This window comes from Diceros bicornis, chromosome 19 (genome assembly GCF_020826845.1).
Source record: "Diceros bicornis minor isolate mBicDic1 chromosome 19, mDicBic1.mat.cur, whole genome shotgun sequence".
Classification (NCBI taxonomy): domain Eukaryota; kingdom Metazoa; phylum Chordata; class Mammalia; order Perissodactyla; family Rhinocerotidae; genus Diceros; species Diceros bicornis.
In genome coordinates this window covers 33690041-33753914 of record NC_080758.1, presented here as the reverse complement: position 1 = coordinate 33753914, position 63874 = coordinate 33690041, and the positions used below count along the sequence as shown (strand labels likewise).

At 42.7% G+C, this 63874-nt stretch overlaps 2 long non-coding RNA genes across 2 annotated transcripts; one reads left to right on the top strand and one right to left on the bottom strand.

Moving 5' to 3' along the window:
- Positions 1 to 6849: 6849 nt before the first annotated feature.
- On the bottom strand, positions 6850 to 57523 carry LOC131418653 (uncharacterized). Its single transcript, XR_009222951.1, has 5 exons — positions 57455 to 57523; positions 48997 to 49090; positions 11495 to 11546; positions 8286 to 8357; positions 6850 to 7119 (listed from the first exon to the last, which is right to left on the bottom strand). It is a non-coding gene; the product is annotated as an uncharacterized LOC131418653 (long non-coding RNA).
- LOC131418652 (uncharacterized) lies at positions 38287 to 42882 on the top strand. Its single transcript, XR_009222950.1, has 5 exons — positions 38287 to 38464; positions 38919 to 38994; positions 39840 to 39924; positions 41990 to 42191; positions 42638 to 42882. It is a non-coding gene; the product is annotated as an uncharacterized LOC131418652 (long non-coding RNA).
- Positions 57524 to 63874: the final 6351 nt, after the last annotated feature.

The following is a 63874-nucleotide window of genomic DNA, read 5'->3' as shown; positions in this document are numbered from 1 at the left end:
CTTTCATATTCCTCTTGTCCACTGGATTGTCAAATTCTTGATGGAATACCCCACGTCTTACTGGTTTTTGCGCCTCCATGGTGTCCATCACTTCAAAGCACATGGAAGGTATTCAATCAATGTTGAACAAATGAATTAATAAATGTGAATGGCACAGATATTAATAGCACTATGAAAATAATGCAGTACTAAAAATAGTTGAGAGAGAGTTGAGGGGATTTCCACTGCAATTTAATCAGAGGTAAAATATAAGCAGAAGTGCCTCAAATCAAATATAATAAGGCTTTGGTCTGAGATTTGAACAAGGAGAACCGATGTCAGGTCAAACCATGAGGTAGTGTTCAAAAAGACCTTAGAGGAAGCTTAAACAGGGAGTTGAGGAAAACCATAGGCATCTGGAATTGACAGAATATCAGTGTAAGTGAGGCTTTCCAAGAGAGCATTGAGTTTGAACCACTTAGAATTAGCTTCAGTTATACATAACAGAAAACATACTTAACCATGTTGAAAGATTTTTCTTAATGTAAATGAAGTCCAGAGGCAGCTGGTCTAGTACTGATGAATTGGCTCCACGATCATCTGGGACCAAGACTCCTTCTATCTTGTTGCTTTGCCATTTAAACACACGGCTTCTCCCTCATAACCCAAAATAGTTGCTTGGGTTTGTGGGAGATCAAGATTTGGCCACCCTGAAATCTATCTCTTTACCTTGGTTGTTTTCTCTAGCGACATTTGACCTCCCCCACTAACTGCCTAAAGAATTTGACATGGTGACTCCTTCCTGAAACAGGTCTATCATGATGGCTGTAAAGATAATGTAGGATAAATGTTACAATAGGAAAGGCACCAACAAGCCCATCTTATCGGAAGTTCTGTCTCTCTGGCCACATTCTCTGGATGGCCCTGCGAGGAGTTGCCAGACAATCATTTACATTTATAAGGGAAATCTCCACTTGCAAATTATCTCCCTCCCTGTTTTGGGAAGAGGGGGGGATGGCCTCATTTCTAGAGGCTTGTCAATGTGGAAGGTGAGGCCTTAAATCTGCATAATAACCTTACTCTTGTTTATTGTGCTTTAGTGGTAATCTCCTGTAACTGACTCCCCCCACCCCCAACATCCTCCTTTGTCATTGGCTGAACATGGTATTTAAGATGAGAATTTCTGCTATTGTGTTGAGAAACGCAGTGTCCCTGCTTTCTCCCATGTATACATGTTATTAAACTTGGTATTATTTTCTCCTGCTAACCTGTCTTGTTAATTATTTGGCCAGCCATAAGAACCTTAAGGAAAAGGGCAGAGGGAGATTCTTCCTCTTCCCCCCACAGGTTCAAGACACTGTATTTGCAGTTCAGCCAGGGATAAACCAGAAGAGAGAAAGATGGCCATGCCCAGTCTTGTAAGGACATTTACTGACACTCATATCCTATTGGTCAGAACTTGGTCACATGGCCACATCTAGTTTGGTAATCAACATAATCTTTGTTCAGAGAAGCCAGATCCCCAGTTAAAAGTTAGGGAGAATGAATAATGGAGGTCAAATAATGGAGGTCAGTCTCTGCCTCACCGTTTAATCAGGAGAATTGAAAGAGGAGTTTGTGTTGCAGGGCATGAAATTTGGGGAAAATCCGTGGATTGAGCCAGCCTTCACATTTCTAGTCCCTACACACAGACTGCCGAGCACTACACAGCTGCACAGGTAGTGGCAAAATGAGTGATCATGAGCCTCAGGTGGACCTCAGCGCCCCAGTTAATCCCGCGCTGGTGCCTGGACAGCTCTCTCCTCCACTCCCACAGAGGCTGCTCCCAACCTTCACCACTCTTCTGCAGCCGCTGTCCTCCTACCTTTCTGACCTCCGACAACCCAGGGGAAATGGACGCTTCCAAGCATGGGTACCTCACCTTCCCAGCCCTGTATCTACAACCTTACCTCTATCATTCACCCCCACAACGCCCATCCTCTAGTTTTTTGTTTGTTTTCCTTCTTTTTTTTGTTTTATGGTGCCCTTTCTCCTGGTTAAGATAAATCTTGCTTCTCAGGAACCAAGCCCCAAAGATTATTACGATTTTCTTAATATCTTCTCTGTGCTAACACTTTCTAAACATTTTCAAGCCCCCCTATCTTAAAGGGAAAGAAATTTCAGACCTCCCTTGACTGTGTGTTTTCATCTATCCAGCACCATCTCTCTCTATTTGCCTACACAGCCCAAACTCCTAGGAAAAATAGTCTCCTTCCCCTCCTCCCACTTACTCTTCAACACATTGTAATCCTATTGCAGCTTGACCTCTGGCCCCTATTGTGTACTGAAACTGCTGTGGCCAAGACCCCTGATGACCCCCTAATTGCCAAATCCCATGTTCTCCTTTCAGTCTTCATCTTTTCCAACACTTCCTTGGCATATGACACTGTTAATACTTATCTTCTTCTGGAAATTCCTTTCATGGCTTCTTGCGAGCTCTATGCCTCTTCTTTTTCCATTTTACCTTCCCCCTCTCATGGGTATTCCTGTGTTTGCCTCAAGGCAATCGCATTCTTTTCACGGCTTCAAATCCTCCCCACGTGTTAATAACTCCCAAGTCTCTTTCTCCAGCTCCAGATGGAGAAGTTCAGTTATCTCCTGGACGTTTCCACCAGGATATTGATTTGCTCACAATTCTGTGGGGAGCAACTTGGGCTGGGCTCAGGTGGCCAGTTCTGCTGACCTCAACGGAGTTCACTCATGTGGCTGCAGTCACCTAGTGGTTCATCAGGGCTCAATGGTTTTAAAATTGCCTCCCTCACGTATCTGGTGATTGGTGCTGGCTCCTGGCTGGGGCACTTCAGTTCTCCTCCACAGAGCTCACCAGGTTTATGCGTGTCATTGTCTCAACGTTCCAACTGCAGCCAAAGGAGAGCAAGCCTCAACATGCAAGTGATGTTCAGGCCTCTGCTTGGGTCACCCTTGCTAATTTCTCGTTGGGCAAAGCAAGTCACACAGCCAAGCCCCGATTCAAGGGGTGGAGAAATTATTCTACTTCTCCATGACAGGAGCAGCAAAGTCACACAGCAAAGGGTCGTGAATACGATGACGGGAGGAATTATTACAATAGACAGTCTGCTACTATGTTCTTCCCATTCCAAATGTGTTTCTTCTCATGTCTTTCCTATCTTAGGGAATGGTGCCAGTGTTTCCCCAATCACTCAAGCCAGTCATTCTAGTCTACTCCCTCCTTCCTTGCAGCAGATACTGTAGGTTAGAGGACTTAATACGAATTCCCAACCTTTTTCTCTACTATGGAGATATTGATGAGAAACACTTTCTCATACTACTTTGTGGTTATAAATGATCATGCGATGCAGCTCGATAAGCAGAAGTCTGTGAGTGGTTTTCCAAAAACCTTTTCCATCTTATTAAAAGAAACAGACCCTATCTTTCTTATTTCCTCCTTCTGTCACTGAACACAGACAAGATATCTGGAGCTGCAGCAGCCATCTTGTGAACATGAGGTGACAAACATTAAGGAAAGGCCAAGAGAATCACAGAGACACCATCCTTGATATTATTGAATCACTGACCCAAAGACAGCAGTTGCCCTGGTCTAGACTTCTCCTTATGGGAGAAAAATAAACTCCTCTTTGTTTAAGCCACTCTAAATTGGGATTTTTTTGTTACTTGCAGTCAAAAGAATTCCTGACACACCTTCATTCTCTTATCCAATCAGCCATCACATCCTGTAAACTCTACCTCCTGAGGTTTTTCTGACATGTGCTTCCTTCATTCTATCCGTGCTGCCTCTGCCTTAGTTCACATCTCCTTGGAGCTACCTCAGTAACCTCCCAACTGGCTTCCCTGCCTCTCTTCTTTTCTTCAACCTAACCCTATTTATTGCCAGAACTTGAATCATTCAGAGGTTCCCAATTTCGCCTCCTGTAAAGTCTTAATTACTTAAAATGGCCTCCAATGATTTTCTTGATCTGGCCCGTCCATACCTCCACATGATTCACTAGGTGTAGGGTGGAGCCCAAAAATTGGTATTTCTAACAAGCTGAAATCATCTCTGATGATGCTGATGCTGCCAGTAGTGGGCAAATCACTTTGTGAGTAGCACTGGTACAGAGTCCTTTCCTTCAGAGCATTTGCCTCAGTTTGTATGATAGATTCCTTTGCTCCTTAATTCAGTAGTTCTCAAATATTAGTGTGCATCAGAATCCCCTGGAGGGCTTGTTAAAACACAGAAAGCTGGCTTCCACCCCCAGAGTTTCTGATTCAGTAGGTTTAGGGTGGGGCCTAAGAATTTGCATTTCTAACAAGTTCTGAGATGATGCTGATGCTGCCTGTCTGGGCTACACTGTAAGAACCACTGTCTTAATATTGGGTTTCTCAACCTTGTTACCGTTGACATCTTGGGCTAGTTAATTCTTTACTATGGAGGGGTTCTTATGGGATATTTAACAGCATTCCTGGCCTCTACTCACTAGATGCCAGTAGCAAGCTCTCTGGTTGTGACCAAACTGTCTCCAGACATTCCCAAGTGTCCCCTAGGAGATAAAATCATCCCTAGCTGAGAACCACTATCTTGGAGTGACTATTTGATCTTTATCCATCTCTTCTTTAATCTCTAAGTTTCAAAAAGGCAGGAGACTGTTTTTGTATTCCCGATGCCTAAGGTAGGTACTCAACAGATATTTGTTCAACAAATGAATCTAATTCCAACAGAGTTTAAGGCCCTTTAATGCTTCCTTCTCCAATCCCTTTCTTGCATCCTCTCTCCCATCACCAAAAAGCATGAAAAGAAATCTTCCTGCTGCCACCCTACACTGAACAGCAAGAAGAGGATTCCAGGTTTCTATGACGGGGAACATAAGGGCTGGAGACATTCTCCAGTCTCAGACCTTTGTTTAGAGGAGCTGGTCGATTATATTGATTGTCCCGGAGAGGGAAGAGAAAGAGTTTTCCTTTTTCCAGGATAAGGTGGAGAGTTATGGATTCCCTACCCTGGACAGACTCACCCCCACTGTCCCACTGGGAGGAGAAGAGGAGGTGGATCCAGCGCTTGGCCCTGCAAGATTTCCCGGAGGTGACACGACCTCAACAGGAGACATTTACTTGGATGGATGCCTATGGAGGTCGGAGTGGCAGTGGGATCTCGGTGACCAAGCCTGGGGTCACTGAGCTGCTCCATGGCCCACCCAAAGTGTCAGAGCCCAATAGGTAATGACTGCGTCCAGTCTTTTTTTCTGTATTTTTATAATACATCTGTGCTTTAGCAGTGACATTCTGGAAATAATATCTTAAGAAAAAGCACAATTCAATAACGAGAATTTTATGAACCAGGGAGGGTGGTGGAAAGAGGATACTTTTGATCAGGGTACTGCTGCTCTTCAATACCAGCATCATACGGGGAGCTGCCTGGAACACCCACAAATTCAGGTGGCCCAATAATAAAGACAGGGAGGCTGATGATTCAGAACACCGGCAGGCAGCGAGTAGGAGTTAGGGAGCTTGCAGAATTGGTGTCACAGTCTGTTCCTGCTCATGCGTATCTGACTTCCTCCAATGCCACTTATCTCTAAATCTGGGGCAGCTTGGTGAGCTTGCACTGCTCCAGCTAGAGCAATTAGGGAATAAATTGTTCCATTCTGGGTTGTTTTGGACCACAAACACCTTGCTCTATGTGCCAGCCAGGTCTTCGGGCCAGGTTTTGTGGATGCCAGAGGGTAGTTGAAGACTTGTTCATTCACCTGTGAGGAGATTAACAATCATTGTGCTTTCAGGGCTGTGAGAAGGAAATTCGCACAAAAAGTGCAGTGGAGCAGAACTTTTTGGCTTCCTGAGAGTGTGAGTGTAATTTTATGATCCTTTTCAGGATTAATTGGCTCTTTGATAGTATGTTACGTAAATTACTTGAGCTAGCTTGAGAGACGAGGGGGAATTTATACCTGCATGATGCCTATATTGGCATAACTCAGACCAGGAGCTGGATGTAGGAGGGAGACTGGAAGAGGAAGTCACCCCTCTTCTCTGATTCTCTGGCCCATCCTCCTCTCCTCTACCTCTCTCTGTGTCTCCCCTGCACATCCTCCAACACCCTGCCCCATCCTGCACACTGGCGTTCTCTGCTTCTCCTACCAATGGTACACTATGACTTTGCAAAGCTCCTGAGTGCACATGCGAGAGCCCCAGCCTCCCCAGACCCTGACCAATGTCCTCTCTGTTCCAACAGGAGATCCCAGGGAAAGAGAGTCTGATGGGTGCAGGTTGGGTCCAGCCACTTAAGGGTAGTACCAGCAAGGCTGAAGGGCTCATCCAAAAGATGGAGGCAGTTCCCAGATACCATCTGTCTTAGATTGGATTCCCCCAGACACAGACCTTGAATGAAGGATTCCAGTACTAGCTTATTCAGGAAGAACCTGGAAAAACATATACTCCCACCCCTCTTCTCTGATTCTTTCTCCCTTTGGTTACCTTCTGGGGCTTTCTGTATGCCAAACTCTCAAGCCAGAATGTAAAGTCCAGGGAGCCTATTGAATTGGCCTATGTTAGGGCAGGCTTCCAGGGCACAGAACAGGGTGGAGAAGAGTAGCAAGGAAATCTGAAGGGGCAAATGGAAGACATGATTCGGACATTTCTCAAGAGAATCTTGTTACTATATACCCTAACACAGATATGAAAAAAATAAATTATTCCATCTTTTAGTTGTAGGGAATTGTAGCATTTAGCCATGCCCAATTTCACAGTACGACTCATGAAGTTTGAATAGTGTATCAACACTTGGCATTCATCACTGCTTCATACAACCTGGGGTCAGACGCGTCAATAAATTCCTGGACAAGTTTTAAGCATATTTTGATTTACATAAATATGGTCCAGGCCTGTCATAATAAACTTAACCAGTTCAAGTGTCAAATGTAATATGTTTATATTGTTCTCCATGGGAGTAGTTATGTCCTAAGCAAAAGAAATTTGACTTTAGAACAGTGATCTCAGATTTTGTTCTTTACATCTTCATGTGTTACTTCCAGAAGTCACTGTCCAGGGCTTCATTTAAACTCCTGTCACACTGATCCAATTGCAATCCACAAAGATTTGTAGAAATAATTCTTCCCCAAACAGCTTTCACCAAAAAGCCTCGTGTAGTTTCTGAAACAAACAACAACAACAACAAAAATAAGTTGTTTGTATTAGTTTCCTAATGCTGCTGTAACAAATTATCCCAAACTTAGTGGCTTAAAACAAAACAAATTTATTATCTTACAGTTTTGGATGTCAGAAGTCTAAAATGGGTCAACAGGAGTGGTTTCCCTCTGGAGCCTCTAGGGAAGAATCTGTTTCCTCGCGTCTTTCGGCTTCAAGAGGCTGCCTGCCTGCATTTCTTGGCTAGTGGCCCCTTCCTCCACCATCAAAGCCAGCAGTGTATCATCTTCAACTTTCTCTCTCTCTCTCTCCTCTTCTTCCGTCATCATCTCTCCTTCCCTGACTCTGACCCTCCTGCCTCCTGTTACAAGGACCCTTGTGATTACATTGGTCACACCCAGATAATCCAGGATAATCTCTCCATCTCAAGATCTTTCATTTAATCACCTCTGCAAAATCCTTTTTGTCATGTAAGGTAGTATATTCAGAGGTTTCAAGGGATAAGGACACAGATATCCTTGAGGCACCACAATTCTGCCTACCACATTGTTATTAGGGGCATTCCCTTGATACCACGATCTATAAATACCCCAAACTAATGAAGAAGAAGGAGCTCTATCACTCTACACATTTTCGGGTGACGGTAGGAACCCACTGTAGGGTTCAAGGGAGACTCTCAAGTCCACCAGCGGAAATTACAGGAAACACAGTGGGGTGCAAGATCATTGTCTCCCAGCAATTCACCAAAGGTACTTGCCTTTTTGGAGTTGAGACTGAATTTGGGATAGGGTTGGGTGCCAGAGAAAGCAGGACAAGAAAAACGAGGAGAAAAAATTGGGGAAAAGAATTCTCTTTGGGCTAGCTGCAAAGAGTGGCTGCATTGAGCCTTCTAAACATAAAATTTCGTTCTGTAATGGAAAAAATGATGTTAGGTATTAGTGCTACATTAAACCCAAGGATTCATTTGTGAGTTTGGGGCTGATTCTCCAGAGAAAATTCCCACTTCATTAGTACTTAGCTTTGCCAAATTTGTTTTTTCCCAAGCTTTTCCTCCAGGACGCTGTTGATCTGATCGCGCTTCATCTCCTACTCACCGTAACCTCTCTTTGTTAGATTTACTATATTCTCAGGTTGCAAGGAGGGCCTATTATTATCAAAGTATGTATACTTACAAATAATTCTCACTTTCTCTATCTTGACTGTGTGTTAATAAACAATGAGGTTTTTTTTTCTCCATCACCAATCTACAGAGAAAAGGATATTAATTAATTTTATTCAAACAAAGCAAATAGATTCAAAGATGAGATATTTTTATCCTCTACACTACCATATGAGAAAAATTTAAGTATTTTATACCCAATATGGCATCTTGTATTTTCCAAAGATAGCTACAATAATATGTCCCTTCCTCTGTTCTTATAATGTAACTGACACTCCTCTCATCCTCTCATCAAGAGGTGCAGCCTGTATCCCCTCCCCTTTAATCTGGGTGGGCTTGTGACTATGGTGGAAGTGACACTATGTGACTTCCAAGGCTAAATCATAAAAGACAGCACAGCTTCGTCCAGGTGCTCCTGGGATACTCACTCTTAGAACCCAGCCACCTTGTGAGGAAGCCCAAGCAGAGATGTGGAGGGGCCATGTGTTAGTGTTCCAGCAAACAGCCCGGCTGACACTTAGCCAACAGCCAGCACGCACTGCCAGACTTGTGAGTAAGCAAGCCTTCAGATGATGTCAGCCTCAAGCTGTCAAGTCACTCCCTGCCGTTGGAGTCTTCTCAGAGGAGGTCCCAGGCATTGTGGAGCAGAGACAAGATGTCCTCACTGTGCCCTTTCTGAATTCCTGCCCCACTGGATACATAATCACAAAAAAATGCTTGTTGTTTTATGCTACTAATCTAGGAGGAGCATGTGTTGCAGCAACAGTAACTGGAACACTCAGGTAGATGTAAATGTAGAAAGACATGTTCTCACCAGCAAACACGGTAACTTTAACGAGATGCCTAATCTTACCATTTTTTTCCCCAGCTTGTTTCTTAAGAATAACAAATGTTTCAACCCCATTAATCTAATCCAGAGATGGCCTTTTTTTTCCTCCTCCAATACAATTCATCTTTCCCAAACAATTCATGTGGCCAGAGCTCAGTGCTTTAGAGAATTCATGAAACCTCATAGATCCTGGAAACAAATCCCATTTAAAGGGACAGATTTAGTCTTTTTCTTAAAATTTATTTTTGTAAAATCTGGTCAATGAGGCAATAAAGCAAGAAGAAAACCTCTTTTACAAGGGGTGGGGGGGGTGGGGGGGGAGGAGAAGGGCAGAGCCAGATGACAAAGCTGAAGAGTAAAGCTGTAAATGATGATACCCATTCAGTAGAAAAAATTCTCTTCTCTGAAGTTTCCATCCTTAGAATATTAGTGGTTGTAGATCTGTTGGAATGGAACCCTTTTCTGAGCTGGTTTTCTGATCTATTTTTGCTAGGTTAAATCCCCCTTCAACTCTGTCCACTCTTCAAAAATATCTGTAGACTCAGAGTTCGAGGAGTAATAGTTTCCTGAGAAAGTGTTTTGTGAGGTCAGTTATACGGAGAAAGCTATTCATTCTTTCATTTAACAAATATTTGTGTTGGCTCTGTGGAGGGAGGAATGATAAGCAGACGATGGATGAGATTGGCATTTGGGGAGGAGCAGACAAGTGATTTAATCAACCTGGAAATAAAGCCTATGTGATTTAATTAAGTGCTCCGATGCTGACACCAAGTAATTTGTTTATTCCTCTGTATAGTCATGTAAACTTACCTTGTGTTCTTTGAAATTCTTTTAAAGAATGGGAAGTGGAGAATTCGCTTATTTGATAATACCTCTGGAATAATTATATGAGATACTTATCCTTTTTCATGTCAGCTACTTATTCTTTTGAATATCACTTCTTTCTTGATGGATAGCTCAAGAAAACCAAGGCTGGCTTACATGTGTGGATTGATGGATACAGATTGTGATTTTCACAGCACTTTATTAACACTTGACTTCACTTAAAAACACAACTTATGGAAAGAGGAGACTGAGAAAGCATAGATGATTGAAATTCTCTGACATTCTCTAAACCACGGTATTGACACTGTCTGCCTCTTCCCCCCAGCCTATATGACAGACAGCGATTTACAAATAGGCTGAGTACTGTTTCACTGCCTTCTGCTCCCTGAGCTGCTGCTGCTGTTAATCAGCAAGAAAAAGGTGATGGCCTTTTTGATGATGACTAGGGACGTAAATAATCATCCTCGTAACACACTGACATCTTTAAGAATGCTGCAGATAGTATCTTACTGGTTCTATCTCAAGCAGGGGTCAGAACTCCAGAAATATTAGCTCATTTAGTCCTTGTAACAATTATTTGGGGTAGATACTGATATTACATCCCATTTTAAACACAAGGAAACTGAGGCACAGATAGGTTAGTTAGCTTTTCCAAGGTCACAGTGAGTGGTCACAAAAAGTCAGGATTTGAACCCTGAACTCTGTCTCCAGAGACTATGCTGTTAGCCATTACACAATGATGCTATTGAGAGTTTATATCCCTCATTACTTAAAAAGAAAAACCCCAAACAAAAATTCTAAGAGGACAAATTGCTGGTGTATTTGGTCTTTGTTCTAGTCTCACCTACCCACTAATTGATAGTTAAAGTAATAACTCTAGTCTTTTGTAGTTAACTTTGACCCACAGAGCATTAGGACATATTGTTTTGGAGAGCCCGTTCTTGGAAAGGACATGTTTGTGACTAGCAGAAAGCAGGATCTGGTTTGTACATCTTCCAGTGAGACAGTCGGTTTTCAGAAGCTGCCAAGGCCTCTAAAACAAAACCCAGGACAATGCTCATACCAGAAATATGCAGAGGGCAGGAAATGACTAACTTCTCATGATCATCTGAGGAAAACTGGGAGGGCTTAATTGGTCACTCACATGCATTCTATCATTCCACCATATTTCTATTTATAACCTTACATACCACCATCTTCGTGGTTGTTCGTTATTGCTAAGGCCAAGCGGGAGGTTAAAGATAATGATAGGGTAAATTCAGTTCATTTATATTGTCAACATTAGTTGGCTTGTCTGCAGTACTTCCCTTGAAAATCTCCAGCTTCACTTCACCACTCCTTTCCCCTGACACACACACACACACACACACACACACACACACACACACACACAATGTGATAGATTGAGAGAAGAAAATGTCACAGTATATTGCAGCTTCTCCCATCAAGAGATGGATTCAATTTTTTGGTGAAATCTAGGCTTGGCTACGTAACTTGCTTTGTCCAATGGGACATTAGTAAATGGGTTGCAAACAGAGCCTTGAAAAATACATTGCACTGGGACTTACCTTGTTGCTGAGAGCTCTTCTGCCATCATGGGAACAAGCCCAGGCTAGCCTGCTGGATAATGAATGACATGTGGCCAATTCATCCTGTCACCCCAGCTGATATCAAACCAAGTGCCAGACATGTGAGAGAACTGCATCCCCCTACTCCTCCCCACCCGCCAACCAAACAGCCTACCAACCACCAGATAATTGAGTGCGGCCGTCCTAGACCATCCAGTCTCAGCTTAGTAGGCCTGGGCAAACAAAAGGCCCATTTGACCAGCAGAATTGTGAGCAAATAAAATGATTGCTGTTTGTGGATGGTTAATAATACAGCAAAAGTTAACTGACACCCATCTTTACCTACTCACATGGCTATTTGGGAACCTGCTTTTTCTTACGTAATTCTCTCTCCCTCCCTCCCTTTCCTCACTCAGCCATAGTTGATTGGCTCAGGGATAGTGATTGACCCAAGTTTTGCCAGTCAGATTCCATCCCTGGGATTTTTCTTTTTTTTTTTTTTTTTTTGTGAGAGAGATCAGCCCTGAGCTAACATCCGTGCTAATCCTCTTCTTTTTTTTTTTGCTGAGGAAGACCGGCTCTGAGCTAACATCTATTGCTAATCCTCCTCCTCTTTTTTCCCCAAAGCCCCAGTAGATAGTTGTATGTCATAGTTGCACATCCTTCTAGTTGCTGCATGTGGGACGCGGCCTCAGCATGGCGGGAGAAGCAGTGCGTTGGTGCGCCGCCCGGAATCCGAATTCTGGCCGCCAGTAGCAGAGTGTGCGCACTTAACCACTAAGCCACTGGGCTGGCCCGCCCTGGGATTTTTCAAACTGCATCTAAGGAAAAGCATAGTCTCTCTTCAATAGTAGAATTTGTAAGATACGAAACTGGAGATTTGTTCATAGCCAGGTTTCTTACCAGGGAGACAATACAAGTCAGCAGTGAAAAGGAATGAAGTCAGCACAGAGAAGAAAGTAGAAATGAGAGACGGGGAGAAAATGCCCTGTTGGCATTTAAATAGTTAAACATCATCCCTGATACTCCTGCAGTTGGATGAGTTAACTTCCTTGGGTTTCATGAACCAAAAATTTCCATCTTTTCTCTAAGCAGTTTGAGTTCAGTTTCTATTACTACCTCCCAAAAGAATCCTGATTGATATATCCCATTCATTTGCATATGTAACTGTTACTTATGCAATAAACATAAGTTTATTAAGGGATTATTTCCATCCCTATGTTAAGTAGGACTTTAGGGACTGTCTTGGTTATCTATTGCTGTATAACAAATCACCCCAAAATTAGCAGCCGAAACCAACAACCATTTTATTATCTCTCATGGATCTGTTGGTTGACTGGACCAGCTGAGTGGTTCTTCTGCTGGTTTCATTTGGGGACTTTCACGTGGCTATAGTCAGATGGTGTCTGGGGCAGAGTCATCTGGATACTGAAGACTCAATTAGCTGGAACATCCCAAATGGCTTCTTTACTTACGTATCTGGCATCTCGGGGCTCCTCCACCTGGCTTTTATCTCCATATTATCCCGGGCCTGTCCACAGTTTCTCTCTTTCCAGCAGGATAGCTGGACTACTTATATGGTGGCTCAGGGCTCTCCTGAGCGTGTTCTCAGAGGTTAAATCGCTTTATGACAGGCTTGGAAGCCACACAGCATCACTTCCACTACATTCTTTGGTCAAGCCAGGCACAAGGTCATTCTGGTTTCCAGGAGAGGGAATTACACTCTTACCTCTTGATAATAAGAGTAACAAAGAAATTGCAGCCATTTTAACCTACCACAATAACTTTTGGATTTTAACAGTTGTTATTTAAATTTCAGCTTCAAGATGTTTGGTATTTGGAGATTTGGTGTGTAAGAAAACTGAAACCTTAAAAAAAGTTAAAGGCCAATGAAAGTAATTCCCCCTGCAGTCTGGTATTTCCATGTCTATGGATTTTACTCTAGAACTGGCACCTGCTTAAAAAGGTCATTCAGATCTTCTATTAAATATAGCTTTCTCCCAAAAGTGAATTATTTGTGTAATTACATGTTTACTGTTGGCCTCTCTCACTTGACTAGGAAGTTTGAGAAAGCAAGGACCACATCTTGGCACACACTGTCTCCCCTGCCCCAGGAGGAAAGGCATGGTGTCTGCCACATGATGAATGCTCCTTAAATATTTCTCGAATGAATGGGTGCAGTGATTCTTAACCAAAGGTGATTTTGCCCCTAGGGGACAATTAGAAAGGTCTGGAGACATTTTTGGTTGTCACGACTGGATGGAATATTGCTCCTGGCATCCTGAGGGTAAAGGCCAGAGGTGCTGCTAAACAGACTGCAATGCACAGGACAGCCCCTGAGAACAAAGAGTTATCTGGCCCAAAATGTCCATAGTGCTGAGTTTAAGAAATTGTGAATGAATGAATAAGGGAATGAATGAATAAGATGTGAAACCGATTGTGTTGTCATAGCCTAGTCTATTGGGAGTCTATTGAGCCATAGGTTCCCCAATTTTATCTGCATTATCCCGCTTGACTACACCTGGCTTCCAGCCTATACCACTGGTTCCACAGTAGGAGAGGAGCCAGGACTGGAAGCCCATGCCAGCCCTTATCAGTCGCCTCCTCAAGGGTCCTCACTGTCCTCCTTCTGCTCCAACCTCAGAGGGTTATCCTGAGTTGCCTGTGCAGGTGATGTGGTGTACTTACTGGGTATCTTACATTTGCCGCTCCAGGTCCAATCTCAGCCTTTATCCCTTTTGTTCTGCGCCCTAGAAGGCTGACTTCAGTGGACTGCTTCAATGGGCCCCTTCCCTCTGGCTTCCCTTTGGATTCAGTCAAAAAGGATGATGGCAGAAGGAGAGTAAGGCTGGAGAACTTATTTTTCTGGATTCCTCCCTATAGATTGGTTGCATCCTTCTGCTGAAAGCCAGAGCTTCTACCAAGAGGCTTCTGCTCTCTTTAGCTATAACTGCTACTGCCTCTTGATCCTTCAGACCCAGGGGTGTGAGTGGCTCCCCACTCTTACACACTGTACTGCACCATCCATTTTGATTTCCCTTAACCTGCCCACAACTTCGTAAATAGTCTATGAAATTCTCCTCAATTACCCCATTTACATGTGATGTCAGTTTTCTTCCGGGAAATACACTGGGAATCACAAGGTTGCCTATGCTTTACTTCAAGGAAGACCTGCCATCTATAAATACCTGCTGCCTTGTTTCACCCATTGGTTTTGATTATGTTGGATACCAACAACAACCCTAAGCCAGCTGAATGCACCATGCTCCTTTGGATAATGAAAGTCTACAGTATTACCCCATTTTGAGTTGAATCCTACAGTCAATCCTTTTCCTTTCCTTACTACCCACCACTGCATCTCAACACCCCAAGTCCCAGGATTAACCAAAACTAGGTCCTTCCCTTTACCCAAGTGCGTCACGCTGCTGAGGCTGGCAAGCACCAGGGACGAGCTTCCTGCTGAGTTGTGACATGTTGGCCTTGAATGACCCATCCTTTCCTGACCTTTCACCCAGCTCTGAATTCTTGGCACCTGCCTGCTGGCACGAAATCTGCTGCAGCTTTGCCAGGGACGACAGTCTCTTTGGCCCCTGCTCTCCTGCCTCTCTCTGCAGCGTATACATGATGTCATATTTGTTATAGTTACTTTCAAGTCTCTTGTCTTTATAGATCCCCAACATTATCAGATGCTTTCTCTGGCATCTTAGTAAGTTATTCACAGTAATCTCAGAAGGGAAAGAAGAAAAGAACTAATTTCTATAGCTGTGTGTCATATCTTGCTTTAGCAATTACTATGGCTGTGTAAAAAAGTATCTCAAAATTTAGCAATTTAAAACAACCATTTTATTCTGTTTGCAAATACCATGGGTCAGGATTTCAAGTAGAGTGAGAGTGGTTTTTCTCTGCTCTATGATTTCTGGAGTTTCCACTAGGAAGACTTGAAGGCTGATGATGACTTCACAGCAGGGGCTGGAATCGTCCGAAATTCCATTTACTCATCTGTTTGACTTCTGGGCCAGGATGACAGATGAGATGCTGGATCATATGGGAGTTCTATATTTAATTTTTTGAGGAACCTCTATACTGTTTTTCATAGTGGCTGTGCCAATTTTCGTACCCACTAACAGTGCACAAGTGTTCCCTTTTCTTCACATCCTGGCTTGTCATGGCTTGTCTTTTTGATAATAGCCATTCTGACAAGTGTGAGGTGACATCTTGTTGTGGTTTGATTTGCATTTCCCTGATGGTTAGTGATGTTGAGCATCTTTTCATGTACCTGTTGGCCATCTGTATGTCTTCTTTAGAAAAGTGTCTATTCAGATCCTCTGCCCACATTTTAATCAAATTGTTTTGTTTTGTTATTGAGTTGTATGAGTTCTTATATATTTTAGATATTAACCCTTTATCAGATATATGATTTGCAAATATTTTCTCCCATTCAGTAGGTTGCCTTTTCGTTGTTTTGATGGTTTCCTTTGCTGTGCAGAAGCTTTTTAGTTTCTTTGAAGCTTCTTTATGACTGAAGGACAGAAATATCTAAATGGCAAGGTTGATTGACAGGGTAAAAGCCAATAGCAGATTTAACCAAGTAATACTGTTTTTTATCCCAGAGGGCCAGACACATATACACCATGAGAATTTTTCAAAGCTGATGGTATAAATATGGACAGTTATCCATGATTATAAGAAGTGAGAAGCATCTGAGAAAATGAAGTCTAAAGGTAACATATAAAGAAACAAATTTTTATTTTATTTATTTTTTTTTTCTTGTGAGGAGATCAGCCCTGAGCTAACATCCGCCAATCCTCCTCTTTTTTTGCTGAGGAAGACGGCACTGGGATAACATCTGTGCCTATCCTCCTCCACTTTATATGGGACGCCGCCACAGCATGGCTTACCAAGCAGTGCGTCGGTGCCCGCCCGGGATCCGAACCAGCGAACCCCGGGCCGCCGCAGTGGAGCGCGCGCACTTAACCACTTGCGCCACCGGGCCGGCCCCTAAAGAAACAAATTTTTAAAAAGTCTTTGCAGAGTCAACAGCAAAGGAATTCTCTCTCTCCCTGAGTGAGAGATCAGATCAAATGGGGAGAGATTTGAGGAGCTGTGACTATATTCATTTCCCATAGAAATCTGAATTTCTGATAATGTTAAAATATGTGGAAAATCACAATATTTCTCTATATGGTATATCCTATTTGTTTTTTGTTTTAGAGATATAACACAATGGTCTGCTCAATAGTAGTTATGGAAGATTCTTTCTTTTTTTTTTTTTTTTGAGGAAGATTGGCCCTGAGCTAACATCTGTTGCCAGTCTTCCTCTTTTTCTTTTTTCTACCCAAAGCTCCAGTACATAGTTGTACATCCTTGTTGTAGGTCCTTCTAGTTCTTCTATGTGGGAAGCCGCCTCAGCATGGCTTGGTGAGTGGTGAGTAGGTCTGCGTCCAGAATCCAAACCAGCAAACCCTGGGCCACTGAAGCAGAACATGTGAACTTAACCGCTGTGCCACTGGGCCGGGCCCAGTATATCCTATTTGGATTACTTATATTTCTTTTCCTTGATATGAGAAATGAAAAGAACAAAATTTTCAAAGTTTGCCTTTGTAATAAATTTTGAATTGTTTTTGGTAGGCAATTTAATATACAGTCAATATATATGCGACAACATGGATGAATCTTACAAGCCTCATGTTGAGCAAAAGAAGCCATGCACAAAATGATGATGTACTCAATTATTTCATTTATATAAAATTTAAGAATGATCAATGGTAAAAACATCAGAATAGTTGGGCCAGCCTGGTTGATAGGGAAGATGGGCACAGATGTTAGCTCATGGCCAATCTTCCTCATCAAAAAAAAAAAAGAAAGAAAGAAATCAGAATAGCTTTAGTTGTAATTCTTCAAAACTAACTTTCCAACAATTTGCCAGAGAGAACATATTTTGAACTTTCAAACTCTGTCTTATTTCAGAGACTTCATAGCAGTTGTGTTCAACTCATCTATGGGGACACTCAGGGTTCCGTGGCAGAGACTGCATGTTATCTGTGATGTGCTTGGTGGATATGGTGTTCCCTCTCCTAGACTGGGCTCTTGGTACTTGCAGATGGGTCTGTCCTCCTGTTCCCTGCCTCATCCCCTCTCTAGGGCAGACCTATTTCCGGAGTCTCTCCAACTCCAATCTGCCCCAGGCTGCAGTATGAACTGGCACCAGCCAGGAATCAGAATCTAACCCTGCTACCACAGTACTAAGAATTCAGCACAACCTGCAGGCCTGAATACCTGTGGGCATAACTTTAGGTTCAAATCACTGATTATTTAGTTTGAGTTCTCCCGAAAGCAGACCCTGAGACAAGGTCTTGGGTGCAGGTCATTTATTTGGGGAGGTGGCTCCAGGAAGCTCAGTGAAAGGGGAGGGAGAAAACCATGAAAGGGTAGATTAATAGGCAAGTCACAATTTGGGCAACCTGGGCTCAATCCCACTGAGGACCTTCTGAGGAACTGTGTAGAACAGGCCTCAGAAACATTACTCTGAGGGATGGGGAAGCTGGGGGCTTTATGTACTGTTACGGACTGAATGTCTGTGCCCCCCCAAAATTCACATGTTGAAGCCCTAACCCTGAGTGTGGCTGTATTTGGAGATGAGACCTGTCAGGAAGTAATTAAGGTTAAATGAGGTCATAGGGGTAGGGCCCTGATCTGACAGGATTAGTGTCCTTATAAGAAGAGATACTAGAGCTCGCTTTTGCTTTCCCTCTTTCCCTCCCTCTGTGCACACTTTCTGAGGAAAGGCCATGTGAGGACACAGTGAGAAGGCAACCATCTGCAAATCAGAAAGAGATCCCTCACCAGAAACTGAATTGGCAAGAACCTTGGTCTTGGACTTCTAGCATCCAGAATTGCAAGAAAATTCATTTCTGTTTTTCAAGTCACTCACTCTGTGGTATTTTGTTATGACAGCCTGAGCAGGTTAAGACACGCACTTTCATTTTCAGTGATTGAAGGTTGTCCTTGAGGGCATTGCAGGTGGCTTGAGATGGGAAGTTCTGTCAGTACATACAGAATTTTCCACCTTGGCTGCAGGTGAACTCAGAGGTGAGCCAAGGGAATATGGCAAGTCCACACAGTGTTTGCTATACCATTGTTTCCAACCTCTGACTTATGAAAAACAATGCTCCTTTGACTATCCTTGTACATATGCCATTTTGTACATGTTGAAGAATAAACTAGGGATAAATTTGCTCACTCAAATGGTATGGGAATTGTAAATTGCGATAGACAGGACCAAATTATACTCTTCAAAGGCTTATATCAATTTACATTCCACCTGCAATGTCTGTTTCTCCACAACCTTTCTGACACAGTTTATCATACATTTTCATTTTGTCAGCCTAATAGGTAGAACATAGCGTCTCATTGTGATTTTCATTTGTAAATTTCTTTTGAACCAGTGCAATAGAGTGTGAGACAAAGGTAAGGGGAAGGAAGTTTTCCTGCTTCATTGGCAACCTCAGCTCATACATCAATTCTTCCTCAAGGGCATGGATATACCAGCAGCCTCAAAGGATGTAGTGTCTTTGGCCTGGCTGGGACAGGGAGGAAATCGCCTTAAGTATAATCTGGTCCAGGTATCACCTGATCTTAGTGGTAGCCATGGTAACAATACAGCAGCAACAGAGGCAGCAGAAGTAGTTTCAAGGCATCAAAGGCCTCGGAGCTGTGGGTACCCATACTAGCCTTGCGTCCTCTTCTTTCCTCTAGATACCAATTCTTCATTGAGTTCACATCCTATAGATTGCAATTCCTGTCTCCATATTGATTAAAAGGATCATATTCAATTTTTGTTCAGAAACTTGTGCTATAGAAGAATCTGTTGTTAGTGACACAAAAAAGCAGTAAAGAATGGGCTGGCCTGGTGGTGTAGTGGTTAAGTTCACGCACTCCGCTTTGGCAGCCCAGGGTTTGCAGGTTCGGATCCCAGGCATGGACCTATGCACCGCTCATCAAGCCATGCTGTGGCAGCATCCCACATACAAAGTAGAGGAAGATGGGCACAGATGTTAGCTCAGGGCCAACCTTCCTCACCAAAACAAAAGAAAAAAAAAAGCAATAGAATACCAAGGAACACCTAGGGCCTTTGGGGACAGCTGATACAATGGATATCAGTGGCATTTCTAAGCCTGTTGCTTGCTTATTCCTGGAAGTCTCTGCAGAGTTGCCAGCCAGAGGTATCTTTTTCTCTGTCCTCCCTTCTGTGATGTAGTCTTTGTTCCATGCTGATCACATTAGTGGGGTGTTCTATTTTAGGCTAACCTTGAATGATTGGATTCTTTTGGTAATACACAACTGAATAATTGGTTTGGTTACAGCAGGCCTTCTGATTTATCTGCTCCACCAATGGGACGGACTGTCAAAAGGACACCTACAGCATATGGTGGGAAAGCCGAAAAGACCACTCTGTTTTCAGGAAAGTCAGCCACTTCCCAGCCTGTGCACAGCAGATGCCTTGCCCCCAAAACCTGCACATGCTGTAGGTAAAAATGACTGCACATTTTCTTTTTCAATTTACTGAGTCAATTCCAGGCAAATATCATCTGACTGGGAGTAACTGGTATTACCAGATTGTTAACAACCACAATAACTCTATTCAACAGAGATTCAACTATACTATAAATAAGTCTGTATGATGATTTTGTAATAAATGCTGTGCAAGCACAGAGGATGTGAGTAATATAATATTTATTATTATGTATAATACAACACACAAATATATTATAATATAAAGTTGTTATGGTAGATTCAGAGCCCACAGGTTATAAATCAATAATAGAAAAGAAAGCCAGAATTAAGGGAAGACAAGATGCCAAGGAGAGAAAAAGTCAATGATGTGTCAGTTTCTTAAACCTTCATATTTTTTAGGCTTCTTGAGATGGTTCAGCTGTAAAGTTGGATTAACCCACCAAGAATGCACAGCATGAACTTGTGCAAGCTTTCCAGCAAGGATGCAGCCCACAACTAACTGTAATATCATCTTTGTTTCACCGGTCGGGTAACCGATAGAGTGAGAAGTTAAGCAACGACCTAAGATTTTACACCATGAGTCAGTAACACAACCAGGATTCAAACCAAGTGGCATCGCACACTCAGTGGGATGTACCGAGTACATTTTCTGCGAATTGGCAGCCTTGCAATATTTAGAATGTCACCCTTCTTTTTCTCATATTCTGAATGTCAATGTGACTCTTTGTTTTTCAGGGGGTTCTTCTCCAGAGACTAAAGGGTTTGAATAGAGAATAAACACATAAACCCCACAAGGCAAAGTCTTTTTCTGAAAGCACAGCTCTTAGGAGTGGAAAGACAGCAGCAAAATCAGTCTTTGCCTCCCATATGAGTTTTTGTCCCCATGAAACGAGATTTAAAATTATGTCAGTATCAGCTCTAAAGGGTCAAAAAAAAAAAAAAAAGAGAGAGAGAGTGAGCCCACCTATTTCTTTCTCTTCTTCAACAGTGCAGGCAGTTTATGGGCTGAAAGCCATATTCTAGGAAAGCTACATTCTAGTAGAGCCACATTTAAGAAAGTTGCCTCCTACAGCTTGAGTCATGGGTCCATGTCCTGATGTGTACTATGCTAAGCACATGTATATATTGATAAAATACATGTGTATACATATTTTTGTAAGCCCATTCCTTATCGTTATGTCCTGCAGCTGAATTTGAAGTCAATAAAATAATGACACAAATCCAACTACTCCCACCTGACCCGTGACTCTATGTGTGGCACCCAAGGGTGCTCAGGGTGCAACAGGCTACTGCAGCCTGAGATTCACAACACCCCAACCCCATCAGGGTCTCAGACGGCTTAATTGCAGCTTCTACCCCCGCTCTGGGCATCCTCTCTTCTTCCAAATTAGGAACCTGAAGGGAGGAACCTTCTAGCTTGATTACATCCTGGGTCAATCATTTTCCCTCAGGTACAATGAGCAACAAGCCAGCTAAGAGAAGCAACTGAAAGCATGAGCTTTACAGTCAGATCTGGGTTCAAATCCTGCCCCTGTCACTTACTAGCTATGGGACATTAGGCAAGTTATTTAATTGCTCCAGTGTCCTGGTTTGGGTTCCCTAGTAGGAGACCCTGAGGCAAAGATTCAAGTGCGAGTAATTTATTTGGTTGATGATCCAGAAAACACTAACAGGGGAGTGGGAGAAATGAGATCAGAAAGAGAAGGCAGACAAAAGAGAAGGTGCGTTACCAACATGTCACCACTGTAGACAACCGGAGCTTAACTCCATTGCGGAACTCTGGAAGACCGTGTAGAACATGCACCCAAGAGTTTTCCGACCATAGGGCGAGGGAGTTTTTATCAGTCATTTGTTGAGGGCAGGAGGGGCTGTAATTTCTTGGCACTTCTGGCTTGTTCCTCTTCCCCTACATGGGCAGGACAGACTCTGGCAGCCAGGGGAAACCCTCAGGAAATAATTGTTAAGTGTGGGCAGTTGGAAACCTGGCCCTGGAGCCCAGAAATGGTAAGTGCGAGGGGATATGGGTAGAGCACAGACAGCATCTGCTACACCCAGCTGCATTTTCTATCTCCAACACCCACCTCACAGGCCCACACATAATGGCCTTTCAATCCATGGAAGCTGCTATCATTACAGTCAAAACAGAGTGGGAAAGTTGAGAGAAGTTATGGTAAACTGAATAATGGCCTCTCCAAAGATGTCCACATCCTAATCCTCAGAACCTGTGAATATGTTACCTTACATGGAAAAAAAGGGACTTAGCAGATGTGATTAAATTAAGGATCTTGAAATGGAAAGATTACCCTGCATTATCCAGGCAGGTCCAATGTCATCACAAGGTCCTCATTCTAAGAGGGAGGCACAAAGGTCAGAATCAGAAAAGGAGATGTGATAATGGAAGCAGAAATCAGAGTGACGTGGGGCCATGAGCCAAGGAATTCAGGCAGCTTCCAGAATCTGGAAAAGGCAAGGAAATGTAATCCCCCCTAGAGACTCCAGGAGGAAGGCAGCCCTGTTGACCTGCTTTAAACTTCTGTTAAATTAGCTAAACAAGGCCATTAGACTGAGGTGGTTCTTATACCTTAGCAGCCTATGTAAGCAAATCAAAACCTAAACCTGCAAGAAATCAAAACCTAAGGACAACCAATCACAAACAGCCAACTAGACTTTCTCAAATAAGGCAAATGCGTAAGCTACAGCCAATCAAATCATTTCCATGATTGCTTCTGCCTTTTCTCTATAAAAGTCTTCCCCCTGGCTCCTGTTGGCAGAATACTCCTGACCACTTCCAGTTTCACGTTGCCCCATTTGAATCAATTTTTGCTCAAATAAACTCTTAAAATTTTTAATATGCCTCAGTTTATCTTTTTTTTGGTGAGGAAGGTTTGCACTGAGCTCACATCTGTTGCCAGCCTTCCTCTTTTTTTTTGCTTGAGGAAGATTGTCCCTGAGCTAACATCTGTGCCAATCCTCGTCTATTTTGTATGTGGGTCGCCTCCACAGCATGGCTTGATGAGTGGTGTATGTCTGTGCCTGGGATTTGAACCCACGCACCCGGGCCTCCAAAGCAGAGCACGCTGGACTGAACCCCTATGCCCCTCAGTTTATCTTTTAACAGTTCTCCAGAACTATGAAACAATAAATCTGTGTTGTTTTAAGCCACTAAGCTTGTGGTAATTTGTCACCACAGCCATAGGAAACTAGTACAGAGGGTACAGGAGGGATAAGAATAGCAAACACATGATAATATTTCCTAAGAGCCAGCAGTAAGTGCTTTAAGTATCTTAACTCCTTTAAGCCTTAAACCAACTGTAGGTATATTTGCTACATGGACTTCAACTCATTTTGCCATACTGAGTGTTCTTTTCTACCTCTTCTTCTCTATCACTTAATAATAAAAAGCTTTCAATTAATTTTATCATTATGGTTTCTTTATGCATACAAACAATTCTCTTCTGGAAAAACATCTCGTGGCAAAAGCTTCCTCTCTCTACCAGCAAAAGGTGAAAGCTGACACAGTTCCACCCAAAGCAGGTTGAATAAAAATTGGCCTTGGCCCCTTTAAGTCCCCCTGATTACAAACGGATGCTTTTTATACTTTACAGTTTGCTCTGGCTTAGTACAGCCATTTAACTATTCAAAGGAAGGCTCCATGGTATTTTCACTATAGAAGCTGCAGCTTGGACTAAAATCTGACTTCCATTGTCTCCAATGATGAAGTTTCCAGACTGAAGTAATGGAAATGTCAGTGAGGTGACATTCCCAGAACCCGTTCTCTGTGCTCTGCAAGGAAAGCTAGACTTGGGCTTCGGATTGTTGCAGCATGAAGTTCCTCACTCACTGAAGCTGTCTCAGCAGGAAGATCCACCAGAGACTCTAGGCCAGTGACTGTATGGATGTGAATGTAAAATTACCATGAATATAACAATTAAAATTGTGTATTCTGGGGAAACTCTTGGAGTTCGGAGAAAGAATCTCTATTAACTTGCAGTTCAGTGTGCTATTGTGTTAGGTTTGTTTGCGAGTTCTCTCTCTCCCTTTGTTTCCCATTTATTTCTAAATAGTGCTAGATATAAGGGAGGAAAGACATCTGGGCTATCACTTCATTTAAGAAAGAAAGAATGATGACTTATTAACAGGAAAGTCATTTAGCCAGGATTTTAGGTACAGATTGTCAACACCATACAGAAAGGAACAAATGTTGATTTGACTTGGAATCCTTGGGTCTTCTGGAAGATTCAGGCTCTTGACATCTCTCACCAGCATTATTGCATCAGGTTCCCACCTGTTAGCTTATCTGTCTTCTTTTTTCAGCTGTAAATTCCTCAGGGCAACCCCCTAGACTTCTTTATGTTTGTTTTTCCAAATCCCAGGCAGTTCCAGACACAAAGAAGGCCATTTAGTGCTTCCTGAACGAAATGACAAGTTGACTGATTTATAAGTATGAGTAAATAAACTGACTTTACATATAAGTAAATAAAGTCCATACTTTATCGTCATTGAATTGTTCCAGGTTGTAGCTGAATGCCCAGCGCAGCCTGAGTGAGCTCAGTGATCGCCTGTCGAATATCAATGAAGGTAAATCTGTGAAACCTGAGCCTTATCCACCCTTTCTCCAGGACTCGGGAACAGCTAGCCCTCCTTTGGTGACTTCATTCCCCCATGTGCTTAGTCACTGCAGGGCAATTCCACAGGTATTTCTTGTACTCTGATGGAGATGTGCAGAAAGCTCTATCAATACCTGCACCTTTATGCAGTTCACAACCTGCACAAAATAGTTCAATCCCAACAACCAAATAACATTGCAGTTGTGTTCTGGTCCACTTCACGCATTCCTGCCTTTGCAGGTAAACCTGTCTCTAAAACACTCTTAGAACAAGAGATACTTGCATAACAAAGAAACAAAGACAGGCCTGTTAAAAGGAGGAGAGCAAAGCAATGGAATGAAGACAACTGAGAGCGAGGAAAGCCTATGGTGCGAGGGACTGACCAGGAATTGAACGGGGAAGAGAAAAATGTGCTTTCTCCTTAAATCCACAGTAAGAAAATGTTTTCAAAAACAGAACTATGGAAAGGATTGCACATCTGGGATTTGGGAAGGACAATGAAAAGAGAAGAAGTTTCTTGGGTTTTAGAATCCAGGGGTCTCTGATACCCTTGGGACTAGTTCAGAGACGCTTCTAGATAAGGTCGTGATTTCTCAACTGGCCCTAGAGATGCCTTCTGGCTGGGTGACCTTGGGTGAGTTACTTGACCTCTCTATGCCTCCATTTTTGTATCTATGTACCTCATGGAGTTGTGAGGATAGATGAATCAGTATCTGTAAAGGGCCTAGAATGATGCCTGGCCCGTAGTCAGTATATAGTACTATAGCTATTGTCTATTATTACAACTTGTTGTTGTTGTTATTGTTGTTAGAACAATCCAGAAAAATAAAATTCCAGCTAATTGTTGGACAACATTGTTTCACATCTACATTAAATGGGTCGAACAGATAAATAAATAATCAGCAACTACATAGACAAAGAAAAGGGGCAAAAAAGAAACCTTTCATCTTTGGCCTTTTTAACCATCTTATACAAACCAACTACTTATAGTATAGCTAAGTACATTGTAGAGGAGGGAAAACTTCTCTTCTATGTTGTCTACCGGGGTCCTGTAAATTAAACTGACAAAAACCAGATTACAGGAGAAAAAGATTTATCTTGTATGCACAACAGGAGCCAACAAAGGATGTAGCTGGCTTGTCAAATGGTTCAAGTTAAAGGCTTATATACCTAACTTAGTAGGGGAAAGGGGGAAAGGAGAAACAGCTTCTGTTGGCAGAACAGAGAGGTTTCTTTAGGAAAGACAAATGGATTTTTAGGAGAACAGATGGGAGATAAGCTTGTGACAATGCTCGTCTATACAGGTATGAGTAGTCTTTCTGTCTTCTTCAGAGCCATAAAACTCCCCCCTCCTAGGGAATTTACAGTAGCTTCATTTCCCAAAAGTTGCTGCTTTTAGTCAGATAAGTGCAGCTTGAGGCGTCTTTTTTCTGTATCTGTTGAATCTCAAATGTCTTCAGCTTAAAATAATCTTTATGCTAACTCTGGAGTTCCAAGTGAGTGCCCACAACACACACACGCAGAAAGTTAATGGATGCTCAGAATAAGATTTTGTTGTTGTTGTTTTTGCTTTTCTTTTTACAAGGTTTTTTTTTTCTTTCTCCTTTGAGATTGTGATGAGCACGGTCACACCACAAGTAAGGTCAGAAGTAGCACAGAGAATGCTCTGAAGGCTTGTTTGGTCATCTGAGATCATTAAGTAAGGCTGACTCCTAACAAAAATTGTGTAATTTAAAGTGTAAATTATGGGGCCAGCCCCGTGGCTTAGCGGTTAAGTGCACGTGCTCCACTGCTGGCGGCCCGGGGTTCGGATCCCGGGCGTGCACCGACGCACCGCTTGTCTGGCCATGCTGAGGCCGTGTCCCACATACAGCAACTAGAAGGATGTGCAGCTATGACATACAACTATCTACTGGGGCTTTGGTGGAAAAATAAATAAATAAAATTATTAAAAAAAATAAATAAAGTGTAAATTAAAAATACCAAAAACAAATCCTTTTCAAAGTACTTTTAAGGAAAAAAGCAGGGCCTTGGAACTTCTGTTTCTTTTTTTTCTTCCCCTGTTGCAAATTCACATTGTGGTTTTGGTTGGGTGGTGGAGAGCACGTGTCACCTGCGGGTGGCTCTGCCCACAGTGGGCAGACAGGTGGGAATCTACACCAAGGTGACCACGTTTAGATTCTGAGAGCAAGTGGAAGGTGAATAGGTGTATTCACAGTGGGCTTTCTCTCTCATGTTTATTAAACTTTTCCTTTTTTGCTGTCCAGTCATCCTCACTGGTGTCAACATCATCATCCCGTTTGCCTGTAGCTGCCTCAGTCTCCTCACACTCATCTCCATCCTCTTCTTCTTCCTCTCCTTTCCCTTCCCCTTCCCCTTCCTCTTCTTCCTCTAACTCGTGGTCAGCCTCCTGCTCCCTGTGTGCTTCGTTAGCATTCCCATTAGCAAGGGAGTCTCTCTCACCCTCTGCCTCCTCTGCAACTCCTTCTTTTCCTTTCAGTCCTGGGCCGTGATCCTACAGCTGGTGAGGCAGCTGATTAAAAATAAGCACGAGATTGGAGACTCTGGCGACAAATCCGCGAGGGTCTGTGGTGGCCGAGGAGGCACGCAGAGCCGGGAACATTGCCAAGATGGCTTTTCAGAGCAGCCAGTCAAATACAACTATTTTTTAGGGACGCACAGGCTGACAATTGCCAGACTTCGTACCAGAATCATTCAGAATATCCATAACTTCTTACTCAAGAGTTTTTAGGTCAGCGTTTTTGCCTTACAGGGTTCAGCCTGCAACGCTCAGGAAAGAATGTTCAGGTCTTAACCCCTTCAAAGAAATTTCCCTTCACCCAGTTCTCCCAACACCTGATTCTTCCAGCACCATCTGCCTCTCAGGTGAAGAAAGGGGAGCCCAGAGGGGCCAGGTGTCTTGACCCAAGTCTCCCACACAAGTCCCCACCAGGGTTCCTGCTCCCAAATGGAATCGCCTCCTTCAACACAACCACTAACTGTAGCCTCTCTAATGATGGTGCCCTGTGGATTCAGGGTGCAGAGGGCATGCAGAAGATGGAGAACATCCAGCCAATAGAGGCTCTGCTTCATTAAGAAGCAAGTTGAGACGCAGGCTGCTTCTGCCCAGCTCTTATTCTTGACCATCATGCTCTGTCCTTCCCTGGTGTCCTCCCTTCACAGACCTCCCTGCTGTCCCAGAAGAAAGAGATCTTGTACCACGGGTACTGCTGCATCCTCCTTCCTTCCTGGAGCATTTGGATTTAAATGGGGCCTTTAGAAAGGTCTCCTCTTTATAAAGAAACTGTTTCCTAAATTGCCATTCTTTCTAGCAGCCTTGGAGTGAGTCTAGGACTGTTGGGGGTCTCCCCCACAAATGTATATGGGGTAACTCAAGGTATGTTATTCTCTTGCAGGACAGAAACAATACTAGAATGAAAGTCAGAAGGCCTGGGCTCCAGGCCTGGTTCCTCTCCTAGCCATTTAGGCATTTACCTTCTCCAAAGCTCAGCTTTTTCATCTGTAAAATGGGAACTATTTTACCGTATTTAACGTTAATTGTTAAGGTTAACATTAATGTGAAGATCGGATAAGATCATGTCTGTGAAAGTGCTTTGAAGGCTCTAAAATACTCCACTTGTGGGCCAGGATAATTTATTGAAATGCAAATTTGTTTTTTATTTTCCCCGTGTAGCCAGCCCTGAGTCTCTGCAAGGTAAAAGCAGCTCTTCCTGTCTCCAGGGAAGGCTGAAGGTCACCGAAGTTGGGGGTGGGATGTGAGTGCCTTTGAGAGACAAGGGGGGCAGTAGCAGAGGTTGATTGTAATGGTTGCTCTGGTGCCTTACCAAGATCCCCTCCTCAGGACCAAGACACCCTCAGCTGCCAGGGAGTTACCCTCTGATGGCTCCCTTGACCAAGGTTAGGTGCCCTTCCTGGGGGTAGCCTGTGACCAAAGACTGGTTGCCTCAGTTCAGGACAACTCTAAAGGGCCACTCCAGCTCCAGAGCTCCTGGTAGGATTGGTTGAGGCCTCTACAGTGACAGCAACACAGCCCAACTTACCCATCTGCCCAAACCTCCCTCCCCTACTCCCTCAAAGTATTGTCCCCAAAGGCACTCCCCAATCACCTTCCTACATACAGGCTCTTCACCTCAGAATCTGCTTCCCCACCACTGGGAAGGGGGCTGCCAGGGGTGCTAAGAGTGCTAGACCCCATTGTCAGCTCTGCCAGCACCTGGGGGAGGGGGCAAGGTTTCCTAAGAGAATGGCTCCGTGCTGCATCTCAGGGGAGAGTGGGGTGCTGTACCACAGATAGATGATAAAAGTCTTCTTGAAGTAGCATCTTCACCTTCTACCTGATCTCCCGCTAGTACATGGCTTAAATGATGTCCACATTAGCTGACAAAGAATGAGTGACTCTCTCAAGTCACCAGGCATTTGTGGTGTCTACGGCAGGGCCCTGGTATCTTCCTCTGGGTTCATACCTACTGTCTTGTGTGCCTAGGAGCACAATCTTTCTGGAGTCCACTGCCCTCATGTTTCCCTTGGCACCTAAATAAATTCCCAGGGTTATTGCCAGAGTTCAAATAAACAACCCTGACCTCAGCCTGAACTGAAGGGAAAAAAAAAGACAACCTCAGATTACCTTTTCTCTTCCTTTTGTTTGGTACACAGACCTTTTAGCACAAGGCCCAATAGGATTGCTTCTTAAGATATTTATATTCCCTACTCACATATCTTGAGCTGGAACCTCCTAACCAGCCAAGAAGGACATCAGGGACAGTCGTTTATGTTATGGTGCTGACAGACCTCATTAGTGGGAGATGACCTGTGTGGCATTGGGCACCAACCAAATGGATGCCAGCCAGTCAGAACAGATGCCTGTAAACAAGCTGTACTGTTTGCACTGGCAGGGTGCTACCCTGCAGAGACCTGCATTGCTAACTCTCCATAAAACATCCGTGCTAAGTGCCATCTTAGTTGCGTTCACCCCAAAAGCAAAACCTGAGAGAAGGACATGGGTGCAGGTAGTTTATTTGGGAGGTGATCCCAGGAAGCGGAAGTGAGAGAGTGGGGAGAATGAGATAGAGAAGGGAGAAAAGCCAACACAGATGTGTTAATGAGCTGGTTACCACTGTGGACAACCCAGGCTCCAACCTGCTGGGACCTTCTGAAGAACCACGGAGAAAGACATCAGAAATGTTCCACCACTGATCCCATCCCCCATTAGATGAACACCTCGCGCTCCCCGAGGGTGTTAACTCCCTTGTACTTTCAAGTTACCTGAACTTGGCTAAGTGATCTTCCACTGTCTTAGAGAAAGCAGAGAGCTGTTTCCATGTATGCTTCGTGAAGGATGCTGGGAAAGTGTACGAACTGATTGCCCAAAGGTGCACTGAAATCAGGTGAGTTGAGAGGACGTGACACAGGACATCACAAACATCTGCTACAAATGCTTAATAAAAATATAAATAAAGTGTGCCGTGATGGGTGCCCATATCCCCTTAAGTCTTACATTATGGTAGAGGACATATGCTTTTTGTCTGCTGGAACCTGTAAATATGTTAGATTATATGGCAAAGGGGAATTAAGGTTGTAGAAGGAATTAAGATCACCAGTCAGCTGACCTTGACATGGGAGATTATCCTGGATTATCTGGTAAACCCAAAGTAATCATGAGCGTCCTTATGAGTGGAAAAGGGAGACAGAAGAACATGAGCCAGAAAGATGACAGCGTGACATGGATATTACTGGCTTTGAAAGTGGAAGAATGGGGCCAATACGTGCAAGTGGTCCCTATAAGGTAGAAAAGACAAGGAAATGGATTCTCCTCTAGAGCCTCAGAAAGGAGGGCAACCTGGCCAACACCTTGATTTTAGCCCAGTGATTTCCATTTTAAACTTTTGATCTCCAGAACAATAAGATAATAAATGTGTTATTTCCAGCCACTAAGTTTGTGGTAAATTGTTACAGCAGAAATGGAAAACTAATGTACTCCCTATGCTTTGATGAGGCTGACTGAGCTAATTCCTCATCCCAGAGGTGGAATCATGACCCCGTCATCCATCGCCGGGTCCATGGTGATTCATTCAAGAACAAGCACATAACCTAGGCAGGTCCAGCCTTTCCCAGTCCTAATGGGAAAGATATATCCTCTTTAACTGGGATATGTTATGACCTCTATTCTTTCCACTTATAAGGACCCTTGTGGTTACATCAGGCCCACCAACACCACAGCAAAAGAGGTAAAAGTGTGGAGGATGGGAAGTTTTCAAAAGCCTAGCCTGGAAGCGATGCAATTCACATCCACTAACCTTCCATTAACCAGAACACAGTCCCACGGCTCTGCCCAGCTGCAAGAGAGGCTGGGAAATGTGGTCTGTGGTGCCAGGAGGAGGAGGAAAAGGATTTCAAGAACAGCTAGGCATCTCGGCCTCATAAGCTTGGCTATGAAATCCCTCCCTTTTTAGTATAACTGGAATTTATATTCATGCCAATAGATTCACCATCAACATAATCACATATTTAAATAAGTCTGCTCAAATTCTGTTTTTCCAGAAAGAGCCCATGGTGACCACCTTCTCCTGATCTCCTAGACCTAAAGCATTGCATATCAATATTTTTGTTTCCTCAGTGTATCAAAGAGAAGGAGAGAAGTGCAGCCGCCAAAGGTGAAGGGAGTGCAATCAGAAAACCGGAGGGACTTTTTCCACCCACACACGCATTGCCCCATAGATAGCGTTATCTGTCCCCAAAGAAGCCTGGCTCTGGTTCACTGAGGCTCATTGCTAGAATGAGCCACAGCTTTGATGGGGATGTGTGGAGTGGGAGAGAGACTGAGGATCACCGTGGTACATTTGTCACCCCAACATGCAAATCCGGCCAGAACTCTTACTAGTAGGAATTTATTATTAAATAAATGCATATAATGCTGCAAGTCAGATCTTGTCCCCTACAATACAGCCACATTCAATAAAGCCAACTACAATTGCAACTCAAAGTGTCAGATTATACTTGTCACTTTTTGTTTTTTTTTGGTGTGGACCCATTGGTGGCCTCATGAAGTGTGTGGACCTCCTTCTTAGAATAATGTTGTTAAACTCATAAAATAAAATACATGGGGATACAAAGGAAACCAATTATATTGAAATGCACTTATCAAAATGTCAAAAAATTAACAAATGTTTGATCTATATGCTCCTTTATTAAAGCATTAAATATCAAAATCTCACTGCAGGTCTAAAAACCAAGATTTTGAAGCAGCAATGAGTTTGCAATCTGGAAATATCTGTGTACTTTACTAGGGACAGTCGCAATTCCTGCTAATAACAATGTAGTTTGTTTCCCACATTCGTCATTGAAAGAAAAGGTCGAATTCAGTTAGAAGCTAGTGAAAATAAAGATAATTCTTTTCCTATCCAAGTTTATGGACCTCTGTAATTTTATCCACAGACTATATATTCTGAATATTAACCCCTTCTCAGACATATGATTTACAAATATTTTCTCCCATTCTGTAGGCTGCCTTTTCACTCTGTTGATATGTTCTTTGATACACAAAAGCTTGTCTTTATGGAGTTCAATTTGTCTATTTTGCTTTTGTTGTCTGTGCCTTTGGAGTCATATCCAAGAAATCATTGCCAAATCCAATGTCATGAAGATTTTGCCCTGTTTTCTTTGAAGAGTTTTATAGTTTTAGCTCTTATGATTAGATCTTTGATCCATTTTGAGTTAATTTTTGTATATGGTGTTAGGTAAGGGTCCACCATACTCTTTTAAAACATTATCTAATTTAATCCTTGTGACAATCCAATGAGGTAGGTACTGTGTATAATTCCCATTGTGTAGATAACACAAAGAGCAGTGAAGTAACTTGCCCAAGGAGACACAACTAGTGAGGTGGTGGAATTCAGATTCAAACCCCTGTTAGTCTGCCTTCAAACCCGGCTCCACTAACCACTTTACAACACTCTTTCACATGTCTCTTTTGCCTCTGTGGGCACACCTACGTCCTTGTGCCTGGAACACCTTCTCTGGTCTTTGCCTGGCAAACCCTCACCCTTTGCAGCAGTTGTAAGTATCCTCCCTCATCCCCTTGGCCCCCACCAGTTTGGTTCACGCCAGACAGACTTCCAACTGCCAGTACCTGCCACTTTCTGCCAGCGAGCTTTCTGAAGTTGCTGGCACCTGCTCCACAGACACACATGGCAGGCCAGAAGAGCCAGGAAATTAATGCCCCCAGGAGAAGCTCTCAGCCAATGATGATGGGAGTTGATCCTCCCGCTGTCCTTTTGTCCCTTGAATACGGTGGTTCTGTGGCGTGGTCTATACTGCTTCCCAGCATCCTTCAGAATGCTTAAGCTCCATTTGCCTACAATTGTTAACTTGCTTGATTATTCATCTTTATTAACTTCTTCTCTTTCTCTGTCTCACTTTCTCACTCCACTACTGGTATTCCCTGACATTATCACCGAAAACAACTACTTGCCCTCAAATCTTTGTCTCAGGGTCAGCTTCTCTGGGAATCTGACCTAAGACACTGCTCCTTCAAAACCCTGTTCAAACTCCTCCTTCTCCGAGAAGTCTTCTTCACTTTCCTTCGAAGCTGCCTGTTTCCTGCTCTCCCCATTGCTTGGGGCACACTCCCTGAAGGTCATGTTGCTCTCGGTGCCTTGCAGTGGTCAGCTTACACCTTGGGTGTAGGTTTTCTATTGCTGCTGTAACAAATTACCATGTAGTGGCTTAAAGCAACACCCACTCATTATCTCATGGTTCTTTAGGTCGGAAGTCCACATAGAGCATGGCTGTGCCCAGTCCTCTGCCTAAAGTCTCACAAAGCTGCAATCAAGGTGCTGGCAGGGCTTCGTTCCCTTTTGGAGGGCCTGGGGATGGATCAGCTTCCTAGCCCATTCAGGTTGTTGGCTGAGTTCAGTTTCTCGCAGCTGTAGGAGTGGGGGCCCAGTTTCCTTTCTGATCGTCAGCGTAGGGCCGGTCTTTGCTCCTTTGAGACTTCCTGCATTACTTCTCATGCTTTCCATGTGGCCCCTCCAGCAAAAGCAGGTCAAGTCTTTCTTATACTTTGAACCTCTCCGACTATTCCTTCTGCCACTTCTCTCTGACTCCAGTTGGAGAAAGTTCTCTGCTTATAAGGGTTTATGTGATTAGATTGGACCCAGATAATCTAGGATAATCTCCCTATTGTAAGGTCCTTAACCTTAATTCCATCTACAAAATCCCTTTTGTCATGTAATGTAACATATTTATAGGTTCCAGGGATTAGGAAGTGGACATTTTTGGGCGCCATTCTGCCTACCACATTAGTCTTCCCCATTCTATCAGTTACCTATTTCTTCGTAAAGAAACCACCTCAAAATTCAGTGGTTTAAACCAACAACCGTTTGGTGTCCTCATGATTCCACAGCTGGGGCTGGGCTCTACTTGGCGTTTCTTCTGCTGGAGTCCCCAGTGGAACCAAGCGTCTGTTGCCCACAACAGGAAGCCAGGCTTGAAAGCTTTCCTCTCTTCCCTGTCTCTCTCCCCCACTTCCTCACTTGGGCTTCTGTGATCCCCTCCCAAAGAAAGGGCTTGAACCCAAGTCTTCACCTTAGGGCTGTTACCATCATGGAGAAAACATTTTTCTCATTATTCCTGTTACTTCCTGGGGTTGTCTTCTATGCTATTTCTACCCGGTCTCAGTCTATCTATATGTATGTTGCCTTTGCAAAATGTTTTCTGCCTTTTTTAAAAATACAACCAGACCCCACTTCTGCCTCACTTGATGGTCCACATTCCAGGTCTTCTTATGATCAGAAATCAATCTTTTTAACTAGATTTGTCCTGCTCCAGCCCTTTGTTTCCTCGCAGATTGAGAAAAATGGTCCAATCTTCTAAATAAACTTCATGCTGAGGCTATAGATTTTCATTTCCTAATCTTGTCTACTACATTCTGTAACTTCCTTTTTTTTCCCAAGCTCCTGGTCTGAATGTGAAAGCGCTAGTTGGTAACCAATTTCCGTTCCTTGACAAAGAAAGCTCTGTTTACATTCAGAGTTTCCTATTCTGTTTCTGTTTACATTCAGAGTTTCCTATTCTGTTACGTAAGAGTCCAGCATTTCCTCCTTATGTGGTACAAGCAGTTTATATCAAGCTGCGTCTACACATGCCAATAAAACCACTGCAGAAATCTTAGGATCATAGTCCTTCTGCACAGCCAGAGTCTAAACACAGAATATCCTCACTTATATGTGGAATCTCAAAACACAAAAACCCCAAAAAACCCCAAAGAACCAAACTTATAGAAAAAGAGATCTAATTTGTGGTTACCAGAGGTGAGAGCATGGGGTAATTGGATGAAAGTGGTCAAAAGGTAAAAACTTCCAGTTATAAGATAAATAAATACTAGGGTTGTAATGTACAACATGATGGCTATAGCTAACACTGCTGTATGATGTTGTAGGGGAGGAAGACTATCTACCCTCTAGGTCCTTCTGGCTGGTTGAGGAATTAAATTGACATGAGACAGAATAACAGGAGAAAATCAAAGTTCAATAACATGTACATATGGGAGAAACCCTAGAAATTTGAGTAACTCGCCAAAATGGTGGACACCATCACCTTAAATACCATCTTCACTAAACACAAAGGAGGATGTTGGGGGCAGTGGTTTGGGACTTCAAAGGGGAGGAAGGCAATTCACAGGGAGATGGAAAAGCAAATGCTTGATAAACAAATTTTTGCTGGGCCATCTATAGACAATGTGACCTTCGATAAAGTGGGCTTAGCAAGGATCCTCCCAGTCTGTCATACCCAGAGTTATCTATGGTGACGGCCTGTCCTGGGAAGCAGTTAGGGAGTTAGGGAGTTAGGGAGAAGGTCAAAGTTTCTTTCAGAGTCTTTTGTCCTTAAGAATAATCAAGTCAAAGACACACATTTTGGGGTGGCCAATTCTGATCCCCCACAATGTATAGGAAAATTGTTAAGAGAGTGGATCCTAAGAGTTCTCATCACGAGGACAAAAATTCTTTTTCTTTTTCTTTTTTTTGTATCTATATGAGATGACGGATGTTAACTAAACTTATTGTGGGGATCATTCCACAATGTATGTAAGTCAAATCATTATGCTGTACACTTGAAACTCATACAGTATTGTATGTCAATTATATCTCAATAAAACTGGAAAAATAAATAAGTAAATAAACACAAAATGTTAGGGTTTGAGGGGCCACAATTTACCTTCTGCTGTCAAAGAAAAGATCCTTGAATGCTGGAATTGTAGGTAATTTAAATTTTTTTCTGTTTACTTTTCTGTATTTTCCAAAATTTGTAATGGTCACATTTTACTTTTATAGTCAGAGAAAAAATAAGGGAGTTTCTTAAAAAAAAAGAAATCAATTACCCAATCAGCCTCTCTAATGCCTTATCTAAAAAAAAAAAAAATTCCTCCTCCAGCCGGCCCGGTGGCATAGCGGTTAAGTGCACGCGCTCCACTGCTGGCAGCCCAGGTTCAGATCCCGGGCGTGCACCGACGCACCACTTGTCAGGCCACACTGTGGCACCGTCCCACATAAAGTGGAGGAAGATTGGCATGGGTGTTAGCTCAGGGCCAATCTTCCTCAGCAAAAAGAGGAAGATTGGCATGGATGTCATCTCAGGGCTGATCTTCCTCACACACACACACAAAAAATCCTCCTCTAGACCACCTCCCTTTCCAGATAGAAACCAAAGGGCAGAGGTACCTGAGGCCATCAGGCTGACTAGGGCCACTAATTCCTGGGATGAGCCTATGCATAGGTCTTATCCTAATGTGGAAAGCCCCAGAAACTGACTCTGAGACAAGGACTAAGTAGTAGTTTATATGGGAGGTGATCCCAGGAAACACTGGTGGGAGGAGGAGTGGAGACGGGGGAGGGAAAGCAGTCAATCAAGGTGAATTATCCAGTGAGCTACCACTCAGAGACTGGGAGCTGCCTCAGCAGGGGACCTCTGGGATCCTGCACAGAACACACTTCAGAATGTCCCACTGCGGGGAGAGGGAGCTGGGGTGTTGAATATGCCCCCTCCCCTCAGTCAGATATCAAGGGCCACTCTCAGGGTGGTGACAATTCCTGAGCACTCTGGCCTGTCACGTGGGTGGGCAAAGTGGGCTCTGGCAGATAGAAGCAGAGCCCTGCCCACTGAGGGGTCAGAGTAGGGGAATGTGGGTGGGCAACAACAGCATCTGCCACAGGTGTAATAGGGAGGAAACAAAATTGTGGACTTTGTGGGGCATCTAGATCCCTAACTACCCAAACCATAAGTCTGCACTGGTGGTCACAGGGCCCCAAATTCATCACCTTTGGAAACCTCATTTAGGTTAACAGATTACATTCAGGAAATTAGTTGTCAGAGGCAACACATTAATGCACCACACCCAGTAACATCTATGTCGGTCAGGATTCTTTGGCTGCAAGTGACTAAACCTGACTCTAATCAGTGTAGACACAAAAGTGGGGGTGGGGGATGTTACTTCCTTATGTAAGCAGGAAGGGTGGGGTGCAAACTTCCTCAATTCATCCACACAGAGTGGGCCCAAATCTTGCCCAAATCTTGTGTCCAACAGATGAAGTGCCTTTTTAAAAATTTTGCACTAAAACACCTTCTGTGCTAGGAGGATGTTGGGTATAGTGGTTTGGGACTTCAAAGGGGAGGAAGTGGCGCTGTGACAAATAAAGTAGATGCCACCCAGCAAGAAAGTAGGACTGTGAGGGAATGGTGACTGTTGTGGGTTAAACTGTGCCCCCCAAAAAGATATGTTGAAGTCATAACAGGCAGTACCTGTGAATGTGACCTTATTTGGAAACAGGGTCTTTGCAGATGTAATCAAGTTACGATGAGGTCACGCTGAGTTAAGATGGGCCCTAATCCAGTATGACTGATGTCCTTATAAGAGAAGAGACAGAGACACATAGGGAGAATGTCATGTGACAACAGAGACAGGGATTGGAGTGATGTGTCTACAAGTCAAGGAATGCCAAGGATTGCCTGTACTCCAGAACTAAAAGAAAGGCACCAAGCAGATTCTACCCTGCAGCCTTCAGACAGAGCATGACTCTGCCGACACCTTGATTTTGGACTTCTAGCCTTAGATCTCTGAGAGAATAAATATCTGTTCTTGTAAGCTGCCCAGTTTGTGGTATACTGTTATGGCAGCTGTTGTGGTCTGAATGTTTGAGTCCCCCCAAAATTCATGTTGAAATTCTAACCCCCAAAGAAGTAGGGCCTTTGAGAGGTGATTAGGTCATGACAGTGGAACCCTCGTGAATGGGATTAGTGCCATTATAAAAGAGACTCGAGAAAGCTCCTTTGCTCCCTTTCCCATATGAGGACACAGTGAGAAGACGGCATCCATGAACCAGGAAGCAGACATTCAGCAGACACGGAAACTGCCAGCACATTGATGTTGGACTTCCCCACCTCCAGAACTGTGAGAAATAAATGTTTGTTGTTTATAAGCCACACAATCTGTGGTATTTTGTCATAGCAACCCAAACGACTAAAACAACAGCCCTAGGAAACTACACACAGATCTGGCAGGAAGGGAGGACCAACCTCTGGGCAGGACAAGGTTAGGTTCAGCATGAGGACATTGGGCAACTAGGGTGAAAAGGGAACAAACATTGAGCCACAGAGGCTGGAAGGGGAGGTGAGCACTAACCCACATGCCTTCCCCACTGGGCTGCTTCCTTGGGCTGGTTATCTCTGTGGAAGGAGTGACCTTTTCTACAAGGCAAAGGTGACTAAAAGGAACATGGGGGCCTCAACTTCTCCTTTAGATGATGACAGCTTTTCTCTTTGAAGCCGTTACCCAAAGGTAAAGCAAAGAGGCACTTCTCTGTTGGAGATCATTCCCTGAGTCCAGGCCTTTTCCCATTTTCTCTGACTCTTGGGTCAATTCTCCTTTCTCTCACTCTGGCTATAAAGGTTTGACATTTAGAGCTAACGCTTGTTGAGTGCTTACTGTGTGTCAGGCAATTTTCTAAATCTGCAACGTCCAATGCAATAGCTACTAGCCACTTGTGGCTATGTAAATAATTAATCAAAATGAAATAAAATTAATAATTCAGTTCCTCAGTCACACTAGCTGTATTCCAAGCACTCAATAGCCACATGTGGCTAGTGGCTACTGTATCAGTTAGATACAGAAAGTTTCCATCATCTCAGAAAGTTCTATTGGACAGTGCTAGTCTAAGTTACTTACATGTATTATCTTATTTAATCATCACAACTCTTGTAACACAGATTCTACTATCATCTTTACTTTACAGTTCAAGAAGCTGAGACTCGGGTCACAGAACAAATAAGTTAAGTGAACTATGTGACTGGTGCTGGCCAGTGAGCAAGGTGAAGAGCCATGGGCCACTTCTGGGTTGGAAGATTTAACTGCTGGTTCAAGACCCTCCTGAGCTCTCTTCCCTCTGCCATGATGACCAGCAGTGCTCCAGATGGTGACTGCTTCATTGGCCTGTCTTCTGGAGGAAGGTTGACGGCGATGTGGCACAGAGCCCTAGCTGACCTATGATGGATGTGATGTTTCAAACAATGGTTCTGGGGTTTTAACCATAGCATAACCCAGCCCAGGCTAACGAATACATATACATGTGCAAAAGATGGCAGTTCTAAGACAGATAACCTCACAGATGTGATCAATATAGATTTGGAAATTAAAACTCATGATTTAAACTTTTCTTTCTGAAAGTAGGAAATTTATTTTTATTGCCACCAAAGCCCTGAAATTTGATAGAATGCTCATACACCTGAGAATATTTACCTATAGGTCTTCACTGAACTTATCAGGAAAATTGAATGTAATGCTATAACTGTTTTTTGCCTTTAGATAATTTTTTTTAGTTTAATGAAGAGTCCAATATTTGATGAGGCAGCTATTGAGTTATTTCTTCTAGAGAGACAAATAAAGCAAGTCACATCATCTTGGAATCCACGAGACACCATTAAATGAAAAATAGTGATATCAGGGATAAAAATTCCAATATGGTATAAATCCAGGCATTAAAAGGGGTTTATTTCAGGCAAGTTCATTGAATTCAACTGTCTCTTAGGGATAGTGATTTTGACTACTGTGATTACAAAAGGCAAGAGATATTCCTGAAAGGAATGGTATCACACCTATTTGTAGTTTCTATTCTCTGAGTCCATTACTAACAGTCAATCCATTAATTAATCTATAGGAGCCAAAGCATGGCAGGGAACACAGAAGATGTGTGGAATATGGCTCTGTTCACAAGGAACTTACAATCTACGTGAAGAGACAAGGTAAAATGGATGAAATAATAGTGAACCACACATGACAGTAAAAAAAAAAAATAGATGCTCACCACTTTCCTCAGTGTCTCTTGCTTGGATCATGGCCAATTATTTCTCACTCTGTATCCCTCTCCAATAGACCATATTATTGGTCCAAATATTTCATGCCTCCCCAGTCATGTTATTTTCTGAGTAAATTTGTTGTTCTTCCCTCTAAGTAGATGGCATCTCTTTCCCGGACTTTTTGACTTTGAGTTTGGCCATATGACTTTTACTTTGGCCACTGGTATATGGGAAGAAGTGACAATGCCCTGATTCTGTCTAGGCCTTAAGCCACCTGTGTTTCTGCTTGCCCCTCTGCCATCAAAATGAAAAGAACATGTGCAGGCTAGCCCATTGGTTCCAGGAAGAGAAAGAGAAATACAGGGATCTGAGTCAAGTTATCCCAGCTGAACCAGCCTAGATCAGCTGACACTCAGACAAGTCCTAGACTTATGAGCAAAATAAATAGTGTTGAATGCCATAAAGATTTGGGGGCAATTTTTTACATGGTAATAGCTAACTGACACACTATGTTGGATACAGCTGACTTTGACAGCCCCTGCAGTACTTTATTGCACTTAGTTATCCATAAGTCATATCTCTTCTACTGCACTGTGAAATCCCATTGGGCAGGTAGTGGGTTTTGTTTTGTTTTGTTTTTCTCATTTTTTTCCCTCAGCACCTAACCTGTGCCTGGCACACAGTGTACACTCAGTGTATACTTGTTGAGTAAATGAGTAGATGAAAGAATGAGTGAATGAATAGACTTTTCTGCGTGGATTTTGACTTCTAAATTGTCCTTGAAGGTCCAAAGGAACTTGTTATGCAAGGAGGAGGGGAGAAAGTTTATGAAACTGCTTTCAAATTTTAAACACTTTATAAATTATTATATAATTATGTGTATAAGTATATTGAAACAGTGTACAAAATAATAATCATAAGTAGCATATCTATTATCATAACAGTATCTTTTATGTCACCTCCCAAAAAACCAACCAGCCAATATAAAACTTACCCCCAAAACACAACAACATTTTCAGGTATTGATTGATCAAAAATGTATGTTTTTAAAAGATTCAGTAGGTAAGAATTCTTTATTTGAGCCCAGGGGGAAAGGGATTTGATTGATTTGGTTAGTTGTTTTGCTCTAAGGAAAGTGTTGTCACTCATCCAGAAAACATGTGTCCCTCTGGGGACCAGGGATCCCCCAGAGCAGAGGACTAATAGCACCACAAAGGGGTCGTCTTGAGACAGAGGCAGAGAATAAGCAGTCACGTGTGAGGACACCCAGGATGACAAAACTATCTGCTGTCTGCCTAAGTAAATGTGTCAGAGACACGGGAGGAACGTACAACGAAATCTTTTCTTAAATAAAAAATAGATTTCACCATAGACACAGTCACACTGTTATCTGTTTTACAGATGGAAAAGTAAATATCACAACTTTCCTGAAATGAAAGCATGAAACTGGCCCAAAGTTTTCCAAGCAATTTTGCAATAGTTTGACAGCTATTTGCCCCTCATTTCCAGAGTATTAAACTGGCTTCTGTTCATTACTGACTTTTAAACTGAAAGAATAATGTGGATTGTCTGTAGTAAAAGGAAATGTCTGATGGTGAAAAACAAATATGTCGAAGTGTTGTCATTTCTGTTTCACAGTTTTAGAGATTTCCCTTTCAAATAGCTCTGTATTTAATAATCCATTTACTAGCAAGTTAAAACAAAATGATTTTGGATATAAAAAGTTGCAAATTGTATTTTAATCAGATCATATTCTATTTTTTTGTTTGTTTGTTTGGAGGAGGTAAAACAAACAAAAGCAAAGAATACTAAGAGTTCTATGAAGGAAATGGAATCTATTTCTCACCCCAAGGGTGAAATTCTCAGTCTCTTCCTCAGAGGCAACCATTTCTTGTTTCTAGAAGATTGTCCCTAAAATATTCCATGCATACAAAAGCATTTTATACCATTAAAATTTTTAAATAAGAGCAAACTTTCTAACACCTGTTGTTTCATATCTTATCTTTTCCAGGTGGAAAAAAGTCTGGGAGCTCATTTTTTAAGTGACTTGCTTTTCAACAGGATCCCTCAAAGTGACAAGAAAATATGGAAACCAACACTGTTTTGAGTTGTTTTCTTGTGAAATGGATTAGCAAGCATTCCTTCATGAAAGCTCCCAGTGTGTGCTCTGGTGTTCATAGCTGTGTGTGCAGAAAACTCCAGGAGTTCAAGAGGTAAGAAATCAACTAAAGGCATATTTTGTAATGGCCCTTGACTGTGAACATTAGTAGCACTAACATAATTGTTTTGTCATGACTTCAATGTCACTGTTGGAGTTTATAAGGCATAGGACAGTAAAGAGCACTCTTTAGCAGGGAAATGTAAATTAAAACAATAATGAGCTATGATTTCAGAGCCATTTGATTGGCAAAGCTTTCAAGTTTGATAACATCAACTGTGGTGAGAGTGGAAAATCAGAAACAGGGGCTTTTGTACTCGTCCCGTGGGAGTGAAAACTGAAATAATTACAATAGGGAGCAAATTTGCAATACTTAGTACAATTAGTATGTACATAATCTCAACTCAATAAATATGCTTTTATTTGTATACCCAAGCAAGGTTCTTGCATATATGATTCTAACCACGTGTAATGTATGAATTAGAGCTACATTTTTTTCAGCATGGATAAATATCAAAAACATAGTGGTGATCCTGAGAAAAAAGAACAAAGCTGGAGGCATCACAATCCCTGACTTCAAAACATTCTACAAAGCAATAGTAATCAAAACAGCATGGTACTGGTACAACAACAGACACACAGACCAACGCAACAGAAGTGAAAGCCCAGAAATAAAACCTCACATCTACAGGCAGCTAATCTTCAACAAAGGAGCAAAGAACATACAATGGAGAAAGGAAAGTCTCTTCAATAAATGCTGCTGGGAAAACTGGACAGCCACTTGCAAAAGAATGGAAGTATTCTCCACTTGTCAGCTCCACCTTCCAGCCTTCTCCACCACGCTCTGGCCCTGGGGGGCTTTACGGACTTCATCAGCAAGCTCCCTTCCCTCTGGCTTTAGTTGGGTTCGTCCAATGGGAGGCACCAGTAGGAGTGTGAGGAGAGGAGGAGAAGGAGGCTGGGTATTAACTCTGCCCCCTTCCCTGGCCATCCCTCCTTGCCAGGCTGAGGGTTTGCAGAGGCTGCGTTTATTCACTGAAGACCACAGCTCTTGTCAGGTAGCCCCATCCTAAGGTTGCAGGTATTTCCAGATCTGTAGTGGGTACCTCTCCTTGTTCCTTCAAGCCTGGGCATAACAATGACTCCCTTCACTTGTTATCCCCAAGGTGCTTCACCCTCTCTTGCTGAGTTTCTTTATAACAGCCTACACATTTGCACATAGAACCTTTTTAGACAGCCTCATTTAGACTATTTGCATGGGCCTGCCGAGGGCGTGAATGATGCACATATTTATATGGGGAGATTTAGAACTATGCTTGCTAATGGTAGACAGTCAGTTCAGGAGACTCAGTTCATGATATACACTCAGTTCAGGAGACTGGTTACCTCTGCAAAAGGAAGTAGAATGGAGGATGGGGTAGGATGGGGGGGAGGGTTTTAGCTGTATTTGTGAAGTTTTATTTTTTTAAATAAATTTTTAAAAGTTACATCAGAAGCCATTATGTAAAAATGTTTAAATCAGCTAAATCTGGGTGGTTAATACACAGGTGTTACTTAATATTTTAACTGAAATATTTCTAAAAATATTTTCTTTTAAAAACAAGCTTTAGAAAGTGAAATGCTTCCTCATTCTAGATGACGCAACAGTGTCACATGAGGCCCAAAACAAATTGCATCTGATGGAAAGTTCTCCCTCACCCTGGATCCTCTCTTCACCAGCACTTCTTCCAAAGACTTGAGATAAATTCTGCACAATTGGGTGAGACCACTCCACTCTTTTTGCTTGGAGGTTGTGGGAAAGTGCAGAAGTGCAATTAAAACTAAGACATCTGATGAAAGCAAGGTAAAATTGGCCCCCAGTCAATTCTAGAAGGTGTCATGATGGATAACAGCCAGTGTTGTTAACAGAACAGATCATTTGTATCTTTCTGTTTCTGCAAATTATTGTTAACCAAGGCCTCAACTTATTTGTTTCCGTGTTGCTGAGGAAGTTGCCTGTATAGTCAAAATAGAACAGTATTGAAAATTGCACAATCGTTCAACTTCCTTGAATAAAACATTTGTAACTCTCTAAATCTTTGAGTCAAAGCCTGTATTGTCTTACCTTGGGTGCAGCTGTGTGTGTTTGCGTGCAAGGTTGTGGTTTTAAGGTTTGAAAGTATTTTTATTGCTTTCTGCGGTATTTACACAAGTTGCATTTATTGCTGTATAAAGTAAACAATTCAAAGTGTAGAGCTGACAGTACACATCCTCTTGGCTGTTCCAGCCCCACCCTTCCCCGGAAATAAAGGCTGCTATTAATGAGGCATGTTTCCCCCTGGACCATTTTCTATGCACGTATATACTTATGCATATAGAAATGTTATCTTTAATATCAAAGCTTTGATATCATTCTTGGTGTTCCACAACTTGCTTTTCTCCTCTAATAATATACAAGAGCTAGTAGTATTTGTTGATAACATTTCTATGAGACAAGTACAATTCAAAATGCTTCACATGTATTGGCCCACTTAATTCTCGTAAAAAACCCTAAGAGGTACATACTATTATTTTTCCCATTTTACAAATGAGAAAGCAGAAGCACAGAAGGTTTATCTGAGCATAAATAGCCAGGAAGTGCCAGCGCCAGGATTTGAATCCAGGCAGGCTGGTTAGAGCCCTCACGGGTTACCCCTGTGCTATGTTGCCCTCATCTTTAAGATCTTGTCATGTCACTGCATAGGTCATCCTAAACCTTTTATAGTCACTGCAGGGTTTTCAATATAATGGATGAACCATAGTTTACATTACTATTCTCCCATGCTGGACATTTGTGTTGTTTCCAGTGTTTTGTGACTCATGCTTCTTCTTCCACATACCCCTTTGTGCACATGGGTTACTATTTCTCTGGGCTAGATACCTACAATTGGAATGCAGGGTATGTACACTTCACGTGTTGACATATACCACTAAATTCTCCTCAGAAAAGGCTCTGCCAATTTTCAGTAGTGCGTATCCGCGTAGATACTGGGTACTACTAGACTTTTCAATTTTTATTTATTTATTTTTTAAAAGATTTTATTTATTTATTTATTTTCCCCCCAAAGCCCCAGTAGATAGTTGTATGTCATAGCTGTACATCCTTCTAGTGGCTGTATGTGGGACACGGCCTCTGCATGGCCGGAGAAGCAGTGCGTCGGTGCGTGCCAGGGATCCGAACCCGGGCCGCCAGCAGCGGAGCGCGCGCACTTAACCGCTAAGCCACGGGGCCAGCCCGAGACTTTTAAATTTTTTAAAGAGAATTCGCATCCTCACAAACTTTGGATATTACTAATTTTTTGAATGTTTCCTAAACTGGTAGGCAAAAATGATATTTCATAACTGGTTGTAACTTCTATTTCCTTGAAGTGAGATTGAGATCTTTTTATATGTTTACTGGATACTTTTATTTCGACTTCCATAAATTGCTATTATCTTTTGTCCAATTTCTTATTGGATTATCTTTCTTTTTCTTATTGGTCTATAGGATATATATGTATATAATGATTAAATTTCTTTTTCTGCTATACATATTGCAAATATATTCGCTCAGTTTATCCCTTGTCTTTTAAATTTATTTTTGGCATCTTTTGACTCAAGAAGTATTTAATATTTGTGAAGACAAATTCATCAGTCTTCTTTTTGGTTTCTGAGGTTGAGTCTTTCTCATTCCTTGTTTTTAGAAAAAAATATATAAACATATAATACATGTTTATTGTAGAAAATACAGGAACAACAGATAAAAAAATTAAAAGTAAAAATCAAGTATCTTATCCCCCAGATACAAACAAAAGTTGTTAATGTTTTGGGTATTTTCTATCACTATTTTAAACATAAGAACAGATATAGTTAAACTTTTTTTTTTTAACAGATGTTAGCAGTGTGCTAACATCTGTTGCCAATCTTCCTCTTTTTTTTTTCCTTTTTCTCCCCAAAGCCCCAATACGTAGTTGTGTATCATAGTTGCAGAGTTGTAGCTCTTCTATATGGGATGCCACTTCAGCATGGCTTGATGAGTGGTGAGTAGGTCCACGCCCAGGATCCGAACAGGCGAACCCCGGGCCGCTGAAGCAGAACCCACGAACTTAACCACTGCACCACTGGGCCGGCTGCTAGTTAAACATTTTTTTTAAAGAAAAACAGGGTGTTTTTTAAAAAGGTTCTGATGTAACTATTAATGTTTGGTAAACTGTTTTAAGATACTCAAGACTGTAGGATAATTATCATAGTCCACAGAAAGCGCGTGGTCCTTACCAATCTGGGCTGGAGAAATCTTAAGGGGACATTTCCAAGCTGTTGGTAGAATCTACCTCTTCTATTTCAAGGTGAGGGGAAGATACCTGGATGAGCACAGGCAGCCCCATTTGTTGGGGAGATGCCTCTGCTCCCACCAGAACCCTCTACCCCCAGACATCTCTGGTTACCCCTTGTGTTGTAAATGGGTAACCAAGGCCTTTGGGCTCCAACCCCCCTCCCTCCATCACAGGCCCCATCTGAGCACTTAAGCCCCAAATGTCATCTGGAACTTTGCCTGAGCCCCAAATTCCCATGGGTCTCATTTGCTGTCTTGCTCCGGCACTAAAGAGCCTGAGCACAAAGATTCCCTTGTTTTCAAAGGGGACTTGCACTAACTGAGCACCTGAGGCTATTAGAAAAATAGAGGATTGTGAGACACTAAAAGATGAGGGACATTTTTTTAGTGCGAAAAAAATGCATTTTAGGAACACTGTTTCACTCTCAAGTCCAATTACTGCGCAAACATCATTATAACAATGCAAAGGAAAGAAAACATCCATTGCTCCATTACCACTTGTTTTCACATTTTTAATGCCTTCCAGCAAAAGCAGTATGTTTAAAAGAATAATTCAATTTTCTTCTCACCTAAAATCACTCATAGTACAGGAGAGATTCTCTGCTAGTGAATTTTACCCATGTGTGTTAAGCACATCTGTTACAACACGCATGTGTTCATTTCTGCCTACATATATGATCTTTCTATGGCTATTAAATCACTCACAGTTTAATTCATGTATATTGTCAATTCCCTGGGAAGTCTAAGGCAGAGGAGTATTGAAAATTCCATTTTCTCCAATCATATTTTCAACCATGCTCTTGTGAGTTCCCTTTCCCATTCCTGAATGATATCTATATGGCACTACAGATGTAAGACACAGATGCTCTTGGTACCTTGACCATATGGCTCTCACCATTCACATCAAGTGCTTTTGGATGCAAGCACTTGGAATTTCCACCAGAGCTAACTCCAGGGAAGGCAGGGAATTAACACCTCTGAGAGTAGCCCTCAACCAGTGACTGATAGGAGGTGGTGGATAAATACCCTGGCTATCTCATTGCTCAGGTAGGACAACCCTGAAGTGTGCTCTTCATACTTTCCCAGAGGTCCCAGTGGGATTGAGGCCCAGTTGCCCTGTCTTTACTAACACATCCAGGGCTTCCTTCCTTTCTCTATGTTGCTTCCCTACTCCCCTACAGGTGCTTCCTGGGATCACCTCCCAAATAAACTACTTGTGTGCATATCCTTGTGTTCTGGTCTGCTTCTAGAGGAAGACTGCAGCAACGCTAATACAATCCATTCCCAGCATCTGGCAGTACGAAAGCTGAGTGGGCATCTGACTGTGCCAATTGGATTCTCCCTCCAGGATTCTCGTATTGGAACAGAGAGGATGTTGGTCAGCGTTGGCAGGAGGCTGGGGCTCTCACATGTGAACTCACGAGCTTTGTGGGGTCATAGCGTACCATATGTGTAGGAGAAGCAGAGAAAGCCAGTCTGTGGCGGGGGGGGGGGGGGAGGGGGGAAGGAGAGACAGAGAGAGAGAGAGAAGAGAATGGGCAAGAGAATCAGAGATGAGAGATGGCTTCCTGTTCCAGGCTCCCTCCCTTCCGGAAGCCCTCCTACACTTGGTTCCTGGGCTGTGAATATACGCATAATAAATTCCCCCTTTTCTCTCAAACTGGCTTAAATAACTTGTAACATATTACCAAACAATGGATTAAATAGAAGATCATCGAAGTTAGACTCACTCTCTCAGAGAGCTGGAAATCTATGTTCCAGAACTCTCCCCCTCCCCATCCCCGTACCTTCCCAGCCTAGATCTCTGTTGTTGGGACTCATGAGGAGAAGAGCTCCGACCTCTGACCTCTTCCTGCGACTGGCCTCCGGAGGACTCCCTCAGGTGGCCCCCATAGAGTTGGTGGGCTCTGCTGAGATGGTATAAGTGGCATTTTAGGGGTGCTGCATAACTTCATCTGGACCCTATTTGCCACGGAAGACCCCCTACTCAGGCAGGGGCAGTCATGTCTCCCCTCAGCCTTTGCCAGCCTCCAGGCCCCAGGCCCTTTCTGGGTGAAGGATCTCCTTGCTGGACAACCACTCTGGAGGCCCCTTGGTGTGGGCCTCTGCTCTACTTTGTGCTCCTTTATAAGGAGCCTGCAGACCCCTTGAGCTTCTCTTTCATGCCCTCAGGCTAAGGGAAACCGAGTGAGGAAAAGGCCCCCCATCCTCTCCTTTTGGGCCATGCTACAGTGTGGTCCTCACTCATCTAGTAAGGCCTCCCTATTTCAGAATTTTCTATTCAAGAAGCACTGTTGACTGGGAAAACGCCTTTGGAAATATGTATTCAAAATTCAAAAGCAGTCCCCCAAGCCTTGAAAACTCGCAGAGACAAACTTCTTGGGGCTCAGGCCCCTGGCCCAATCTTCTTGCTGCTAAACCACCTCCCAAAATGAGAAATGTGTGATAAGTCTTTGGAATCCAATGGATTCTCAAAGTATGTTTTCAGTAAAATGTAGAAATTGGACCCAAGTAATCATTCAATGTCTACCTGTGCTCCATGCATTTCTGGTTACCTCACTCCTGGTTGCGAGTGGAAAATCAGCTGTAGGGCCAGATGGGTCCCTTTGGGGCTGCCATTTGTCCTGCAAAAGGTTGGACACAATTCACTACATTATACAGCATTAGTTGAGAAAAACGCTTTATTGTCAAAAGGCAAAATTTACAAGGCCAGGGTGAGCTCATACATGGTCTTCAGTTTCTCATCAAATCAAGGAGCCATCTGCCAGAGCCAGGACAGCTGCTGGACACAGCATGAGGCCATTCCAGTGAAAGGACAGCACCCAAGCTCAAATGCCTGTTGGACTGGAATATTTGGCCGGCAGGGGGAATGCAATAGCCCTCGTACTACAAGATCCCCAAATGCCCCAGCTGCAAAGCAATTGGCATTCCCAGACAACTTCATTCAACAGCTGACATCCCAAATCCAGACCACTTGGCACCAATCTGTGCCATAGGAGGGAGGGGAGTTTTTCCACTAGAATAGAACCCACAGCATGTCCACCAATGCCCTGGACCTGGCATACCTACTTTGAGATAGGAAAGGAGGTGAGACTGCCTGCTTCTTTGTTTGCTAGTTTTTCCTTTCGCTGATAAAGCTAATTCCTTAACTAATTGGGTTCTACACCCAGTTCTGATTTGTGGGCCTGTATGTGTGGGAGGGATCCTCCCACACCACCACCAAGCAATGCTCCAAACACTAGCTGGGTGTCCTACAATTCAACTCAATTCTGACACTATCCACCTGCAGAAAGTGTCAGATCGCACAGGTTAAGGGTTCAGTCCAACAAGACTATCCCCCTACCCCCAACTTCAGACACCAATTCCAAGTCCACTTTATTACCTGTGCTTCTGACTGACCAGCTATAAATCAGAGGTTTCCAGGGCTCCCTCCTCAGGTTCAATTAATTTGCTAAAGCAACTCACAGAACTCAGAGAAACATCTTCCTTACTAGATCACCAGTTTATTATAAAAGGATCTAACTCAGGAATAGCCTGTAGGAAGAGATGCATAGGGTAAGGAATGGGGAAAGGACTCTGAGCTTCCATGACCTCTCCAGGTGCACCACTCTCCCCAAACCTCCGTGTGTTCAACTCAGCTCTCTGAACCCCATTCTTTTGGATTTTTATGAAGCCTTCATTACACAGACACGATTAATTAAATCATTGGTCATTGGCAATTGATTCAACCTCCAGCCCTCCTCCCCTCCCTGGACGTCAGAGAGTCACTCAAAGTCCCTGATCCCATGGTTGGTTCCACTGGCAACCAGGCCCCATCCTTAGGTGCAGTCCAAAAGTCACCTCATTAGCATAACAAAAGACACTTTTGTCGTTCTCATCACTTGGGAAATTCCAAAGGTTCTAGCTCTGTACCCCAAACAGAGATGAAGACCAAATGTATATTTCTTACTATAAATCACAATATCACATTAACCTATTGGACCCTACCCCTTGTAAGACAGGTGTCAACCCTGAAGTGTCCCACCCTGGCGTGACAGTAGCTTTAAAAAGATATACAGATTCCTTGGAGTCATCCAAGATCAACTAAATTAGAATCTCTAAGGATGGGCCTAGGCACTGGAATTTTTTATATGCCATGGACCTTGTTGCCATCTGGTGAAGCATATGCACTTCTCACAATAACATTTTTAAATGCGTAAAATAAAATACGTACATTTACAATGGACTTCACTTATAGTGGAAGAAAGACATAAAAATATTAAGAAAACAAGTTTGTGATATAACATATTGTCTTCTATGGTAACCCATTCAACAAAATCTAGTGGTGCGTCTAATAATTACAGTAATTCCACAGTGATAAGAGTAAACATTTTTCTCCAGATTTTGCTGTCTACCAGTTCTCACCGTCATGACCTCTAACAGTTTTCCCAACAAAGAATCCCTTTAAATGCTTTCCCATATTTGAAAAGTGTCTATCTTCTCTAGTAATGGTAATAATTCATTTTCCCATTTTCCACCTTTCCATTCTAATGAAATAACATTAAATTTTTTGAATGAAAATGGTTTAAGAACCATTGTTATGGCCTCTAGGAAGTCACTGAGTTCCAAGGGCCCCGAGTTGGAATGATCGTATGAATGAATATAGCTAACATGTTAACTGGTAGCACCTTAAATTGATACCCCTTTCTGACGCATTAATACTGTAATGTAAAGTTATTTTTAAGTGTATTTGGGATGGAGATTTATTAAAATTTTATATAATACATACCCTCTAGAATGGCTAAGATTACAAAGGCTGACAACACCAATTGTTGGTAAAGATGTGGAGCAATTAGAACTCTCATACATTGCTGGTAGGAATGCAGAAGGGTACAGCTACTTTGGAAAATAGTTGGGCAGTTTTTTATACAGATAAACAAAAGCTTACTGTAGCGAAACATACACCTACCCTGTGATCCATAGTCCAATTCCTAAGTATCTACTAAAGAGAAATGAAGACATGTGTTCACACAAAAAGTTGTATGGAAGTGTTCATAGCAGCATTACTCATAAGAGCTAAAAATTGGAAACCATCCAAATGTCCACCAACTAGTGAATGGATAGTGTGGTATATCCTAGACAGAAAACCAATTGGTGGTTGATTGAAACCTGGGGTCAGGGAAAGGGACTTGTCAGAACGTTTTAAGGTGGTGGAAATGTTCTATATCTTGATTGTGGTGACAGTTAAACTCTTTGTTGAAGGGTAGAGCTCCATTGCACAAGGATGACGGGTGGAGTCAGGTTGGAGGGTGTCAGTTCTCCTGAAGCCTCACAGGGAGAGTTTACAGATCTCCAGAGATAGGGCCTCTGAATGGAATAGCTGCAACCGTGCAAAGAGTTTGAGACCCTAGATAATACTCAGGAGCTTTGAGAAAGTTCCCCCACCTTAACTGGAGTGGGTGGTGGAATGACACTTCTTCCAACGGCTCAGATGGCAAGATATCCAGATTGCCTAAACCCTGGGTACTTTCCTAAGAGGGTGGAGAGGGGACTCTTCACCAAAAGTCTGGGATTAGATTTCTCCACTACTAAAGTCAATAGAGCTTGAGCCAGATTTAGTTTCATTTAAGAATATAAAGGAAGGTGACAGTTCTTGAGTTTGATTCTCATGGAACAAATTCATACAGATTCATATCTATGAGCATAAAATCATATTAATAGAGGAATGTTAGGGAAGATGTAATATCCAGAGGAAAGGACGACTAAAGGTGGTTTGGCCCTGAGAGAGGTGGTGGGAGAACTCTTTGGTAGCTACAGGGCTCCTAGCTCCCTTGTGATCCCATCAGAGTGGCTGATGCCTCTCATCCTGCTTTCTTAAAAAACTCACTTACTTGGACTTGGAGACTTTGCAAAGAACATAGCTGAGTAGTCTGTCATGTAGGAAACTGAAAGTCAACTTAAGCATTGTGTCCAAATTTGCAAAGACTGTCATTGCCAGGCAATTTGTTTTGAACAGTTGCCTTGTCTATGAAAGACAGCTAAAGAAGATAACATTGTACTGCATAAATATAAACTAAGGCTATCTTCTTATAAACACATGTCTTAAACACCATGTGCAGCTCATCCAAACTTGGGAGTTAGCAATTGCACGTTGATGTAATGACTGAAGTTTTCAAGTAGGAAAAACTCCAACAAACCTAAGATGTGTCTTTTCAGAGTAAACTGGAGAGAGAGATGATTATATTCACATCAGATTATTATATATATTCAGTGCTGCAGTAGAACTGTACCCTTATACAGTAGCTTGGCTTTATAATAGTCAAGAAAAGCACCTGAGTACATAAATATGAAACTGTGATTATAATGGGAGTATAATGTTGATGATCTTTAATAATTGATCAAATCAGTGAATTAAGAACTTTTGAAATGTCTAAGGCTTGTCCCAGCTCAGGATTATCTGGATGGAGAGGGACTTGGAAGAATGTCTTAGTCAGCTTGGGCTGCCATAAGAAATAACATAGACTGAGTGGCTTAAACCACAGAAATTTATGTTCTCACAGATCTAGAGGCTGGAAGCGTGAGATCAGGGGACCAGCATGGTCCAGTTTTAGAGAGAGCTCTCTTCCTTGCGTGCAGATGGCTGCCTTCTCGCTGTGTCCTCACATGGCCTTTCCTCAGCACTTGCATTCTGGGAAAGCGAGAGCAACCTCTCTCTCTTCTTTTTCTTCTTATAAGGCCACCAATTCTATTAGATCAAGATTCCGCCCTTATGACCTCATTTAAACTTAATTACCTCCAAAAAGCCCATCTCCAAATATAGTCACATTAGGAGTTGGGGCTTCAACATATAAATTTGCAGAGGACACAATTCAGTCCATAGCAAAGAGTAAGTAGTCCCTCCCTTGTATCAGCGTGGAACTTTCAATTTAGCCACCATAGAACCTGTAATGCATGAAGCAAAACCATCTGGTAAGGAAGATGGAATCGACTGCTTAGAAAGAGGAGGGCTGGAGTACTCAAAAAAGACTTTCTAAAGTTAAGACTCCCTTGGGACCATCAAGCCTGAGAGGAGGTTTTCTAAACCCTGAATCCGGTCATGTACTCCCCTGCTCAATGGCTTCCCACTGCCCTTAAGAAAATGTAAAGACTCTTGATCGCTGCCTTCTGATCCTGATTCCATCTCCCAGCCTCTTCTCTTGTCACACTCTGATGCAATCCTGCTGAGCTTCTTTCAGTCCCAAGGGACTCTCCTTGACCCTCAGGCCTATGCCCATGCAGTTCCCTCCACCTGGAAGACTTATCCACTCGATACCCCACATCTCATCCTCTTACCCTCAGTTTGTGTCTGCTAGCTCCTCTCATCCTTGAGGTCTCAGTTTAGAGGACATTTCCTCCATAAAACCTCAGATTACCCCACCAGGGCTGGTTATGTGCCTTTTATGTTCACTATAGGCCACGGTAGACAGAATAGTATCATGAACCCCCACACACCCATCACTCAACTCCATTTGATGATGGAATATCATCAAATATTTCATCAGTGTTCAAATTCCCCTAATTGTCTCATAAATAATTTAAATAGTTTATTTGTTTGAATCAAGATCCAGAGTTCACACTTTGCAAAATAGTACACTAATTATTCCCCTGAATTATTATTTATAATATCTACCCACTGCTCATCCCTTCCCACATTGGCTGACCCACAAGGTATTGTCTGCCCCTGCATATACCGCAGGTTACACACCTGGGATGCAAACCTACAGTCCTCATTCACATCTACAAAGCTAAGAGCGTGCTCACTTCAGCAGCACATACACAAAGCTAAGGGCTAACCACAAACTACTACTAATGCTGTCCCTTAAAAGGTAACTCACCCAAATTTATTGACAGACAGCCCAGATATACCACCACTATGATCATTCTCAGCACAATCTGACCTCTTTGTAGGATTCTTCTGGAGGTAAAAAACTGACAGTGTGCTTTAAAGGAAAAGAAGGAAAAGGATGTGTGATGTTCCACTTGGCAGCTCCAGGCTCCATCCAGAACAGCCTTTTTGAGGACATCTCAGGAAGTTTATAATAAGCTGGATGAAATTATTGTGCACGTGTACCCTCTGAGACACACTGTACCAAAAGCTGGATCTAGGTTTAGGTGGATTCCAAGATCTTCTTCCTCCCGTGATCCTCTAAAAATAGCTTCTCTGTTACTTAGGAAATCTGTCTTGCTCCTGAACACAAATATGCTTTGATTTGATTCCAACAGAAAAAAGCATTACTGCCTGAAAGAAAAAATAGGGCTCTTAGTGAGGGATATGGATGGGTGAGGATCTATCTGAAATTACTTTCCTTATCTTTTAGAAAGCATGTAATGTTCCCCTCCACTCATTTCTGTGTTCTATGCTGAAAACACAGTGGAAAGGGGGCTTCGCCATTGAAATTTGGTGAGCACAGGAGAAGAGAGATACAGGCAGTGTTCCAAGTCCTGCTTTGTAACACAGAACATGTTGGAGAGAGAAATGCTGGAAAACAGAGAGAACAGGGGAGGATTTATATTTCCATGTTAGCAGTTATCACATTCAGTCTTATTCAGTGAAGGTGCTTCAGTGGCTGTTGCCATGGGAACTGGACATGATTAAGAAGTTTATTGAATGCAGTTTCCATGGACCAACATTCTAAAGCTGGGTCAGAGTTTCACCCTCACTTTAGGTGCTCTAAAGCTGCCAGCGCATTTTCTTCCAATAAGCGTGTTTTTAATTTCACTATCCATGAATACCCAAAATGTCTGAGATAAAGTGGCTAAATGCATGAACCTAATATTTGTAGGATTTTGATTATTTTGTCAGGAATGAAATAATTTGGTGTATTTGCCAGAAGGAGGCTGTAATTGCCAATTTTACATGTGTGCACACTGTATTTTCATCATAATGTAACAGGGATCGTCTCACTTTGTGAGATCACCAAGGCCATCACTGATTTGCAGTCTTTCCTTTTTCCTAACTGTGCTGGTTCAGAAAAACATTCATCATTGTAGTGACTTCTTTGTAACCTTTCCAAGTTCTTCATATTCCTCATTTGTTCAAACCGAGCAGTTCTCTGATGAGAATCTGGCCAGACATCTTGTCTCCCTAACCACCCAATTAGATACAGCACCACTAGTTTCCTCCTCACATTCAGCCCTCTTAGTTACTCACATGACACACATGGATGGGCAGCTGACACTTAGATACTTTGTATCTGGGATTCTTTCCAGAACTGCTCTACAGTGGTCAGTGTGTAGAAATCAGCACACACTGAAGAGTAAGCAACAAGGTGAGCTAGAGCAACGCCATCTAAAAGGCCTGCGTGCGGATCTGGGCTTTGCCTCTTAGAAGCTGAGGGACTTGTTTCCTTTCCCACAACTGCTTCGTGATTACTGGAATGTGCTGCCCAGATTCCTCTTCAGGCCAGAAGGACTTATTCTCCCAGCTGCTGGAAGTGTTGTCAGCTGACAGCCGAGTCCCTCTCCAGGAACTGCCTTCTCCTAAAAAGAGCCGGCACCAAGCTTCCTTCCTGGGCATCCCACAAACCACACCTGGTTCATGGAGGGGAGGGGTGGGTATAAAGGCCCAGCCCCTCACTCCTACCCACCTTGCTCCAATTCAAGACACCTCTGAAGGGTCTTCCCAGCTCCAGAGCTCCCTATAGAGCTGGCTGAAGAACTTATTGAAACTTCTTTGCAGTCCAGTTTCTTTCTCTGCTCAACCCTGCCTCCTTCTCTTCCTGTCTAAGGTGCTGCTCACAAAGGCACTTCCTAATACCCCTGTACACTAATGTCCACCTCAGAATCTGCTTCCTGTGATAAGAATCTGCAGCAACCCTGAACTTCCTTTGAGAAGTTCCCTCTCCTATTTTTGTAGTGCTGTTTTGGGGTGATTCATTCCATACTCAGCCTCAGGTTTAAGGCATTTGAAAAAGTCCGCGTGTTCTTCCATCTCTAGGCCACACTGATTTCTGAATTAGGGCAATGAAGCAATGAGAAGAGGTCTGACAGGGCCTCCTGAAAAAGAAGCTTACCTAATTTGCCAAAAGATCTACCAGAAGAGATGTTCTCTGTCATTGGATGGGGACAAAGAAGCACGTGGCCTTTGAGTTATTGACTGATATCTTAAAATGACGAGACAAGCTTGCTAAGATTGTAGCCAACATGGGAAAGCAGAGGCAAGAAATAATCACAAGATTCGAGCCAGTGGCTAGAGCAACACCTACACCAGTTGCATCTGAAACCACCTACCTCTGGATTTCTCAACCCGTGAACCAACAAACTCACTTTATTGTGTAAGCTAACTTCAAGTTCCCCAACTGTAAAATGGCAGTGATGATACTAGAACCCAACTCATGAGGATGTTTTGGAGAATAAATTATCAATGCATCCAGCACACAGGAAGTGCCCCATGGATATTAGGGAGTCATATGGCTTTCAAAACCCATGGCTGATTTACATGATGGAAGACAATGTGTTTCCCTTAAGCACAGGTTTCTCAAAGGTACAAAGGACTTTATTTGATGACATCTGGGACTTTCCTTCGACCTGTAGTTTGAAGCTTGATCCAGAGCTGAGATTTTCACTTTTTAAGCAGGGGCATTTTTAAAAACTGAAACCTTATGTGGCAACCACAGAAACGTATATACATAATAATAATCAAAAAAATGCATAGGGTACTTGCTATGTGCCAGGTACTTTACTTTTAGGTTATCTATGCATGCTTGTGTTACATATGAATTCACTGAAACCTCCCAACAACCCTGTGAGGTATGCTCTATCATTCTCTTTGTTGTAGTCCTTGGGAAACCTGCCCAATGCATTTACAAGAGTCCAGAGGATCCCATGTGGAATTTGATGACTACGACTCTTTATTTACTCTGAATAATGGATACTTTGAATCCAGCTTTGGGTCACAAGACTTTCTTTAAAAAGCAGGAAATAGAATATATATAGCACAAATAACCTAAGTAATAACTATACACACTCACATATATTCATTTCAGAGCTTTAGCTGGATCTTTGTGTAGCTGAGAACAGTTGTTGAGAAATGCAGCAGCTTCGTCACAGACACTTTCAGATTCCAAACAGGCCTGAGGAAACAATTTGAAAGGCGAAAGGGGAGGGGAAGGCAAATTAAGGAAAGGAATGAATACTACCTTATACAGAAATGTGAAATTGTATACTCATTGGGGAGAGATAACTGTGCAAATTATAGGATGTGTTAGGAAAATGTTTTACTTCCTCCTTTTGGGTTTATGCTGCACGCACGTGTCTGTCGTTGGGAGACTGTGTGTGTTTGTGTGTGTATGAGCCTTCGGTAACTAGGAAATTAAGAGTTTTATCTGCAGCAACACTGCTAGGGAGATTTGGAGGGTCAGGGTTAGGACTCAGGGACCCACATCCACACTGGACTCTTCAAAGGGACTTGGAAAGCCTTGGAGAACTGCCCTGACACTCTTGCCCCCCTGGGTGTTGATCCAGACCAAATAAATCAGCCTCAGTGCCAAGTACTGCTCAGGGTGGGACTTGATGAGGACCCAAGACCAAGTCCTATGGGCAGGGGCTGGGGTTTCGAACAGGCAGAAGATCTATGCAAGGCAGCAAAAGAGAATCTTACAACGAGTTGAGTCGGTAGGAGCAGATTTAGGAACCGAGGTGTGCCAACAAGAAACTCTAGTGAAGATTGGAACTTTTTGGAACGTTTTCCCTTGAACTGAAAGAAAATTCTTACATAGCCTCATTTTAAATCTCTTCTTTCCCATGTTTCATATGAGGTCTGAGGTTTCCTCAACAATATAATGAAATCTTATATACCTACATACCTTGTGAGTTGTGGCGATTTGGGAGAATGAGACTCAGGAGACAGGCTGAAAAAGGGTGTGGTGGTTCAAGGCAGAGAAAGGAGAGACAGGCACCTTGGACCTAGCGGGCTGGTAGGATCCATGATCTATGTATCAGGAACCTCTTGAGTGTCCTAAAAGCAAGTGCTGGCCCTTAAGGGTCCAGAAAACTGACCTTGAATTATAAATGGGGTCAAATAAGCTTTTTGCCTTACCAGAGAGTCATCAAAAGCCCATTCCAGGGGCCGACCCAGTGGCATAGCAGTTAAGCTCATGCACTCTGCTTCGGCAGCCCGGGGTTTGCAGGTTCGGATCCTGGGCACAGACCTACGCACCACTTGTCAAACCAAGCTGTGGCGGTGTCCCATATAAAGTAGAGGAAGATGGGCACAGATGTTAGCCCAGGGCCAATCTTCCTCAGCAAAAAAAAAAAAAAGCCCATTCCAAACATCATTTCTCTACAGAATTGAAAATATTTGTTCTGTATTTCCTGTGGCGGAAATGCAAAATCGTGTTAGCTGCTGATCATAGAAATCAGGGGAACTGTGTATTTCTTAGAGAGAAATTCACTATGAGTGGATCTAACATCACTCTCTGTGGAGGGCTCTTTACACAAGTACCCCAGGTCCATGAAATCCAAGTACACTTTCTGGTGGAAGTTGCTGCGTGGCAGGACATCTGGGTAGCAAGAAAGGAGAGTGGTGTGGGATAGGAAGCCAAGAGCTCCCGTTTTAATGCGACTTCAACAGGGTAACCTCAGGCATGTCTCCTTGGCCTCTCGGAGCCTCAGATTTCTCTTCTTTAAAATGAGAGGTTTGCAAATTCCACAATTAGAGAGTCATTCTTTTGGCCTAGAGTGTTTCCTCCTGCTAAAATACACATAAGCCTAAGAGTATTGTCAGAAACCATATCAGGTATTTATGCTAAAGTGAATTTATTCAAGAACAGACTTTGATGGAAGAGAAGAGATAATTGGAAGGGGCCTGGGTGTAGGATCACTGAGGTGGAGAAACAGAAAGGGGAGGTAGGACAGGCTAACACACATTTTTTATTACAGCTAATCAGCTAAGAGAAGAAAAATGACAAGTTTTGACAGTGTTGCTGTGTCAAGGTAAGAGGGAAGTAGAATCTACATGTCACCACAGTTAAAGAGTTGAGTTTTACTGAATATTTGTTCCACTGATCAACAATCGCTAGCAGTGTTGGTTAAAACCTCAGAGTACAAAATCATCCTCCTTGAGTTTGTTCCTGGATTGGGGTATGATTGCCAGGTACACATCAGAGTGGGAAAATTCATTCCTTTCTTTCAGACTTCCCCTTTAAAATGTGTGTCTGGTGATCATTTTCTAATTAAGTCATTTATTGAGAATGTTGGAAAGTTCTACTCTGTTTTATCAACTCCAAAATAAAAGACTGGTCAATGATTAAAAAGAAAAATGACAGCATTGGAAGAGGTAATCCCTTAGGTCCCTTCAGCTCTGAAACATTTTGGTTGTGTGTCGTGCCTTCCTTCCTGAAAGTGGAGGTGTTTGATGGAGGTCCGTGCCCACAGGACCCAATTAAAGGAGAAGGCGCCAGGCTCAGGGCTGGCTAATTTGGCTGACTCATCAAGAACAGAAATGTACCTTGTCTGCATTTGGTGAGCAATAAAAGGAGAGCTGTGTCTTGTAGCTCATGGCATCTCATAATTTATTCCAGAAGTTCAGCAGACATTGTGAATTAGAGATGGAACTGATGTAATTTTCTGCATAGAAGTTAAGCTAGGCAACTCGGTGCCGGGCTCAGTATAAACAACTCCCTTTAGCAGCAGCCAAGAAAATGGTCTTAACAGATACAACACGCTTGGATGGTTTAGGACAATCTCTTAGCCTAGTCATCTGATCCTTACAGTTCAAAAACCAAAACAAAATGCTTCTCTCCATATCATTTAAATTTTTAATTGAGTCCTAATTAGGGATTGTATTAAAGTGGCAGGAGAAAATATAAAAGGCATTTTAGTTCTGAAATAAGCCTTCCTCCTCATAGAAACAAATATCAACAACAGGGCACATTTCCTCCTCAAAGTTTCCTCAGGGACAGTTGAGCCTGGGATCTTTGACCTTGTGGTATCTGGTGACTCACTTTGTCTATGCAAAAATTCTTTTTGTTGTCTGAAGATTCGCCAATACAGGCCGGTTCCCTGTGAAAAAAATTCCTTCCTAGAGAATTTTATTCATTCGTTCACTGTTTTATGATTCATTTTAAAGCATTTGAAACATTTTTGGTGCCTTGGGGGATGACTTGAATTCACTTGATAGAGTATAGGCCACTTTGTGAATTAGAATTTCAGGAGCTGTAACTCGACAAGGGTGATTTATGGTTTTTATGAATGTTGGAAAGGAGGAGTTTCAGTGGGTTAGATTCCACTGAAAACTTACTGGTTATTTGACCCAACATTTAGTGATTTATTAACAAAACAGAAGAGAAGGTGTTTAAGGTGTTAGAACAGAATTCAAATCCCTGAGTAAGTTTTAGCCAAGTAAATGACAACTTCAAATGCATAATTATCAGGAGACCTATTATCAGCTCAGTATATATGACACGAAGTCTTGCTATAGAAATAAAAGTAAAAAGTTGTACTTTAAAGGGTATATTTTCTTAATGTCGATATTTTCTATGATTGTAAGAATTTTAAAGTGCGAGAATCTCATCTGGAGTTTCATTCATGTGCTCGTACAGAAGAATTTGAGTTGAGTTCAAACCTTCTTCTCTTACTCCATCAAGACAAGGTCCACCTCCTAGGACTTTGGTCTTAGAGGAGGAAAAAAGAAAATAACAATAAACTCCAATGAGAAACACAGGAAATGAGACTTGTCCTGAGAAAACTCTTCCAGTCTCTGCGTGTTAAGTTAAATGCTGCCGCGTCATCGAGGGCCAAGACCACAGTAAAGCAGGAACTGTTTAGCTAAGCCCTTTCCATGGAAGGAGTCTCAAGACTGTCCTCAGTTGTGGTTTCAGATGCTGATTCACCTTATCAGTTTCTAGAAGTGGGTGCTATTGAGTGTGATTGGTCACATCCAATAGGATCCTCAGTCAGGGGAGAAGCAGTTCGTTGTTTATGTTGCCTTTTATTTGTTTTATTTTTTCTATTTTTTGTTTGTTTGTTTGTGTGTGTGTGAGGGAGATCAGCCCTGAGCTAACATCTATTGCCAATCCTCCTCCTTTTTTTCCCCAAAGCCCCAGTAGATAGTTGTATGTCACAGTGCCACATCTTTCTAGTTGCTGTATGTGGGACACGGCCTCAGCGTGGCCGGAGAAGCGGTGCGTCGGTGCGCGCCCGGGCTCCGGACCAGGCCGCCAGCAGTGGAGCGCGCGCACTTAACCGCTGAGCCACGGGGCCGGCTCCTGATTTTTTTTAAATCTAACAAGTTCCTTAAAAGTCTCTCAGTGTCCTTATTTGTGGAAAGATTGGGCTGGCATTATAACTGTGGGAATAACTGTGATGATGGAAAGAAAAAAAGAGCTAAGAAGAGAATAAGGGGAACAAAGAGGCTTATTTCTGATAGGATGGTCAGGGGAGGCCTCTCCGAGTGGACAAAAACTAAACTAAGACCCAAAGGAAGAGAAAGAGCCAGCATAAGGAGAGTATGGAAGGGGCTGGCCCCGTGGTATAGTGGTTAAGTGCATGTGCTCCACTACTGGCGGCCCGGGTCCAGATCCGGGGTGCGCACTGTTGCACCACTTGTCAGGCCATGCTGTGGCGGCATCCCATATAAAGTAGAGGAAGATGGGCATGGATGCTAGCTCAGGGCTGATCTTCCTCACACACACACACAAAAAAGGAGAGTATGGGAGAGATTCTACAAAAAAGAAACAGCATATGCAAAGGCCCTGAGGCTGGACAGGGCTGGTGTAGTGAGCCAAAGAGAGAGTGATATGAAATGAAGGTGGGTAGGTCCTGTAGCAGCTTAGAGGGCACTACGAGTTCATATTTAATTCTAAGTGTAGTAGGAATCCATTGAAGGATGTTAAATAGACCATAGCATGATCTGATTTTTATTTTAAGATAAATCTATTTTCTGTGGGTAGTATAGAGCAAGGAGATTTGGTGGTAATGAAGGTGGACAGGTTTGAAATGGGCTTTGGAGATAGAATCAACTGCACTTCTGATGAATTGGATATAGAGCGTGAGGGAAAGGATGAATCAAGATATAATGAAGTTCCTCACCAGGGCAACTAAATGAGAGGTGGTACCATTTACAAAACACGTAAGGCTTAGGGTGGGGCAACAGGTTTGGGAGGTGAGGAACCAAGAGACACATTTTGATGTCTGGGAAATTCCCTAGAGAGAATATCAAGAAGGTAATTGGATATAGGAATCTTGAGTTGCAGGAAGAGATCAAAGCTAGAGATATTAATGTTGACATTGTTGGCATCTAGATGGCTTTGGAGCCATGGGATTAGATAAGACCATGCAGAAATAATGCAGAGAGACAAGAGACAAAATGATTAGGATCCCCAACATCTAGAGGTTGGATAGTGGAGAAAGAACTTACACGGATGGCAAGGAGATCGCAAACAAGGAGAAAATGGTATCGCAGAAGCCAGGAGGAGTATGTTTCCAGAAACAGTAAGGTAGTCAGCTGAGTCAGTTCTGCTTAGAGATCAGTAAACATAAACACAGAAAACGTCCTTCGGATAGGGTAACAAGGAGGTCCTTGTCAACCATGATGAAAGCAGATTCAAAGAAGTGGTGGGAGCAAAAGCCAGGCCAGAGGGAATGGGGGAGAAGTAGAGACAGCACGTAGAGGGCATTCTTCCAAGAAATTTGGCTCTGTTGAAAGTAGTTGAAAAACTCTTTGCTTCCCGACATGTTGTGAAAGAACAAAGCTCTAAGTTCTTGTCATATTACAGTCTGGTTTTCCCTTCCTGTTTTGATTGCGAAGTTCTATTTGCTTCCATTTTCAATTAGCACTAACTGGAAAATCACCTTCTTTCATCCCAGCATGAGACTTGGACATTATTGTCCTGTGAAGTAACTACTAATTGTGTTGGCAAAAGTAAACTTCCTGAAAGACTGTGTCCTTGCTGAATAAAGACATCATTTAGGCAATCCTGATTTCTTATTAGAAGCTGAAAATATCTTTCATCTTCATAAAACCAATTAATTATTCAGGAGAAATAGTCTTCTTATAGTTCAGCCAAGAAATTGAAAATGACATTTTAAGGGCAGGGGCGGCTTGTCTCCTGTTGTTAGTGTAGGAATAACTTTGAAAGAGGAGAAATTGGTCTGTCATTCTTCTCGCTTCTATTTCACCTCTTATCTTGGGCAAGATGTGTCAGGGACTATCAGCTCTCAAGACTCTACCGCATCCCCAGCTCCAGGACCCAAATTAATCCTTGACTTTTCTTTAAAACGCTCCTGGCTCTGATATTACACACCTCCTTGGTCTCTTCTCTTCTCAACGTTGTCTTTTCCTCGGCTTAACTGAGCTCAGTTTCCAAGATGGACCCCAGTGATCTTCATCTCCTAGTGAATCATAGGAGTCATGCCCTTGTGTAGTCCCCTCCTTCACTGAATAAGGCTGA